Raw genomic sequence first — 61,601 nt, forward strand, 5'->3', positions numbered from 1 at the left:
TCATCACTTGAATTAAGATTAGAATTTTTTTTTTAATTAAAGCCGCTATAAAATCAGATTTTAACAGCTCTTTTTTTCTTTGAGATTTAATATAAATTTACAATCATGACAAGATATATTTTAATAGCTGTGACTCTGTTTAGAAAATCAAATCTTTGCATAGCTATGACAGGAAAAACTCACATCTAACAATGCGTTATCGAATCTAAATGGTTATCGAATAAGCTTGTCCTATTCTTTCCTAAACTCCTGAAACATTAGAGCACTGTGTAATTTGGGAAAGAAATGAATCAATCAAATCTGATGAATGAAATGAAATTTCCCAACTTTAACTGTAATAAATTTGGAATGCTTTGGAGCACAGACTTAAGTTTAGCCGATATTTAGAAACTTACACTTGGTTTATTGCGGATGTGAAAAAAAAAAAATTAGCAAAAAAAATAAATAAAAAACAATTACGAAACATTTCCACTGGAAATTGACTTCTCATTTATTTCCAATGCTGAACTTTTTAACCTTTTTAAAATAATGTCCATGATTTCTTTCTTTCTATTGTGTGTGTGTGTGTTTGTGTGTGTGTATGTGTGTTCACATGGCATGTGCAAAAACCTTTACCAAGTACCATTCTGATGAACTAAAGAATTCTAAAATAATTTAATTAATTTAAAAAATGAACCTAATTTCAGGGAATCTTCTTACCCCACTGTAAGACTTTTTTTCTTGTCTATTTATTTTCTAGAAAATAAGAATTCATATCTCAAGTCGTTCAGCTCTTTAAGTTAATGTATCTTGATTTAAGAATGTTTAGTTATTTTTACTGGTAAACAAGACAAGATACCAAGTAATAAAATGCAGATAAGACATTTGTAAACAAAATTGGATAAGAAAACACATTTAATAAATGAACTACACTGAGACCATTTGACAGTGACGTACCATACCATTTTTATTTCAAATACAAGAGTCTTCAGTATTCAGTGTACATCATGTAGTATGCATATGTTCTAGCATGTGATGACCAGAATATTATTTATGAAATATGACTGGAATATAAAACTCTGAGAGCCAAATGTCTTTGCTTTCTGAACTGCATACTGCAGATCCTCTCATGCAAATTGAAATATATTTACATAACCACTAGTTAAATCAATTCTTTAGGTGAATTTCACTTGCAAACAAATACCACCTTTATTCTCATGGTCCCCTATGGTATGAAAATAAGAGCCATATTTAACTGCGTTTACATAATTCATCTCAGCAACGTCCTTTCATCATGACACTTGTTTCATTGTAGTTTAATCCCCAGTTTAACATTATATTTACACCGCATCAGGTCTTTTTTATGACAATATCTGCAAGCAAGAGCATGATTAAATGAGTGACACTTCATTTGAGGTGCTTGTACAAATGTAATTTTTCTGCAACAAAATTAAATGATTCAGCAGAGCAGGGCCCATCATCTCAGATGAAGCGTGGGAGGTATTTAACTAATACACAACACATTAATTCCACCCTTCACTTCAGATGTGCACTGTAAAAACAATTTGTCCGCACAGCAAAATCATGAACAGACAAATCATTTGCGTGAGTTGAATACTTAGATTCTTGCAGTAGCAACGTAAAGAAAAGGTGATTCCTGTCTGTTAAATTTCCTCTCAATTTTTACTTCTTGTTGCAGCAAAAGGAATATTAAGTGACTTTAATATTTTGAACTGTATATTTGGCAGCTCTTTGCGTACTGTGGATGGGATATCCAATAATGTTTAGAATAATCAAATGTTTAGAATTTTTTTTTTCACCAAGGCTGCATTTATTTGATCTAAAATAGTAATATTATACAATATGATTACAATTTAAAATAAATGAATATATTTTACAGATTTAATTTATCTCTTTGATTTGAAGCTGAATTTTCAGCATCATTACTCTAGTCTTCAGTTTCAAATATATCTTTCAGAAATCGTTCTAAAATGGTCAATTGTGCTTAAATGTGCTATTTGTGCTATTTATAATGTTATCCAAATATAATAAAAATAATTAAAAAAACTGTAAATATATATATATTTTTCTGCAAAATCAAAATATTTGAACAGCATTCAAATAAATGCTGTTCTTTTTTAATTGATCAATGAATCCTGAGTTTCCACAGTACCAGTTTCCACAAATCAAGCAATAAAAATTCTTCAACACTGATAATAAGAAGAACCATTATTAATAATTGGGCAATGATGACAATGGACCACTATAATGATTTTTTAAGGTTCATGCGACACTGAAGACTGGAGTAATGATGCTAAAAATTCTGCTTTATCATCATAGGAATAAATTACATTTTACAATATATTCAAATAGAACCAAGTTCTTTTAAATTGTAATATATATATATATATATATATATATATATATATATATATATATATATATATATATATATATATATATATATATATATATATATATATATATATATATTTAATAAATGCAGCCTTCTTGAGCAAAATGGTCTTATAAATTGAGACTTTTCAGTTATCTAACCACTTGTGATCATTTAGGATGTAAATAGCCAACATGTCCTCTGTCAAGACATCATTGTGTCCTTAAAGTTCCATTTAAGTGCACAGTGAGAGTCACGTAGCACCTGCTAAACCACTACTTGCTTTGCATTAAAAACATTTGCACGCAGCAGAAATCAGCGCGATGCACGACTTCATTACTGCTAATACCACTAAGAAACTAAACAGCAAGCCCTGCAGATTAAGAGGAAGATGTTGGTATGACTGCAGCTGTGTCACTCATGTGTCTCTATAATGACACTCGTAATTAAAAGCGCATTAGTGTCCTCTCTTAAGGATGCAAGCCAGTGACAACGACAGCTTGGCAATCCATTATTCACACACCATTGCACCCGTAACTCCAGCCTCACCGTCAGAGGAGAAACCGACAGGGAGCACAGCAGACAGAGATCTCACCCCTGCAGAGGAAGAGGAGAGAAACAATTGCTTCTGTCCCATGCTATTATGAAATACAGAATAAGACTGATTGGATGCCAGTCATTCTGATTAATCTTTTATTATAGGCTTACATATTAGTACAGCATTTCAGGGACAGTGCCTTGATTTTATTAAATTTATTTTTTTCTTCTTTTCATCTTAGTCATTCTTCCCTAAATGGGCAGACTCTATTTTGTCTAAGTAATTTAAAGTGACTTGCCGTTAGGCTGAATCATTTTATTAATTTATTATTTATGAATGAAGACAAAAATTAGACAAAAATCAATTCTATTAGGAAGTATATTCTACTTTCTCATATTTTCACATCCTTGAAATTAACGGAACTGAATTTAATTATTATTATCTATCTGTCTGTCCGTCCGTTTGTCTGTCTGTGTCTCTTCTCTCGCTCTACTTTTTCAATATATTATGTTTTTATTCAAATACAGTGGTGTAATTTTAATTGTCTTGCAGGATTTGAACAGTCTTTGTAACCAGCGTATACCAACATTGACAAATCAGTCTTTCAAGATGATTTTATGAAAGTATTTATTTTATTTATTTTTTTCAAGAAAGGGAGCCACATACATACAGGATACAGATAAAAATACAAATATCAACATATCTTTTATCTCTGGTCCAGGATTTCATAAGTCTGTACATGTGAGCATGGCAAGTGTTGTCTTTTTTTTTTTTTGGCTGATATTTGTATGAAATGCACACTGCAAGACACAGCCAGGTGTGGACTGTGATCACAGAGAATGATGAACATACAAAAGCAGAGTGTGTCACAGTGTGCTTGATGTATCATCATAAGGGAATCTTAATGAAGAAATGTTTCAGGTTCAGTCAAAGTAAAGCTATATAGACAACATCTGAAAACAGTTTCCGCTTCAATCCTTCAGGATGAAAACACAAGCACTAGGTGCAGTTTGATTTGTCTTTAAACAAGGATAAATGTTTTAAAAGTGACCAAGACTTGAACATAATTTGTGTTTACGTGAAACAGCGTGATGAAATCACTTACTGACCTTTCCGATACAACGTTAAATCCATTATTAAACTCCTCAAAGCCTTTAAAGTGACTTCTATTGTAAGTGCAATATTGTAATTTGTGTTAACCAGGGTCATTACCAATGCTCTTTATACATTAATTATGAATTTACCAGCGGGCAAGCTTATTGTAAGTCTTTTATCCAGTAACTCTTTTATCCAAAGTGACTTAGAAATGAAGAACCTCAAAAGCAGTTTGTCATAAACCAGTGTTTGTTTGTTTTTTCCTTGGAACATTACAAATATTTTTTGATATTTATTTTGCCACAGGTGAATTAGAAATGAAGTGCCAGAAGACCTGGAATTTAATGCACACATCAAATGGACCACTTTTATTGTATTCTTCGAAGCAGCATGAGCCAATTTGATATCCTGAGGTTTTTGATCTGATTAAATCATCCAGTGTATGTGTCTCCATATGATTGAGATCATGTCACAGAGGTTGTCAATAGAGCTTAACTAGTCTTAAACCTTGGAAACATTAATTGAACTCTCTCTAATATCTCTCTTCAGGTATTGTGATCCCATGAGTGTTGCATGCATGATGTGGATGATGAGCGCAAATGCAGGTGTGAGTTTTTTCCTTGCACTCATGCTTGATGTGTCATGTACTACAGTTTAAGGAGGAGCAGTTTATCCTTCATACAAACATTGACAAGCACAGATTGAGATTCAGTCAGCATAGTTAACCTCTAACAACCGCGTCTGTCTCCTGAATAAATGCACACATAGATCAACACTGACACGGTACTGATTTACTTGTCATTGAGCTCCAAAATCTGTCGCTTCTAAGAAATGCTTCTATTTTGCTTTTTTTAAAAAAAAAATGAATTTGGTTAATGTTTTTCTTTGCATATTGTATTACTAGCATGACAAATTTAGTGGAAAGTTTAATTAAAAAGCTGACCTGGAATATTAATAGCATAAATTTAAGGTCAGTATCATTTACTTGTATTAATGACCTGGAAATAAGACTTTATGACACTATTGACGAGCACATTTTGTTTCCTCTTGCTTACAAGAAATTAGAACTGGGCATGCTGAAAAAACAATTTTCTCTAGATTTTAAAGGAAAAGTCAAAAGTCGAGACCCTCACACCCTCCAAGATCTAGATAAGCTTGTTTCTTCATCATAACATCTCTTCATCACTTGCTTACCAATAGATTCTCTGCAGTGAATGGGTGCCATCAGAATGAAAGTGCAAGCAACTGATAAAAGCATCAATATAATTCCCAAGCAGCCGAGTCAGAGGTATAAGTGGATTTTGATTATAAACACAATGCTTTTTGCTTCACAATTAATTGATAATACCTTGTGAAGCAAAAAGCAGCGTGTTTATAATCAAAATCCATTTATTTAGAATCGTTTTGGAGTCTTTTTCGCTAGTAAATGGAGTTTGATATGTGCATATTTCTCTCTTCATATTTAGCAATTTTAAGTAAAAAAAAGAAAGAAAAATCACCTTGATGTATTTCTTACAAATGCACATTTTTACTTCACAAGAAATCATATGATAGACTGGAATCATGTGGATTACTTTTTATAAGCTGTTTAGACACTCATTCTGATGGCACCCATTAACTGTAGAGAATCCATGCTAAATTTACCCACATCTGTCCTGAAAAAAAAAAATAATAATAAAAATAATTCGTATTAGAGTGCTTAAGGGTGAATCATTTTCTCTTCTTTTATGATTTGCTTTTCATTACCATGGCTTCAATTGTTTTTAAATGTGAGCCAGTGATGGAAAAATCTAAGGAAAACATGGAAAAAAAAAAATTCTGTTCAAGGTTTAATTAAATTCAGAACATCAGCAAATGGAGTGTTCTGGTTCTGTTGGTTTTCTAGCTTTATAGAGATGAAGACAGAATGTATCTTCACAGCATTTTAATGTTTTTAATAAGAACATAAAGAACAACTATGCTTTAAATCCTATTTTTACACAAAAGACATGTCCTCAAATTTAGAACAATTCAGGAGAGAGCAAAACTGGGCAATTTGTCCTTGACCCTTTTCACACATGAGCTCAAAATGCAAATCAATCTTTACACCTTCACCGTCTTCCTGCTTCAGTTCAGTCATAATGGTACAGAGCCTTGAACATCTTCAGCTAATAGAGGCCTCTTAGAGAAGCAAATTGCATCATTTGCGTTTTCCCCATCAGCCTAGTCCTGCTTTAGAAACCCAAGGTTGTTGTGCACGCTGAAAAGTGGATGGCTAACAAAAATATGCATGCAAACCGAGCATATAAACATGTGAAAGCCCCCAGAGAACTATGGGAAAAATCGTTTTAATTTGACCAGTCATTTCTTGGGAGGTATGAAGACCCTTCATCATGCTTTAAACCGAGAGACATGATTAAGCAACCGAAATGCAGAAATGGCCTTTTTAGTTTTTTTTTATTATAACTGACTAAAGAATTTAAAAAAAAAAAAAAAAAACATTAAATCAGGGGAGAGCTGTTCTTCTAATCTGAAATCTGTGAATTATTTGGCTTGTTCTTCAAGAGGATGTGAAATGTTACTAAGCAAACTGCACAGAAACCCCCACAGTCAGACCGTCCCTGCAGTGACATTGATAGATTGTGTGTTCTTGGCAGACACGGCCCTCCCTAAGAAGATCTGATAACATGAGACTTTAAGGGTGGCCATTTCTCACTAAAGGACACATGATGGCACACAATTCAGTGGCTTGTTTTACATCTTTTCTCAGTGGAGTTTGCATAGGCAAACCTAACTCTCACTATTGCTCAGAATTAAGAGCGGTTTTTGTGTGTGACTCATCCATTTGTTACTCATCCTCAGCGTTTGTTCTTTGGGCATGAGATACCACAAATCACGCAGCTTGTTGAGGAGAGATGTGCTATTCATTTTCTAAGTGATTTGACTTATGATTTCTGCCTGGCAGGTGATCATACAGGCCAAACATTCCCTCAGATATTAGAGAAAGGACCTAAGCCTTTAATCTAGAGATTAAAATACCATAGTGTGGGCCTTTATTAATTGGGATTAATAACTCAGAACACTATAGCATTGTACAGAAACCATTTAGTACACCTTAGCAACACGCTGGCGCTTTTAACAGTGATGTTAATGTAGAACCATTTGGGTTCTCCAAAGAACCTTTCAGGTAACAGTTCTTAAATGAGCCATTTTTTCCCTTAGTGGCACCATATTAATAATCTGAATAACCTTATTTCACTATAAAGGTGCATTTTATGCAGTAGAAATTTTCCAAGGAAGTTTAAGGTTCTTCATTGATGCGTCAATACCAATAAAGAACCATTATTTTTAAGAGTGAGTCACCTCCATCTCAACTTCAGCTCTCTTTAGCTAATAACTTTGACTAATAGCAATAACTATTTGTTCTGCTTTGGCAGGTCTAGTTCTCATTCAGTTTGTTACTGACTGAAAACACAGCTGCATATATGTTAACCAATTATGATGGATGTAATTATAATGATTATACAACAATCAAGAGGGGCTTTTGGATGCTTTTGGACAGATGGCAGTGGGTGTGCATATTCTTTCCCGTGAATTTCTGTCCGTTTGCATTCATTCACTGATGTACTTGATGCATTTATTTACATGATGAATGTATTATGGTCGTCCAAGTGTGAAGATCTGACAAAGGTTTTAAGTCTCAAAAGAAACCCAGATTTTGCCTCAGAAATTAAGTGGTGACTTCACATGATACCCAAATTATTTACAGTACAAAAAGAAATGTCCCTAAATTCAAAGATTAAAATGTAATAATACTATTTTCAAGAAATGCAAAGGCTCAACAATATGCTAAATTATTAACGTGACAAAAGCTAGCTAATTTGGTTTCTAAAGCATGATGCCCTAAACAGACAAAAATTGACCTTATAAAACACATTGTGGTCTACCCAAACCTCGTGAACCCATATTTAATGTAGTGTGGGTCATATTTTCCTCACATTTAGTAGTTTGCTCATGGTTTTTGAAGATTATGTCATGCAGCCTCTACATTTTTGGCTTCTCATTCTGTCTAGTGGATACATTTGTGCCAAAATACTGTAGAGTTGGATTGCACACATCTTTGACGCCAACAATTAAAGCATTTATTTTGCAGTGTCAACTATGAATGATTATATGGTTAGCTGCATTTTATTATGTCTCTACGACCCTGATCAGAACAGACCTGCAACCCATAGTTGAGAACCACTGTTTTATGCCATGTCAAATTTGCAGCACAAAATAAAAATGGTGGAGAGAGAAAACGTCCAGTGTGATGATCAGATGTCAAGTGACAAAGGCATTCGGCAAGTCGATCTATCTTTGAGTCATCACATTCGGATGATATGTTGCTCATAAAAAAAGTAATCAGATAACTTTTCTGTCTGAACAAAGAGAAAGGACTGCTAAAAATCCAGGGAAAGTGGAAATTCCAACTTTAAACGGAGAACAAAAAAGCTAATTCACGACACACATATACGATACCCACAATTCAACTCTCCCGTGGTGTGTCCAAGTTCACCCAGGGTTGAAATCAAAACACAGTGGGAACTCGTGGTAAGGTTACAGTCCTCGCAAACCGGCTTTTCTTCATGATGTTTTCACAGCAGTCAAAAATATCTTCTGTTGTTATGTAGTCCTCAGAAACATTCTCGTGGGTTGTGCTCAACTGAGCAATTACTGTCCACTGATCACGAGAGACGTTTCAGATGGTTCGGCATGAATAGTTTGACACATCACTACACAACACAAAGGGATGAACAGGACAGTGGGCGTTGATTCCTTGGAGAGAGCAGGTAGTAGCTATCATACAGCAACAATGGCAGCGTTGAGAAACATTTTGCTGGTTCATTACGGATGAATTTGCCTTGCGTGCTCGCAAGCCCCATTGTGGGAGACGTTTATTATTGGTTGAAGTAAAAACCAAACCGGTTCGACTCGAGGACGGGGGTGGGGGTGGGGGTGGGGAGGGGGTGTCAAATTGATGCTGTATCCGCTTGCTCAACATTTAAAAGAGTCCAAAACGAGGGGTTGAGGATGTGTGCTGCCCATTCAGCCTAATTCTTTCTCCTTTTGTGTTGGAAAATTCAGGAAAGGCTTTATCTGAGCCGTTGCAAATCAAAATGGGCAGTGGTGCATTTTCTCGTGGGCCCCTCAGTGAATTGTGGATATGTCTCCCATCCAGGCCCCTGGCAGTGGTCTGGGATACGTGTATGCATTCTGTGAAAACAAGCAAGAATGCATTAGATTTACATGACAAATATAGCATTGTATCGGGCACTTTTCCAGCACAATTGGAATGCACTAAGCATGTTGTTTACACCCGGACTCAATGCATCCAAACAAATTAGCTTTCAAATGTGTTTAATTTGATAGCGTTCCCAAGATGATGTTTCTTGTGCAAATAATGCTCTGCTTTTAATCAAGCTAAACTGTCTTTGACTCTGGATGAAGAATCAATGAACTGTCACAACTATATATTTGGTATCTTTCTTCCTGCAGCCTGAAACATTTTTCAAAAGCATGTCATTTTCCAATTAACTTCTACACGGCGCATTCTCGAGATGAGCGGTTCACTTAATGCACATAAACATGTTTTGCACTCACTCATCTTCATGTACAGAGTACATGTACAGTGTTGTGAACAGCTCCAATGTTGAAAACCGATTAAATTAAAAAGATGCCTTATGGAAAAGAAGCTGTGCATACATCGCAGTATTGCATTAATCTCTGTGTCTTTTCAGAAACACAAGTTTGTTCTCTGCTTAAACATGTCCGTTCATCCAGCCAACAATATTTTTTGTGTACTTATGTGCCAAACAGAGGAGTTTACATGCTGTTTTTATTTTGTAGCTTTAGTTGAATATATGATCTTCATTCTCTGTGAAGACACAAAAACAGTAGGGGTCTGATCTCTCAATTGCAGGGCTCCACAGAGAGTTGTAATTATTGAGCTTATGAATAAATCATATATCATGTCTCGCAAAGTGGACAGAGTAGGATTCAGTTTGTCAAAGCTGAACATAAAGAGGAAGGCGTACTTGTAGGGCAAGTATAGCTAGGGCATGACTTTTAAATTACCTATTTAGTTAATATTATAACACTAGAAATGGCTGTGGGCAGGAAACATACATGCATAATGAGCAGAATATATTGATGTGATCAAGGAAATTAGAAAAGGCAATATCCATTCACACTAAGTGCAAATAACTGACCTTGAGTTATTGAAAAAGCTGTTTTCCCGCACCTACTGCTTAGTCGATGTATGCTAAGTACAATAGCTTTCCACTTCAATTTCCACTGTGTGAGTGGCATGTCTGTTTGCACTTTGTCTGAAAAGGATGCTCTGTGTTGCTATTTACATTAGATGCAAACTGTATATACTGGTTTAATATTCTGTTACACTTTGTGTAAATAGCCATTGGTGTTAAACACGCAGCAAGTCAAGTAAATTGGTGCTTATCAGCCCAGATTAAAGTGGCGACTGGAAATTATAGTATATATAATGGTGTAATAAAATTACTGGAATCAAAATCCTCATTTTTTACAGCCTATCTCTCTATTGAGTTGATGTCGAATGAACATCCAGTTTGTATTACAGTCTGTTGACTGATTGAATGATACTAAAAAAAGATCAAAAGAGTCATTATTTTTTGTTCGTTGCAAATCAAATTTTTTTTTTAAATCAAAATAAAGATGTATTTGTAAAATTGTTCTGTGCCCAGTCTGTCATTCTCATCACATTCTATTCACGCTGTAAGGTTTTAGTGCAAAAAAAAAAAAAAAATTAAATACTGTGTGGGTGTATTAAACTTACAGCAAGAGAAAGTTTAGTACCAAATCTTTCCAGTTTTAATTTAAATGAACATGAACAGTATGCACTGTTTACTAATGAAACCTTTAAAAGATTCACTTAAGGTCATGTTGACATTATGCAAACACTGCATGCATACGTAAGAGAACATACAGTTCTTTAGTCTGTCTATCTATCTATCTATCTATCTATCTATCTATCTATCTATCTATCTATCTATCTATCTATCTATCTATCTATCTATCTATCTATCTATCTATCTATCTGTCTGTCTGTCTGTCTGTCTGTCTGTCTGTCTGTCTGTCTGTCTGTCTAAGGTTCTATTGTTCTAGCTATCTGTACCATTCTAGCTAGCTATCATTCTTCCTCTTGCTGTAGCTAAGTCATTGTTCTAGCTATCTAGCAATTCTTCTAGCTCTCGTTTTAGTTATTGTTCTAGCTCTAGCTATTTTTCTATTGTGCTATCTGTCTACTGATCTAAAGTTCTAGTTTATCATTCTTGCTCTTGTTCTAGTTAGCTTTTGTTCTAGCTAGCTGTCATTCATTCTAGCTCGCATCTAGATATCGTTTTACTGTCTACTGATCTATTGCTCTAGCTATCTGCCCATCATTCTAGCAAGCTGTCATTCTAGCTCTCATTCTAGTTAGCTATTGTTCTAGCTATCACTCTAGCTATTGTTTTAGCTAGCTACTTATCTAGCTAGCTGTTTCGAGCTGCCATTCTAGCTATCTACTGATCTATAGTAGGACAAGATCAAGAATGATAGTTAGCTAGAACTATAGATCAGTCGATAGTTAGCTAGAACGACAGCTAGAACTATATCTAGCTAGATACATTTCTAGCTTAAAAAATAGCTAGAAGGACAGCTATTTAGAATGATAGCTAGAACAACAGCTAACTAGGATGAGAGCTAGAATTCTAGTAAGCTATTGATATAGGTAGCTGTCGTTCTAGCTCTCATCAGTTAGTTGTTGTTCTAGTTATCATTCTAGATAGCTGTCATTCTAGCTATTGTTTTAGCTAGTTATTTATCTAGCTAGATATAGTTCTAGCTGTCATTCTAGCTTACTAGCGACTGATCTATATTTATAGCTAACTATAATTCTTGCTCTTGTACTAGTTAGCTATCACTCTAGCTCTTGAAGTTGGCCATCGTTCTAGGTAGCTTTTTATAATCATTCTAGCTATCTGTCATTCTATTTATTTAGCTATTTTTAAACTACCATACTAGTTAGCTAGTTCTAGCTATTGTTCTAGCTAGCTGTAGTTTACGTTATAAAACACTTTTATAAAGATGGGATGTACTGAGGATGATAATGGGAAAGTAAACTTTATGAGCCAGATTCAAACTCTAATTGCCCTTAGAAGCACCACTGCAGCACGTCAGTGTGTTTATTGATAAACCTTGACTCCAGCTATGTTTTCTTTTGATCCTGAGTTTTGAGATTTCCTGATTGTTATAAATCACTCAGACCTCAGATAACCACTAACCTGAGAACTCTTTTCACCACAGTGGGAGATGCTTCTCTAATGGCTTTTTAATTTGCACCTCATCAGTCCTGCAATAGAGTTTTCCAGATGGAGAATGGATAGCGCTCACCTTATCATTGATTAGTCTTTCTCAGAGACTCTAAATGAGCCTGTCCATCAGAGGTGCTCATTTCTGTACAAAATAACACTTACCATAATGCCATCATTATAAATCTGCCTCTGTACCACCTAACTACCCTTTCAGCACACGTCTGCACTCAAGTGTGTTAAATTGTGTGTGTGTGTGTGTTTGTATGCAAACTTGGCCTTGATTTATCAAGCCTGAATTGCTGTGGATTGTGAATAAAGGACAGTAGCTCTGAGAGATGCAAGCCAAACGCTATGACATATAAACAGGCAAGCATATAAATCTTGATGGCCACTCCACCTCTCCGCCTGTACAATAGAATCATGAGTCATGCAGTGATGCAAATTAACTGATGGGCCACATAAATTGTTATGATGACAAATAAAAAACGTCAACATCAACACTTTGCCAGGTTGGAACACATTTCATATAATGTGGCAGACGGCTGGAGTGAATCTAACAGTAGTGAGACATAAAAATGAAAGGTTATTACTTTCACAGCTCAGAAGTCTTATGGAATATTTTGTTATGTATTAGTCTTTTGATATGTCAATATGCCTCAGATGTTTCTGATAAAACACCCTCAGGAAAAATACAGATTCTCATAAGCTGAAATACAGTAACAGCATTAAATGTGCATAGCAGCTAGGATCATTTGCTTTTGTGAGAAATATTTGAATTTATACTGAGATCTCTGACTAAATTTTTCTAGGCAAGACTGAGCATAGTTTAAGACATTCCCCTCTAGAGGAGAGAGGTTTTGTATTCTGTGTTGTTATTTGTGTCCAATAGAGTTGTGATTTCGGCCACAGTGTTTTAGGGAACCACTTTAAACTTACATTAGGTTTCTAACTTAATCACAGAGGGAAGAAAATCAAGTAAAATCTAGTAAAATGTGTTTTTGTTGTGTATTTTATGGTTCCTACGATATACGAGAATCTGGAGATCAAACTCGATGAGGAAAAACCACCAAATCTCATTCAGAGGCCAAACTGAGCAACAATATGCAATTTGGTGCAGTTACTGATATTTATATGATTGATTTAACAGTGTAGCAGACGACTTGTATTAAAAATGCATATGAATATTCGTTGTCACTCTATATCTCGATTTTTTTTTTTCTCTAAAAGTAATGTATGGACGATCAAGTAAACCTATGACTTACAACTAAAATGACATTTACTTTCTAAGAAAATAAGAATCATCAATCAGATGACAGAAGGCGTTAGAAATTCGCATATTTGCATGTCTCATATGATACAGTATATGGGCTTAATGAGGTTAAAGGAACATCTCACCCAAAAATTTTAATTTATTGTTTGCACATGCAATTTTAAAAATGCACCAATGTTAAAAATCCAAATCCAAAACACATTTTTGAAGAATCTTCACGCAGTTCATAGCTACACAATGATAGTTCATAATGCTCAAATTGGGCTCAAAAATAGGTAAATATAACTCTTTCATGGTAATGCTCTTCATTTACATTCATGCACTATATTCCAAATCTTATGAAGTCAAATGAGCTTGTGCAAAGAAAGCACTTTTTTTTTTTTTTTTTACTGTCCTTTGGGAAAGGATGTCAAAGGAATTCCAATAACAGAATGTGGCAAGAAAAAAATGCATGTGCAATCAGACCTCATTTGTACCTAGTTTATTTTTGCATTAGTCCAGTTTGAATCGGATCCCAGAGGTGATTGCGCATATGTGCACACACATTTACATGCCCACCCACAGCATTCACTCGTACTCCCATCAGGTAACATTGAAATGAGTAAAGCTGCAGAGTGAAGCGAGCATGTAGGTCATGCAACAATTTCCTTTTTGACGGCTGTGAAGGCAGTATGCAGATGCACACCCAGAGGGCTCGTAGGAGTTTGGATCTGTATAATTGTCTCTATTACTAGCAGGAGAGTGACTTTTATATGTCAAATGTTGGTGATTGCAGAAAAAAAAAATTGACAAGCATCTGCAGGTAGGGATGGCGATATCTTCAGGCTACTGTGACATTCTCAGAGGGGAAATTTCAAGAAAAAGTTTAACTGCGCTTTTAAGTGCCCCATTGTACATTATGAAAGAGGACAAAAGTGAAACAGCTTGTTAGCTGTGAATAACTGAAATCAAGTTAAATAAGTTCCACAATTGCAGGCGTGCTGATAACTGAGGGAGAATTTTGACCTTTTTAAGATGTATATTCAAAGCTCTCTGCAGGAAAGACTCCTCTTTTACTTGCTGATTAGACTCTGATTCTGTTTCTTCAATGCTGGTTGGATTTGAAAAGCTGGCTATGTGTGGAAGGGAATACTAGCATGCTGCATACTGCGCAGTATTCCGTGCATATTGCCTACTAATAGTGAGTAAGAGTGTAATATAGTATGTGACGTAGCAAGAATTCATGCACTAGTTAATTGTAAGATTTTGGCCTAGTCGGCCACTTTTAAAGGTATAGTTAGACCAACCAACAACAACAACAACAACAACAACAACTGACCTCCATGTTAGGAAAGTAAATGGCTACCAGCAACTGTTTGATTCCAAAACGTTTTTTGAAATATCTTCTTTTTTATTCAACAAGCAAAAGTTGATATAAATTAAAATCTAACTTTCATTTTGTTAGACACACTCAGTTTTAAAGGTAAATTAACTACTGACATAGTTGCAACAAACATAAATGCAACAAACTATCCCTGCAGCATTTAGACAGACATTTCCAACGGATTCAAACAGGGCAAAAGACATCACCACGGCGATTGGTAGGCTACATTTACGTTATAGCTGCGGATATGAGACCTTACTATTTACCATTGATTCTATCATCACCATTATAGCTTACAGGGAATCCAAAGTGCACCCAAACACCAGACCTGTTGGTTATTGGAGGATCTTCTATTTCTGGTCTGTTAAACGCATTAGCCATTTTGCAACTAGCCTTCAGCGTGTATTACTGAGTGAGCGAGCGCCTTACTCTGTAGTGGAAAACGTAGGTTTTAAGAACATGCTTAATGTTATTGAGCCCCGTTACAATATTCCTTCACGAGCCCATTTCAGACAGACCATAATTCCTGCTTTGTTCCAAAAAACATAAGCCCTATAGAGGACCAATTGAGTAAAAATACACTCAATATAAAGAGTTATAGAGTTACATATAAAAAGTTACATCTTTGTATTTGTTCATAACTACTACAATAATATAACATTTTCATTTTTTTTTTATAAGGAGCTGTTTTTGTTTTATACAGTATGCTGCTAAGAAAACACCATAGAAGATGGGTAAAGAAAAGCTCCATCATTGTCCAATGTAAAAAAAAATAAAAACATACTTTGTTAGTTTTAATAAATAAAACATTTATTAAAAATCAAGGAAATTTATCTGCCAACTTTTTCTTTTTGCTGTATCTAAAACGTACCGTACCGAACCGAACCGAACCGAACCATGACACCAGTGTATTGTATCGAACCGAACCGTGAATTTTGTGAACCGTTACACCCCTAATATATATATATATATATATATATATATAGATACACACACACACACACACACACACACACACACACACACACACACACACACACACACGTGTGTGGGTGTGTTTTTGTGACATATCAAGACATAACTTTGTCAAATGACATGGGTATGACACAGGTATTACAAGGACAGGGTGAGGGTTTCCTGTGAGGGTTACTCAACAAGCTGATACACAAGAAAAAATAAGAAGGTTAATCATAATTCATAAATAAAGAAAAATTAAGGAAGTTAATCCTTAAGTTTGATGGAAGCACAGACTAAATTAAAGTCGATGCCTCAAGTTTTTTAAAGTCTTCTCAACATCTGATGTTTTACAGTAACAGTATTCAACATGGTGTGCTCTTGTATACTGCACTTTTTGGTAGGTTTTGTTGTAGGCCAGTTGGGTGAAGTGGTTTAGCTCTAGAGGAGTAATTCAGCTCAAATTTGGTCATAAAATTCTATTTCGTCTGTGGAACACAAAAGCACTTTTTGTCCTAGCTTGGCTTTTTCATGCAATTAAAGTTAATGTGGCTAATTTAGACTCAAAAATTACAGTAAAAGCACCATGGAAGCCCCAGAAAGCTGTTATATGACTTTAGATGACTTGAAATGCAGTGCATTGCCAGTTTTAATGGTGGCTTTATGCTGTTTTTTAGCCTTTTTTTCTGATCAGCTTATTTCCCCATTCTCTTTTCTTGACCAATTTTTTATAGGGCATATCAGACATTCAGAATCAAGTTTTCCATTTGTGCTTAATAGAAGAAAGAAAACTAAAGGAGAAGAACTGCAAATAAGAGAATTACCTTTCTTTTTAATTAGCCACTGGGTCGAAGGATCAGGCAAAATTCCTTCTTTCTTAGATGAAGTCTCATCGTAGTGTGATATAAATAGCATTAACATCCTGCCGCACAGTTTGTTTTTAATCTGCAACTTTAATCCAAGATGGATTCTGCTCTATGCTTCTCTGCTCACTTTAATTTCCTCTCTCACTCCTTAAAGAGTGTTGAGAGAGAGAGAGAGAGAGAGGAAAGACTGCAAGGGCAGTTATGAAGCGATTGTGCCAATGGATTTCTCTAATAAAGCAGGACTTCTTCTGACCCCCTGAGCTCAACCGTCCCTTCAGCTCTACACCTCTGCTGTCACACTGTGTGTGTGTGTGTGTGTGTGTGCATATGCCACAGCTCGAGAAGGCAGCCACTTTCAGCAGATAGGGCACTAAGTGTCTGCCTTTAACTGATGGAGGAAAAACTTAAAGAAAGAAAAAACTGAAATAGTTGCAGTAGGACAGGAGAAGTGAGGGATACAGTGTGTAAATAACTTAAACACTGCTGTTTGGTTGAACATCAGGTGCACCCCTAAAAAAAAAAAACACCACCACTGGCCTAATCTTGGGTTAGTTTTGAATAGTAATTGGGCTAGTTTTGTTTCACATACCTGGAAACCCTGGCATCAAGCTTTGATGCAAAAGTAAAAAAAAAGACGGGTCCCATGCTAAACGTGTCGTATATTTTAAGTGTTTTGGGTGTAGGTCTATATGATTGAGTTTGGTGAAAAACAAACTTTTTCAAACTTTGCTGTATTATTTAACTGTACTGCTATTTTTGACATGAAATAAAGTCTCATACTGTGTTTCAAATTCTGACCATTTTATTGCAATATCCAAACAATAACGTTTTGGTTCTGTTTAATGTGGAGTGACCGATTACAGTGCCTCAGTTAAAGATAATTTAATTTGTGTTTAATTTATGTTATCTTCAGTATTTAATTTATGTTTGAATAAATCCGTCAGGTTTTTATGACAGCCAGAAAATCCTAACCTTGGCTGTTGGTCTCTGTGCAAGACTCTATTAGCACTGCAGTTCACTCCAACTCGCAGAAGAAAAACACAAGTTGTGAGAAATCAATATTAATCTCTCAACTATTGCTATAAATTGTAGCTATATAACTACATGAGAATCAGATAGCACTACGTTATTATAATATTGATGGTTAAATTTAAATGGTGTATGCAAACACATTTTAATTACACTCAATGGATATTTCATAATAATAAAGTCATAATGCTGACTTCATAATTAGGTCTGTATTAACTTTATTAAAGCGAAGGAGGTGATCAGTTAACGTGCTTTGCGCTGCCAGTACTAGTCACTCTACATTAAACAGCATCTAAAGGGTAATTATTATTTGAATATTGTGATAAAATGGACAGAATTTGAAATCTGACACTTTGTTTCATATAAAAAACAAACAAACAACGCAGAGCTTATTGTGATGGGAGGCACGCTATTAAAAAAATTTGACCAACACCAGGGTGAGTAAACGATGACTTGATCTTAATTTTTGAGTGTACTATCCATTTAAGTGATTTTGTTTTTCAAGGCTACACACTTTTTCATTTTCTTTTATGTTTAGATGATGTACTGGAAAACAAGACAAGTCTTTTTTTCTTTTGTTCAGTTACTCTGAAAGAAAAAGATTCAATAAACATGTATTGATAAAGTTTTACAGATGAGTTACATCACACATTTGAACAATGCTCTGAGTTTTATTTGAGACAAGTTGTTGGCAAGTGAACTAGATATCCTCAAAGCAGAACTGCTCTTTTTCTGGGTTATGTCTGTGAAATAATCACTACTGACTACATTTAGACAGACACAAATTCTAATTGAAAAGTCTGCACACAGTTCACTGTGTTTTATTTATAAGCAGTCACAGACTGCTACTGCTGTGCAATTACAGTCTTTAAATGATTGGGCCATCATCGTGGTGTGAACTATTTCAGATAAAACACCCCAATCAGCACGTATAAACACAATCAACTTTTGATTTTGTGGTTTGTAGTTTTGACCTGAGCAGTTCTAAACTTGATTTGGCAATGAAATATACTGAATCATTTTTTGGATTCACATTAGATTTTATAATATTAAGGAAGTCAGTGCAGTCAGGTTGGATTTCATGTTGACTTTAACATTGCTTTAGATTCAAGTAAATACAAGAATTGTGTGCCTTATGCAAAGAGTGTAAGACTCGAGGGGGAAGGATGGAAGCACAGCTTAGAATTATCTTTTGTAATGTTTTATTCGTCTCACACATGATACGCAATATCTGAGGTGAAATGAATGGTTTCTTCAGGATATGATAACGTTAAGACACTTCATATTTCTTAAAATGCTGCACATTTTATATGACATTTATGAGTCACCAAACACAACTGCAGATGTTACAGTAATTCAATAACAATAATAATAATTATTATTTATTTACATTGATCTATCTGATTTGATTATTCACAACTCATAACATATCCCTCTTCACCTTGCAGTGGAATCCATTTTGCATGTAATGCACATATACATAATATTAGCATCTTGACTCTGATCCGTTAGTCTGCAGGCTCCTGACACAAAACACGCATTGCTTTCTCCCTCAGAAAATGCCGCAGCCTCTAAAAAATGTGCCAACTGGCGTCTATTAATACACCTTGCCTTTGTGTCTCATCCATTTTAGCCTGTTGTTTTAAAATTACTAATAAATGTGACGCCTGTGTAAACGGCGTCCTTGGCTTACTTCTGGGAAGAGCCGTGTGCAGTTTAATTTGGAGTGCAAATTTAAAGTAATTATCATTAGGCCTATTTTGTTGCAGGAAGCGATGGAGTTATCACGTAATTGATACTGTTGTTGTCTAAATGATCAGCCTGAGCCAGTCACACTATCAAAACAGACCTGCTCACACAGATTCCTTTTGATTAATATTTGCCAGTATTTTTAAAGAGAGAGAGACAAGGAGAGATTACTTTTTTTTCTAAATTATTAAATGACTTTATTAAATTTTATTTGTGGGTTGTAATGTATTTATACACATTATTGCTTATTAATGCTGAAAAAAAAAATATATAGTAGACATAGTAATATATAAATCATTTATAATTTTCTGCATGCAAAAATAATAACTTTGTGATATTTACTCAAACTGAAAAACTGTGATTTGTTCTAGAAAAGTTATGTTGCGACAATCTACTGCATACACTGTAAATACCTTGCTTGAAATCGGACCTGCGGTTTTCTATGAAGAAATGTGCATTCAGTCTAAAAATATGAACTCAAAATGCAATTCTAAGTACATTTTACTTCATGGTTCTGGAGGCAAAGTATCCTTATCCGTTGTAGAAGCAAACAAGCACTGAGTATCCACTTTGGAACCTTCAGCAGGGATGAAAAAAAATTAGCAATTTCATGCTGAGATTAGAAATGTGAAGCCGAGGTGGAAGTGCCACTGATAGGCTAGAAAAACAATCTCACTTATTAGGGTCACCAGAAGATTGGAGAAGTTAGTCACAGTACTGAAGTACAGGTTAAAGCAGAGCATGACATTTCGTGTTTAGGCCTTTCAAATTCAAGATGCATGCTCCACCAGGTTGTCCTAATGAATCAAAACACAAAACGACAACAGCTGGTTTTGAATTGGGAACCGTCAACTGTCCAGGAGATTGACTGAATAATTAGCACAAGAACAGCATGCAAAAATGATGTTTATGCAAATGCTAAATGTATTCTGCTTATGGTGTTACAAATCAGTTTCATAACAACTACATTACTGATCCTAAAATACTCAAGTCTCCCTTAACAAAACAGACATGTTTTAGACAAATTTATTATTATTATTTATTTATTTTTTGTATTTGTGGAAGGAGAGATTAGTCATGTCATTTATTGGTCCCTGAGGAATAATATAAATTCTAAATGGCTTCAGCAGGATGTATATGATCATATGCCACACTGTATACTTTTATAATTTGGAAGCTTTGAGTGGTGGGAAGATGATTGACATCTTTATGAAACTATCAGGCACTGTAAAATGTGACATTCTCTGAATGTCACACATCAGCACTTGGAGACAAGCCAGTGGTGTCGCTTTCATCATTATGGTGACACGAGTCAAGGCAGTGGCTCTCAGCTGGTTTCACTGCTTTGGACATCAAGAATTGGATAGCAGCAGGATGATTCACTGTTTTGGTTGGTGTAAATGTCTTTTGAAATGCAATGGTTTTATGCTTTCAGCAGACATTACCTTGTGTAGTTTCGTGTATGTGTGTGTTCATGCATATTCCCGTATTGGCCCTGGTGTAATTTGATTATATTGTAATATACAGATGAAATTGTTCCAAATTACCATAGTACCAAATTACCCACCCCCACCCCCTCCTCCTTTTAATAAGCCTGTTTATTGCTCTTTACTAACTATGCATGATTACGTGGTTAGTTTGCATATTATTATGGCTGTAAATCAATTTTTATGCCTGCTAATTAATTAAATTAAATTACGCCAATTCATGAAATTAAACAGAATTGATTGCAAATATCTGTTGAGAAGATATTTATGTAAAATTAACATTTCAAAGCATATGATAGACAAAAATGGCTTTAGAATTGTTAAATACGTTTAGGCTGATATTCAGTTATATGGAAATAAACTAACTTTACAATGGAGTCTTCACAGCTATTTATGTAGGATCCATTCATTTGCATTGACATATTTTGCTTATTTATTTATTGGTCTTCATACACATTTGGCTGGTGCATTGTATTTGTTTTTAAGTGTTTTCAAGCAGACTCAAAAAAACATGAATGGATACTTCAGGCTTGAATGGTTAGAAAATACCTTATTACAGAGTTAACAAATATTAGAGGGCACGATAAATTGCATCACATTTTTAAAATAATCACACTAAATGAACATTAAATTAAACTGATAAGCCTAATTTGTATTTTCACACTGCTTTCTGTCACCCTTTCAATATGGTCCATCAGTTGAGGCCTGATGCAATGCATGCAGAAAAGTATTTCACCCTGAAAAATACAGTGAAGATTTGATAGATGCTTGCGACGTCACATCTCATCCAGTGTGACCTACTATTGCTGTGCTTTTCTCTTGGGGTGGGACAGAAAGTCAAATAGGGTACAATTAAGGCGTGTATCTTGCCCATCAGAAATGTCATGCATTATTTGGTTAGGTTTGTAAAAGCTTTTATGAGGGTACTTTTAATTATTTTGCATCACCCAAAATAATAAGAGAGACCAGAGTCGATCTGACACAAACATGAGAAAGAAAGATAAACAATAAGATACAAAAATGAGTATCCCACTCATTAAATGTCAAAACTGAATATGTGATGACCCATTATAACACAGAGCTCCAAAGATGTGACCAAATGAACAATGTAGCAGCCCCAAGCAGGAGTTAAAAGACTAGGCAATAATTGAAGGTGATGGAAAAGATGAATATGTACTGTACATTGATTTCCAACAGCTGGTACTGGTAAAGGGCATGTAGTCATGCAGCATAATGCGTCTAGAAAAAAAAAACGCTTTGTAAAATAAAGCTCCATAATTTAAGTCCATAATTACTGAATGCTGTTTCAGTTCCTTCTAAACACAAGGCTTATAATAATGACTCATAATAATGTCATTGTGAGTGTTGTTTCATGTCAAGAAGGCTTCGTTTCTGTGAGGCAACTACAGATGACACTACTCTGCTAGGACTGTTAGCTATGAATTAGGTTTAATCGAGGGAGACCGTCAAAAGAAAATTATAGAGCTGGTTGAAAAGCACTTACAGGTGGTAAAATCAAATAAAATACTACGATGGGTCAAAGAATGAACTTGTTTACAACTTTTACACATTACTTATCAATGTTAACTTATCAATGTAGCAGAATTTAAACCTGTGTCCTGTTGAACACTTCCCTGTGTGCCACGTTTCTGTCAACTCAAAGGAATAGTTCACTTAAAACCATGCAGCAACAAAATAGATTATTGTTATTTACTTCTTTAGAGGCTCAGGTGATGTCTAGTAGTATGACTTTTGCATTTGAAGGAGGAGGTCATGTGATTTTATTTATTTTATTCACATGATTGTCCATGATTGATTGGCCTCTTGCAGGTTAGGAGACTTTCTCATGAGGAGATAGACAGGTAGATGGTGGGTAGGAAAAGTATACCGCAGGGAGCCGCTCCATCACCTGAGTCACATTTAATTTTCAGTGAGCAGCCTCAGTCCTTTAAAGTGCCTACTTCTTTTATACTTTTTATAATAGTGACCAACTTCCTGTGCAGTGTTGATCATAAGGGCTGTGGACTGTTCAATATCTTAGGGTCCAAAACCCCCCTCTCTATTCGAGCACTGCCCAAAGTGTAAAATTTTTTCATTATTTACTCTTCCTAAACTTTTATACTGTTGTTTGCTTTGTAGAACATGAAAGGAGAATTTTAAGTTTTTATTTTTCCCATTAACCATTCATTCATTCATTCAAACCATAAAGGTTCATATGACAAGTTTCATGAGGGGAAGGGGATGTCCTTTTTACAGCATGATTAACGTGGTCACTAAACTATTGCTGTATGAAAAAGTCTTTAGAGAACTACGGGAAACAATTAACAGCATGTTTGGAATTACTTGGTGAGTGACTAATGAGAGAATATTTTAATTTAAGTGAACCATTCCTCTACTCATGCAATTAAATGTGAGTATTTGAAAGATGTGTTTCAAAGTTGCAACAGGAAGAAGGAGAGAAGGTTTACGGGCAGTCATGCTCATAAAAACTTTACCTCTGACTCCCTGGTGCAGAGAATGCGTTTTTTTAGCGGTAGGTCATACCTCGCACTCTCTGGAGCCCGAGATGGTGCAGGTGCACGCCCCGTTGACCAAAGAATCCATGGTCTCTGCATTGGCATGGTTGTAGCTTAGGTAATACTCTTGAAGTTGAGAGTTGATGTTGTGCTCAGGCTCTTGGGTCTTTTTCCTGCGCTTGCGTCGAATGGAGTGCTGCTGGAGTTGCCTCATGCTGTTAGGGTATCGTCGCCACGACACATAAATCACTAATAGGATTAAAGACACCGAGAGAAATAGGGCAACACTGCCAGCGATGATCTTGTGGAAGGTCATATGCTCAAACTCAGGTTCGGGGGTGAAGGGTAGGCTGCTAGGTGTTACCAAAAGGGGTGGTAGAAATTCGTTGTTGGACTGAATAGGGAACAAAACCTTTGGGGTGACTCTTTGTACGTGGGTAACTTGAGAAACCTGTCTAGTTGTGGTGCGTGGGGTTGTAGTGGTGGTTGTGGGTGGTTTTGTTACATAAAGAGTTGTTGTAGTTGTAGTCAAAAGAAGTGTTAATTCCGTGGTCGGTTCCACAGTGAATATCTCCTCACACACAGAGTTGTTCCTCACTGCGTCCATGACTCTTTCTCCCTGAAGGGATTTTGGAGTGCTGCAAATAATACTGGCATCTCGAGTCCCCCTGAAGTTTCTCAGCCAAGACACCAGAGGGCAGATACTAGAGCTACAGTCCCATATGTTTCCTGCCAGGTTGATAGTGCTAATGGAGATCCACGATGAAACAACCTCCTGGGACACGTTGCTTATCTTGTTAGACTCCAGATTGAGTGTATGCAAGTTGGGCAGACACCTAAAAATAGCCGGATCCAAAACTTGAATTTCGTTGCCTGATAGATCCAATTTCTGTAAAGTGTGCCAAGTCCAAGGCGAACCTTGGACAACTGACCGTATGCGATTCCATTGCAGATAAAGAGACTGCAGATTCAAGAGGCGTGGAAATAGGAAAAAGTTAATCCTGGAAAATTGATTGTGTTCAAGATGAAGTTCTGTCAGCCTGAGCAGTCCCAGAAATGTCGTACGAGTTATAGTCCGTAGGCGATTGTAACCCAAATCTAGAAACTCCAGGCTTCGACATTCCATAAAAGTACGAACAGGGATGCTTTTAATGTTGTTTGATCGAAGGTGAAGATTCTGAAGCTTGCGTAGTCCATGAAAATGCCCTGGCATCAAGTCCTGCAGCTGGTTGTAGGACAGGTCAAGGTTGCGCAGGTTTGGGACAGTCTCAAAGGTGCCGTTATGCAACTGCGCGATCTTGTTAGAGCTTAGGATTAGTTCCTTTAGCCTGCGAAGCCCCTGGAAAGCCAGTCTATCCACTACACTGATGGAATTGTGGTCCAGGTAGAGCCAGACCAGCTGGTTGAGGTGAGCAAACTGGTAAGGTAGCAACAACAAGAGGCTGTTGTACCGCAGGGATAGACCCTGGCACCCTAGAGAGATGTTCTCTGGGACGTCTTGAAAGGCTCCAGACTCGCAGTAAACAATCTTGCCTTCGCACCGGCAATTCACAGGGCACATCCGCTCCCCCTTGCTGAGCAGCAGGAGAACAGAAGCATGGAGAAGAAAACATGACAGGCGCCCTTCCCAGAGTAAGGGCCCTGCAGAGAGACACAGACAGACAACATTTGAGGTCAGTTTTAGTATTCACCCTAGTGAGCACAGGTTTGCAAGTGACAGTGGGTGCACTCATCAGTTATGCACAGCCTCATCTTTATCATCAAGGAAAACGATTCATGACTGTGATGGATGGGGAACATCCTGTAGAGTGTGCAGAGTGTTTGCAAGCTATTAAAACATAATGCATGAAATCAAAAAAAAAAAAAAAAAAAATGCACTGGGGACCCTCTAATTGAATATGAAAATTCAAGCGGAATTATCCATCATTTAGTGCTACACCTTTTAATGCACACCTGTTTTAGCCAAAATGGAAGCAAGTGGGAAGCGAAGAGGGTGTTTTTAAATGAATGGAAATCAATGAGATCCACTTATCAGAGCGGAGCTAATCAGCATACATCTAACATATGCATGGAACAGTTAGTCGTTTCTCGTACACCCCCTCAAAAGATTTAACTAATGTTGCAGATTAAAAATAGCATTCACAATCTACAGTACATAGCTCAAAGCAGCTGAATTCTGAATGCATCTTAGACTTCAAGCCAAATTAAGTATGAGAGAAAGGCAACATAAGGGTCATCCGTCTCAAAGTTTGCTTGTATCATTAGCAAGTAACACATGACAAATACGTTTCCCACTGTTCTGCTGCTTTGCGTTGATGCTTTAACAAGAAGAGATGTACAACAGCAATGGGGCATACCAAACGGTTTACACAGTCATCAATTTTATATAATAGTGTCCTATTGGGGCAGTAAATGTTTCATCCTGTGGCTAAAGGGCAGTCACCCATCTCCTGCTGACTAGTTATTGGAACAGAGAGACGGCATTGAGACCAAGTCGCTTCCCTTAGAAGCAGAGATCATTAGCGGTATGGTCTTAATGGATAAAGATCCATAACCATGTAGTAATTCTTCCAACATGAGACTTTGCAACCAAGCAAGCTGGCTGTATTCCCTACAGCCTTTTATATAGAAAGAAGACAACATTTTATAAGTAATTATAGGACTCATTAATACTGCACATTTTTTTAATTGGGGACAAAAAATCCGATGAGAGCAATGCTCCCACTGAGATATTGTATGGGTTTTCCTCAAGGATATTTCATGAGCAGTGGGCTACTCGATGGATTTGGTACATTTTCTACTGCTTGTTATTAAACTGGTACAACAGGAAAAAACATCATCCAAGAGAAGGCTGCAAGTGAACCTTAGCAATCAATCTCCACGTCTGGCGATTAAAGAAATCAATGAGCAAATTAAACCTTTGAGAGTCATTAGAGGCCAAAGATTTGCAGAGCTTATTCATGTAATGTTTTCCTCTCACTTAACTGTTTAACATCAAGAGCAGATAAGGTTGTTTTTAAAAAGCATAGCTGCCCAATGTGTTTGTAATGGAGGGGTTTTTTTTGTGTGAAGATTTGTTTTGCTTTTCTGACTATCCACATGCTACAGTATGTTTTCTTTAAATTAGGTTACTTCAACTAAACATTAAATCAAAATCTATCTGTTGAAATTAAGACAATCCTGGTCTTAATTTGTGTTTGTAATGTTTCATCAAAATGTAATATGTTTTGCCTCAGGTTTATACACTGCTGTTCAAAAGTCTGGGATCATTAAGATTGTAAATGTTTTTTTTTCAAAGCTGAATTTTCATCAGCCATCAGTATCACAAATTAGAATGAGTAGAAATCATTCTAATATGCTGATTTATTATCAATGTTGGAAACATTTTTGAAACCTGTGATACTATTTTCAGGATTCTTGATGAATAAAAATTTAAAAAGAACAACATTTATTAAAAATAATATATATATATATATATATTTTAATAGAATCTAGAGTATCTACCTACCAACCTGAAATGTACCACATTATAGAAGTAAATCAAGTTGCAAACATTGCTTCACCTTTTGCTGCTCCATGTCTTTTACCTCAGTGTCTCACTATAAACGCCATATTCGTGATCTGATGGATGCACAAGATGACATGAATAATTTACTGAAGAACTGTGAACTTTTCACCTGTGTCACCACCACATTTTAACAGACATTTTTTTGAGGAGCCCAAAGAAAACTAATTGACATTTGAGACACTCGTGTCCATGTTTCTGTGGTTCAGAAGGCCATTAACAGGCGCTTCGACATCAGGACGAGGAGAGAGGCTGAGAGAACGAGGGCTGCCATCTCCTTGGCAAAAAGACAAGTTGATATTTCAAATGAATGCAGCAGTGTTCCATTACCCTGACATGGAGCGTAATACCCGGGCCGGACTCAGCAGGAGATGATTAAGAAACAAGATAAATGCAATGAGGGATTGAGAAATAATGTAACAGGGTAACAAACCAAATAAAGCAAAATGTGGCAGACAGGCCACATTTATCCAGTTCTTCAGGTACACAAGAGTATGTAGATCTTTGTTGCTAGCAGTAGAGCCTGTCTTTTTATCCAAATAACAACTAACCAACACAGCTAGAAATGCACCAGATGGAGAAAGGTCATTATCTTAATTTGGGAGCTTTTCTTAGTTAATATTGATAAATGCAATCAATTTGAAAATGACTAATTAAATGGGATATCATGCAATTAATTCACATCGATTGACAGACCTAGTTTAAACTTTGGAGGATGTTGCTTGATGTCGTGCTTTGTGGTAGATTGACTTTCACTCGAGCATCAATTCCCTGTCCACAGAATGAGTTCCCAACGCTTTCCAATGGTGTCTATTAAAGTTTCCTTTTTTCAGGCTGACTGTCCACAGGGACTTCCCTTCCCAATGGACTCTCCTCGTGAGGAGTTAGCTGTGCTTTTGTAATGCCTTTTTCTCTGTGTCCTCAGAGTTTAATGTTTAAGGGCATAGCTAATCCTAATTTGAGTCTATTGTGTGTCATTCGATCATAAGGAAAATGGATCTGATTGAAATACAAGCCTTGTCAAGAGCCATAGGGGAGAGCAAGCTAAACCTTGCCTGAGGAAAAGGTGAAAACATTGTGGTTCTGAGAATTTCATTTTTTTTTTTTGTCAGTGATGAAGCTCAAATTAACAAGCATTCAACCCCATCTGTTCTCTGTGCAATTAATATAGCTCAACTGTTGCAGTCAATGCCAAGGTCATGGGTTCATATCCCAGAAAGCCTACATGCTTATGGAAAATATATCTTGATTGCACTGTGAATTGCTCTTTTTCAGAAACCCGTTTTGTTTTTGTAGTGCGATTCACTTAGCAAAACTGCATATCCAATGAAAAAGAGCAAAAAGAGAGAGACTTGATTTTATAATTTTAGGGTTTAAAGTGGGCATTTCATAGTAAAATAGAGTCATAATGTGAGTCTACAGTGGGTTTGAAGGACTACTCCCTTCCTGAAACACTCACTTTTGAGGAGGCTTTGAGGACTGGGACGTGGAGGTGTGAAGGTCAAGTTCACTCCAGAGCATCTCTACTTATCCCAGTTGAAAAAATGTTCAAATCCTTGCTGTCATTGTGTATTTTATAATTACATAGGCTGCATTACCTACACTCTTGGCCTGAAAAGGGGCAAAAGCTGTCACTGGGGAGGTACCTTTTCAAAAGGCACTAATATATATCTTCAAAGTACATATTATGCACCCTTTAGCTACCCCAGTGACAGTTTTTGTACCTTTTTGTCAGGAACTTAAATAAAAATTTGACTAATGGTTAGCATTAAAGTCTAAGTTGCATTATACAAAAGTAAAGTTGTTCCAGAGGCAGAATGAGATCTTACGTTTTAATGAAAAATTATGATTGCTATGTATGTATTAATTTCTTCTTAATTAATTTTGTTTTAGATTATGCATTTAGAAGCATTCATGGATGAATCTGTAGTAGTATCAGTACTACTACTACTACTAATAATAAAAATAGAAACATATTACGTAAAACATGTTGACTTTAAAGTGTTTACCAGGTGATTAAACTGTATTGTGGCTACTTCTGCAGTCTGGGCATCGTAACCAGTCATGGCTAACTCTATTAAAGCTACTTTGATGTGCATGACTGGAATATCAAAATATTCTTAATGCAGTTGGATTTGTGCCGTATGGAAAAAGCCCTTCTTTTCCCTGGAGTCCTTAAGATAATGCATTTTGATAATGATAATAATAATAAATTTGATTAATCTTGATAGAGCATACAGTTATCAGCTGGTGTTTTCTCATACTATGGCATGCTCACTAAGTGTTCTCTCACATTAACATATCTGTGGTTTGAAAATGAATTATTCATGTCAACATACTTCATTTAACACTGTTCAGCTCTGGGACTCAAAATTGAGTATTTGTTAAAGATTTTATCACAGGATGATCTGCAGCTCTGCACATTATGCCACGTATGGGGATTCTCTGGTTTTCAAGTGCAGTTTCTGTAGGAGGACCTCACATGCTCCTTTTATAGGTGTTTGGAGTTCTTCCAACATTTGGCTCAACATAATAGCAGGTTTAGCTCAAACTGATCAAACCTTTGCTATACAATTTGGTTTTAAGCATATTTTTTTTTTTATAATTGACCATATATCTGAATTATGATTAAAGATACCACAAAAACCTCAAAACCAATACTTGGAATTTATGAGACTAATATAAAATGTGTGTGTTAGAAGCTAGAATGTGACATCAATGTTTCTGGGGAACATGCAGAACTTTGGTTCTACTGTGCAGTAGTTAGTGATCTATGTGACTGCAGGACAAACGTCTATTTGTACATAACTCAGAAACAGCACAAAGAGTCAGCAGTGTCAACAGATGGATGCTCTCAAATACACAGCCTTAATTGATTATAACATTGCCACTGATTCAAATGATGATTGTGGATTTCATTGGGAAACACAATTAAATGTAACCTTATGAAACCTAGTATGCAAAGACATAAAAGACAAGGTTCCACTGAACTGCCAGCAAGAGACCAATTAAAGCCTTTCCCATATAATTCAGACTTATCATAAAGCGCTTCCGAGTGTTTAATAGGGCTGTTGAAAAGAAATACTTTTGGGAAGTTGATGTCTTGAGGTATGCCATGCAAATATCTAAAGTAAGATTGTGGTAATTATTTTTCTTATTATTATGCATGCAGATGTGAGACTATTAATAGCCTATTTATCAGTATTTTTGCTAACAATACATAAGGGAATAATAGCATTTTTGTATGTAATTAGATATATTTAAATGTGAGATAAATGCACATAATTAACCGGTAAAGGCAAAAGGGTGACGTTTTCCTATAATGGTGATAAAATAAATGCACCAAGCCTTATAGATCTAGAAGAAAACGCACTTCTGCTGCACGCGTTACTGTGGGCAACAGAGCATTATTTTTTCACTAAGGAAAAAAAAAAATTTGTCCGTTTTCTGTCCATAATAATTAGAAAACTACAAACAAAAGAAAAATAGATGGTTTTGTTAATATATTTGTTGCATCTTATGTTGATATCTTTAATAAACTCGCTTTGTACAAAAAGGCTCATATTTAAAAGTCCAGAAGCATTAACGCTTTTCCATTTCAGCTCCGTGTTTCACTATAAATCACGATGCGTTTGAGTAAATGCTTGTGTCTAGTGATGAATGATGAGGAAGGTGGAAAAGAACATGACTGAAATCAGGAATGGTGAAATTGATTGCCCATTGAAATGCATGCAAAACAAACGCACACGCATAAATCCTTAATGAACAAACGCGTCAAAACGACACACATATCGCATTTACAATAGATAATTCAAATTGAATGAACCAACACAAATGTTTCTTTGCTTCGTTTTCTTACCCATGACACTGGTTCTGCTCCAGCTGAGTGTTTAGACGGTGATGGAAATCTCTCTGCGCTTTTTGGTGATGCTGAACTTCAGTGCAACTGAATAAAAGCGTCAGTTTATTGAGCGCAGATGCGCGAGAGTCAAACTGACAAGCATAACTACAAAAAACCGAGTTGATGTGTCAGATTACCAATTCCCACGGATATTAAATTGCGAGATGACGCGAACGTGATGAGTAAAGCGACAAAACAAAACGAAGAGAAGTTTATCAGGCGATAAAAGGCATCATGATCCATACTGTAGCTGAGAAAGGACTCTGGATGCTGGAATCTTCGGGAGCGCGCAGCTTCAGCTTCAGCCCCGGTGAGTCTGAGGGACGTGTTGCATCCGCTGGTTACAATGTTGCGCTGCGAGCGATTCAGGAGCGTCGCGGATGGACGGCAGCTATCACACGTCACGCGTCTGGGGGTGGCTGTGGTTTAGTGCTTTAATGATTGAAGATCTGCGCTGGGAGCTGATAGGCTGCAGGTCTCAACTCAACTCAAACAAGTGTTGATTCATCAAATATCTCTGTTGTTTATCTCTAGATGATTTTAGAGTAACTAAATTTTTTTTAAAAAAGTTTTCACATTTTCCTTTTATATTGGGTGGGATATCAATCATGCATTTTATTTTGTATCGCAATAGGCCTACTGTTGTCAACATAGTGGCTAATTTGAATTCACAACTTTGGTGTAAGTGGATGTTGCCATTTTGTTCATGTCTTCTAACAAGAAAAACTGGCAATTTATTATTAAATATTCTAGCTTTTCACCGATTTCCCCCTTTCTTTACCACACTCTCCTAAGATTATTTCTTAATCTTTTGTGCTTTTTTTTTTTAAATCACTTCATAGCAGATACGTACAGTATACAGTTGAGTCAATAACAACTTAAATCTGTTTATGAGTTTACATATCCCTTGCAGAATCGTTAAAGTAATACTTCACCCAAAAAATGAAAATTTGCTGAAATACCCCCAGGCCAGCTTAAATGTAGATGAGTTTGTTTCTTCATCAGAATAGGTTTGGAGACACTTAGCATTCCAACACTTGCTCACCAGAAGATCCTCTGCAGTGAATGGGTGCCATCAGAAAGAGAGTCCAAACAGCTGATAAAAACATCACAAAAATACACAAGTAATCCACACCACTCCAGCCCATCAATTAATGTCTTGTGGAGTGAAAAGCTGTGTTTTATTACTATATCTCAAGTGAATATATTCTAAATACACTACAAAAAAAAAAAAAAAAAAAAAAATTTTTTTATATATATATATATATATATATATATATATATATATATATATATATATATATATATATATATATATATATATATTCACGCCTCCTCGCATACAGGCTTTCTGGACAAAAAGTGACTTAGAAAATTAAAATCAATACCTTGTTTCTGTGAATGAGTGAACAGGATAATTTTCACATCATTTTGAAGCAAAAACTCTAGGCTTCTCAAAAGTCTTGTGGACAAATGTTCTGTGTTTTATGGCCTTATTCAAGCGATTTAACAAGGACAAGAACAAGGTCTTAGATTTACTGTGTCCCTCCTGACTACTTGTTTCAACTGGAAAGAGATCATTATTAGAAAGAAAATTGTGTTTGTTAAACCATTTCATGGGGTAGTTAAAAGCCTGATCCCTCAATCGCTGAGTCAGGCAGTCATAACTCAAGGTTTAAATATCAAAGTTTCGTCTGTAAAGGCAGCAGAAGGCCAATATTAGTTTTTATATAAGAGATGATATTGGCAGAATGAGATCTAGGCTCGTGAGCTATTTGCTTCAGATCTTTATGATATTTTACTGAAGACTTGCAATAGTTGCATGCACCACTTTATAATAGTTTCATGGTGTATTTGTCATTTTTAAAGCTTGACAGAGTTCATCCGCTCACTTTTTTTTTGTGTATGGAAAAGAGTCATCTGCTTTTGTATTCCACCAGACCAAAAAAGAAAGTTTGGGTTTGGAACGAGGAGGTGTAAATGATGACAGATCTTACCTTCAACTAAATCAGTCTGTGCAGAATAAACACCCATTTCTCACTGATTCCATGGAGGGCACTATAAATATCAGAAAGTTTTATACGACAGTATGATTTTAAAGTTTGCCCTGCAGAAGTTTAGGAAGGAAACCATCATTCATCGCCGCTAAAGTGAAATCGCTTTGTAACGATTTGATGTGCCTTGAGGACTGTTTTGACTATTTAATGCTTCATGGAAATCACCCTCTGAATAAATGAAAGTTGTTGGCAGACAGTAGACGATGCTCTCGTGATCTTTAATTGATGTCAGATGTAATTATGTTGTATTTCTCTTATCATCAGCCAAAGTCAGGAGTTGCTGTTGAATCAGCAGTTAATCACAGATTAGCAGCACCATCATTTTGGACCGGAATCAGCTCTGATACAGAGCTATATGTGCTTAAAGTGACATTTAAAGGTCATATTAACATGACTCTTGGGATTACGGTGATCAGCGATGTCTTTGTCCCGGCTCAACATGGGTGTTGTATATTTAATCCAGAACTCTCATTCTCAACCCCTCGTGTTTCTTCATTAAACATTGAGTTACCTCTGAGCAGTCTCTGAGATAATGATGGACGTGTATGAGTAAATGTCGGTTGTATAACCTGTGAATTTATAGTATAATTTCCTCAGCTGTTAGATTTGAAGGGGATTTATCATGAGAGGAGTTCTTTAAAGTTCTATCGATCTATCCATCCATCCATCAATCGAGAGGGAAAGAGAGTGAGAGAGAGTGATTTTAATTATGGTTGTGAACAGGATGCATAAAGTGCCTAGTGCTTCTAGATATTTCTTTCTTCTACGTGTGTTGTGAAATTAAGTTAACTAATTTATCCTTGGTGGTTATAAGTTAAGTTTGTTTTATATAACTGAAAACAATGTTGCTGATATTTACATTTATCAGACACTTTTATCCAAAGCAACATACAGTGCATTCAGGCTATAATTTGTTTTTAATCAGTATGTGTGTTCCCTGGGATTTGTGATGGATCATCAGTTAAGCTTCACAGACCACATTGCTACAACTACCCGGTCCTGCAGGTTTGCCTTATACAACATTAGGAAGATTAGACCCTTCCTGTCAGAGCAAGCAACCCAACTTCTTGTCCAAGCTCTTGTTCTCTCCAGACTGGACTATTGTAATGCTCTCCTGGCGGGCCTTCCTGCATGTACTGTCAAGCCTCTGCAATTGATCCAGAATGCAGCAGCGAGGGTTGTCTTCAATGAGCCAAAAAAAGCTCACGTTACTCCTCTCCTCATCAGGTTACACTGGCTACCAGTAGCTGCTCGCATCAAATTCAAGGTACTGATGCTAGCCTACAAGACGACCACTGGCACGGCACAAACCTACCTAAACTCATTGGTTAAATCTTATGTGCCCTCCAGAAGTTTGCGCTCTGCAAGTGATCGACGCCTTGTGGTACCATCCCAAAGAAGTTCAAAATCACTCTCAAGGACCTTTTCCTGGACTGTCCCCAGCTGGTGGAATGACCTCCCAATCTCAATTCGTACAGCTGAGTCTTTACTCATTTTCAAGAAATAGCTAAAGACTCATCTTTTTGGCCTGCACTTAACCAACTAACACTAGCACTTTTCTTTTTCTTGTCTTTTAATTAAAAAAAAAAAAAACCTACCTATGCGTTCTATACTAGACTAACTGAGACTTGTCATGGCACTTGTATACTGTTGTTGTTCTCTTGTTGATCTGACTGCTTCTATTGTTCTCATTTGTAAGTCGCTTTGGATAAAAGCGTCTGCTAAATGATTAAATGTGAACCCACAACCTTTTTCACTGCTAACACAATGTTCTACCACTGAGCCACAGGAACACTAACACATCTCTTTCCTGGTTTTAAACATTTTGTGTGTTATTGAAAGTAATGTAAATTATAAACATTGCCTAAATTGTTTGCAAGATTATTGATATGTGGACACTAGGGTGTTGTATGTATGTATGTGCTTGTTTGTTTATTTATTTATTGTGTTGCAATGTGGTTGCTTACTTGACAGTATCTCTATTATATTCTAAGTATGACTCAGGCACCTTAATGTAATTGCCTTTTTTTTTTTTACCCATTTCCTTCCAGTTCTTTAGAAAAGTAATAGCAAACCTCTCCGCATGATTTGAGGAATCATTTACTGTATATCCTGTGCAGGGCAAGTAACTTGATTAGGTTCATACTTTTGCTGAGGGATTTGTTGAAATTAAAATGTCTTTGAATGTAAAGTAGATCATATTTTTAAAGGCTTCAACTAGTCTATATATATTTGTGCTGTCAAATGATTAATTGTATCCAAAATACAAGTTTTTGTGTATAAAAGTATGTCAAAATAACACATTTTTCTTTTATGCCAAAAATCATTAGGATATTAAGTAAAAAGCATGTTCCATGAAGATATTTTGTACATTTCTTACCATAAATATATGAAAAACTGATTTTTTGATTAGTAATATGCATTGCTAAGAATTTGTTTGGATAACTTCAAAGGCAAATTTTTTGCACCCTCAGATGCCAGATTTTCAAATAGTTGTATCTCGGCCAAATAGTGTCCGATCTTAATAAACCATGCATCAATGGAAAGATTATTTATTCAGTGAAAAACTGACACTTAAGTTTTGTGGTCCAGGGTCTCACACACACACACACACACACACACACACACACACACACACACACACTATATATATATATATATATATATATATATATATATATATATATATATATATATATATGTATGTGTGTGTGTGCATATATAAACCTAATAATATATATACCTTACATTAAAGGCACTTTATCACAGAATTAACAGTACACAATGGCTTGCTACTGAATCCCCAAAGAGTCCAATTTTTAAATGCCAAGGTGTGTGAAAACTACATCTCATATCAACAGCTCATATACACAGCTGTCTGTGTGCAGCTCCATGAACTCCCAAAGGATTCTTTGGGAGGGGAAATTGAAAGATTTCTAGCACAATAGTAAATAGCATCAATATTTGGAATGTTGCTTAAAGGTTATAAAGTCAAAAGTGTCTACAAAAAGTGTTTTATTACTGTTGAGTCACTGAAAATGTGCCACTGCGTTAAAAAGGGTTTTAAGAATTTATCTGGTGGTTTATCATGAAGCATGGCATTTCGATGCAGTTATTTTGATATCAATTTCTTCTCAGTGAAGTTTTGTAAAGAGTCCAGATGTGTGAAAAGTGAAACTCCAGCACCGATTTAACTGCTAAGCTACTTTTCATATAATATATATGTATATATATATATATATATATATATATATATATATATATATATATATATATATATATATACATACAGTAATACATGTATAATATCTTTGTGACTGCTGTTTTTGTGTCCAAAGAGAAGGCAGAAAAGAGATCCACCTATAACATGTTAAGCTGATATTGTAATCTGAAAGAGTGCACTCAGACTATAAGACATTACTTTTATCCTGGTGCTTCTGATCACATTAGCACTGGAAAATTCAAGACCGAATCTCAAACTACTTGCCCTGGCTTATGCAAGACTGTCTGCTTTGGCTTCTGGTTAATAACTTAAACGAGCTGTGTGCCAATTAACCACTAATAAATCTGTTCACTTTCCTGATTTCTTCAGGTTTTATGGTTAAACCTTTTTTTTTTCTTGATAATGACAGACACTGAGAATTGATTCTAAAAGCATTTAGTTCTTATTACCTGTGGTGACACACTCCGTATGGACTTTATTCATGCAGCTTCGGTATTTACTGGAGTGTTAACACATCCAACTGTTTCCCCCCGTTCAATAAACCACTTAAACATTGTTCAGCTTGTCTCTATAGAGTGAACATGAATTAATAATCTGTAGTACCTTAAAAAACACCATGATTCAGGAATAAGGTATCCTTGGAGAAAGGCATGGCATTTATACATACTTTATTCTGCTTTATCAAGCGTCTTCGCGTCATACTCTAAGGTTTTGTGTGTGTCTTGTGTTCATGTGTGTATATGGCAGGGGTGTATATATGTATTAACCTTTTACCATCAAAAACATTATTGTAAACTCCACCTTGGCTTCACAAGATTACTGACCCTGACAGAATGCACAGAAATTATGATGTTATGCAACCATAATGAAACCACAAACCGTTAAGTAGGAGAGGTTAGAACTGTCTGTCTGAGAAAAGTGATGTAGTCATTTCACTTGGCAAGTAATGGTAATCTTTGGATTGACTTACAGTCTTTAGTGTAACGTATAGATCATGTGATTTTCAGAACACTGTTTCATCAGAAGAACAGACGTTAAGTTGTTAAACTACAGTACAGTCCATTGAACACACTGTACTTCTATCCATCACAGCCTCATTTTCAATCCTGTCAAAAGTTGAATTGGGTGCTGCCCTGATAAAAGTCTTCCTATCAGTGATTTCTATCCCTATATTTTATCTTTAGGTGGTTGGTTAAAGTTAACATAAATGACAGATGCTAACTTAGTCACTACTGTACAGGAGCTCATCATGGTTTAGAGCAGGGGTATACTATTATTGCCTGAGGTCCAGTAATGAACCCTCCTCACCAGCCGAGGTCTGGACAATATAGGCATACCTAAAACCATTAGATGACCGTTTTTGAAAGTTCAAGGTATCTGCAGGATATTTAAGCTCATATATATGACTTTTCAAGACCTCTTTTAGACCTGCACATATACAATTCAAATCAATGTAAAAAAAAAGTCTAACTTAGAGTTCAGATACAAGTTTTCACAAAAACAAAATTTTATAAAATGATTAACTTCAGATTCCAGCCTATAAACATGGAGGCCAAATTTTTAATTATTAAATTAATAAAAAAGATTCTTATAAATCATTTATTTCAGTTTATTAGTTGAAGAACATAAATAGATGTTACTGTCTTAATTGTTAAAAATGTTATAATGCATTGTCTTCTGGTTGATCCCGTAGTTCACATTTACATCTCTACATTTTTTGCTGGATACAAACTTCGGTTAATTTTCACATTGGTCTGAACAAAAACAGCAGATGGGCTATTAAATATGCAAATTCTTCCTCTGCCAGCAAAAGGCGCTTTTGGGATGGCAGAAATATAGCGGTTTCCCTGGTAACGTTAGTACACAAAGCAGCGGAGAAGCTGACTTTGAAACGTGCAGCACTCATATTTAATGAAATCATATTAATAGTCAAATTAAGCCACCGTATTGCAATTTGGTCTTACTGTCCCCAAATGTATGACCTCCTGAAATCACAATTAAGACTTTCTTGTACCATTTAAGACTTTTTATGTCCTTCATACAACTAAATGTATAACATTTTCACGACCTGTCAACTTTCCTAATTTTTAAGAATGTCATGCTTTTCACTCATCTGTCTGCGCTCTCTGCTCTCTTCACTGCACACATGCCTTTTATTTAATAGAACATTTGAGTAAAAACATTACATTATATTGAATAAATTAGCAGACATGTTCAGAAAAAGGACCTTGAGAACTTGCACAAACTGCTAATGTGTGATAATTATGAAAGCAATACACATTATTGTATTTTTCTTGTATTTTTGCTTTCCCTTCTTGACAATGCGGCAGTGAAAAGACCTATTTGCAATATATATATATATATATATAATTTTTTTTTTTTTCATTTAATGTCATTTTAATTTTTTCATCAACTTAATGTTAATGCATTAGTACCTGAATAGAGTCTAGATTAACAAATGCTGTAAAAATATTGTTCATTGTTATTTATGATACCTAATGCAGGGTAAGATCACCCAAAAGTGAAAATTTTGTTCTTATTACTCTCATGTTGCTCTAAAACTATGAGTTTCTGTGGTTCTGTGGAACACAAAAGGAGACATTTTGAAAGACAGTGTGGACCAAACAGCATTTAAATTTAATTGTATGGACAAAAACACTTTTTTTCTTGGAGGAAAAAAAAGGAAATTGTCTGGCAAAAAAAAAGCAAAACATAAAAAGACAACAACAACAACAACAACAAACAGACAGGAGATTAACATTGGTGGAGTTGAATTTCAAAACGATTTCAAAACAATCAAAACAAGACACCTCCTGATGTTCATTCGTGTTTATTTCATGCTTTAACTAGTTTGAAAAGATGATCGGTTTACATGCCACTTGAACTGAGGTGCTACAGTGATCTGTCACGATACATTAAAGAGCCAATAAATGGTAGTTATTGTTTGAATTTCTTACAAAAAAAAAAAAACTAAATACAAAATTTGAAAGCCAAGTCTAATAGTACTTTCATACTAAAAGTAACCTGCTCTGTCTTGTCTGACGGTTGAGCACCATTGAGCACCATTGCTTGTCTTACATAGCAACAGTAACCGAGGGGACGAGTCTTTGTGAATGGTCAATTGTTCAAAGACATTTCTAAGCTGGCCTTTATGAACATACTTAAACCACTGGATGAACATGCTCAAGAAGCTGTGTAGCGCTAAAGCACATTTAGAAAGTCTCTTCCAGTATAGACTGCATGTGTATTTTATTTCACCCACTGTGAGTGCTTAAACTTCCGTGATTTGCCATAAAATGACCCACTGAGAACTTGCTTCATTCAAGATGGTGGAAAGCAATGCAGAAATGGAGAATGATATCATTGCAATGCTCCAAAACACCCCTCTTGGACTTTATTAATTCTGATGGAGGGATTAGTTTTCACTGCATCCAGTTAATCAGAGCGAGCGCTCTCTGTCAGGTCTCATCTGAAAGTAATTAAGAAATGGTTCAGAAGGCAGGAGAGCTGCCGAGCCGCCGAGCCACCGGGCCGCCACTGCAGGAGAAGAGGGAAGAAGAGGGCCACGAGTCTGGAACGAGCGTGAGATATGAAAGCTTTTAGTTCCTGGCAGGCATGAGGCGAGAGAGAGAATAGAACCTCAGGAATGAGTCTTTTGGATCGATGGAGGACCTCATGTGGCACTTGTTAGTGTTTAGCAAGTTTTTCTCCCCGTGGTTTGCTCTGAAAGGACAAAAATGAGAGACACCCTGTTCCGAATTTGCTACTGTGCTTGTTTGTAGTTCTCATCATGAAACCCTTAAAACATTTATCTAATCGATAGTCTCTTGCGTTGCAGTGAATGTGGAATACTGGTCAGAAAATGACAATATGCAATTTTTCAGCCAGACAGCCCTCTGACTGCGTAATGGGCCGATCTATTCTGAAATGGCAGAAAGTCATGGTAAACCTATGAACTCTAATCAACCTCTATTGAAGTCAAGTTGTTTTAGGTTATTTGGAATTACAGTATGTTTCATATGGTGTGATAAATGTGTTTTACTTTTTCTGCGGTTGATTTATTCAGTTCATGTGCAACTGGAAACTTTTATGCCAATATTCGTGATGCTTTCTTCCAATTATGACTGCATGGCCATGTTATAAACGGCACTGATGTGGAATAAATTCATGTAAATGTATATAAATAACAAGTGCATTTCAATTCAATTGAATAAACTCTGAAATGCCGAACTATGGAAATGAGAGGAAGTCTTCATATGTCTCACTTCAGACAGCACTCTGGGCTCAGTCCCAAAGGAAAGACATATTGCTTAGTTTATTGTGACACCTTAAGCATATTGTGCTGTCACAGAAAATAAATAATTTGTTCCACCATCCTCTCGAAAAAGAAAAAAATCCGCTAAAAGTGGAAGACGTACAAACCATTCACCCAAAAAGAATTTTTTTTATTGCTAAGAGGTTGCTCTTGCTTAGCTCAGGAGATGTAATTGAATTTTCGGATTCTGTAAAATGACTATACTAAGTCCTTAAGAAAAATAAAAGTATACAGAGTATGGTGCTGTAAAATGAATGTGGATATCATAGCTCATTTTATACATCATTTGGCCTTGGAATAGTTGAGATCTCTGATTGTTGATTGCAGGCTTTGGTATACTGGCAAATTTGAGCATAGTTGTACAGTTTGTTTGCTTTTTACAGAAAAAAAGGAAAAAGCTAAAGTAAAACTTCTTAATTAATAAACTGTTACCTTATTACATACAGTGAAAATAGTTCAACAATGTACATCATATGCTGCATTGCATGTAATTGTATTGTTATATACTGTAAAATACAATAAAATTATTTTACTTTTAAACAGTCGTTTGATGACATCACTGTTTAGAAGAAACAGCTGAGAAATAAAAAAGGTTGGTAACACTTTAGATTATCAGTTCTCACTATTAACTAGTTGCTTATTGGCATGTCTGTTATTACCATATTGGCTGTTTATTAGTCCTTATAATAAATAGTCTTCATCCCTAAAGCCCGTTCACACCAAGCACGATAACTATAAAGATAACGATAAAGATATAGTTCTAAAAATCGTTCTCAATATTAAAGAATAGCAGAGTCCACACTACAACTATAACGATAAAGGCATAGAGAAACGGTATCGTTGGAAACAAACATTGACATCCAATCAGAATCCACCCTGCTATAACGAGCTCCGATTTAAAGCGGCAGACGCACGTGCGCTCAGAATAAACAGACGATATCGTTCGCTGGTGTGGACGCTAATATCGTTATATTTATAGTTATCTTTATAGTTATCGTTCTTTGTGTGAACGGGGCTTAATTCTACCCAACACCTAAACTTAACAACTTGCTAACTATTAATAAGCAGCAAATTGGGAGTTTATTGAGGCAAAAGTTGTAGTTAATGGTTTGTCAATAGCTACAAGTGGACCCTAAAATAAAGTGTGACCAAAAGGTTTTTGTTGTGATTTGATTTAAATAATAAATGAAGGTTTGAGTTGTGTAGAATAGGTTGCTTGGTTGTATCATTATAGCATTATAACATTACTATTTCTCATTTAGGCTGACCAGTCCACATTTAGAGTTAAACCCATCATAAAACAAAGTTTGTCTTGAGGCATTCAACGTTTTTGCACAAGTGTAATGTTTTGTAACTCATCAAAAAAAAATAAAAAAGAGAAAAAGACATCAAACAAGTTTCTTGCATGTGGAGGAGAGTGTCATCTGAGTTCATCAGCTCTGTGACACTGTTCTTCCAGTCTCAGGTTTTCCTCTATTCTCAAATGCAAGTCTGTCAGTCCCACATCAACCTTGACATGCACCTTATTCAAAGTCTTTCTTTCACCATCTCATACCTCGACCATCCGTACTGACTCTCCACCTCTCCTCATATAGCTCTCTTGACTCCTCTCTATAGCTGATATAACTTTAATATTACGCTGAGACATGTTCCAGTTTAACGAAGTGTTTTTATGACTTAAATGACCAGTCTCCTGTGGTCTCAGATAGTTTTGATGTGCGAAAAGTTATGTTAGTTCAAGTACTGGTGCTTTAAGGTTGGTATGTTGCCTAAAGTGGATTCAGGACATTGCTGTGCGGTTGCTAGGGTTTTCTAGTTGGTTGCTAGGTCATATATTGCCCACCCTCAAGTGTGTATTATATTCTAGTCTCTAGATATGACTTGTGTTCCTCCTTTAAATGCATTTTCAGCTGTTTTATTATCCATCAGGTGAAGGTGCATATCTGATTGCTAAGAAAAGTAATAACATGCATCTCTATAAAGCTGCATGAGAGAGAATTTTTTTCTGTAGCACAAATGATGTGAGATGAGTTATGAGCTAGAGTTTTCATACTGAAGGTTAGTGGTTTAGAACAAACTCTTATTCTAAGCCAATATATCAATTACATTGTTTGTCCTTTTTATTAATGTATTGGCAAGAAAAAGAGAAACAGGATATAATATGAGCCAGAACACATGCTAAAACCTAGTAAACCACTTAAATACAACAGCATAACCTTGGTTCATTTGGAAAATGAGAACAAACGTTCAATGCACTGTGGTTTCCAGTTGAAATGAACACCAATTGCAATAAAACATAATCAACATCCATTTTCACTTAGGCTTTAATAAATACTTATTTCACAGACTTTGCAAAATACTATGTTATATGACCTTATGACACTATACTGGCATCTATAGTTTCATGAAGAATCTTCCACATTCATGGAGCCTTACAATTGAATCTTTACAACGGAGAAACATTCTTTAGCTCATTAAAATTTTCTTCACACTAAGAAAAAATGGTTCTTTTAAGAACTTTTCACTGAAAGGCCCTTTGGGGAACCAAAAAAAAAAAAACCTGTATGGCTTTTCTGACATGGTAAAATTGCTCTGTTTCCCCACCTGGTAAAATGGTACATTTGTACATCTTGTGATCCACAGTGCTCGAGGATAAGACCTATGAAAGACAAGTCTTGATAAAAACAAATAAACAAACAAACAAACAAACAAACAAACAAACAAAAAAAAATACACTTGTAGAAAAAAGAGCTAAAGAGGCATAGCTGCTTCAGAAAATGTATTATTATATCAGGATTGATTTTTATTTTAATACTATTGGTTATATTATGACAGGCTTTAGTGTAGGTGGTACGTTATTTTTCAACTACTATAGAGCATTATCTGTCATCTTTATTTTGGAATAATGGTACAAAAGCTGTCACGAAGGCACTATTCGTTCTAAGGGTACTTATATACAACATTTTGGGTAGTAATATTTACCTTTAAAGTACTAATATTCACCTTATAGGGGTAAATAAGGTACCGTTTAAAAGAATATTGACCCAGTGACAGCATTTGTACCTTTTTGCTGAACTACAAATCTGGCAGTAAACCTGTAACTTCATTGAGATAGAATGTTTTTATACATTGTGTGGGTCTATACTTTGTTGAGGTTGGAAATGGTGTTTGATCAGAAGGATGCAGTATTTGGTAACATTTCTGTGAACGTATTTGTCAATATGCTTAAAATGAACCACAGGTTCATTATTGCATTCACAGCAATTCTAGCGTTTCTAAAACATGCCCTTGTTTTGTGGTCCCACTTGTCGCTATAAGGATGAGATGAACCTTTTGAAAACCTCACATAGATATTGTGAAATAAGTGGGTGACAGCCTCACTTGATCAATGATGTGTCCTTTATGAGAGTTGAGATGAAAGGTACAATAATACTCTGGTGTGTTTGCTGGTTTGTGTGGCTCGAACCAATGAATACATTCTGTTATAGCGTGCAGCTCTTGCTATTGTGTTCATAATTTGAAATATGACCAAAAAACAATAGCTCATCTCATCAACGGCACACCAAGTGCAACTGGAATGTTTTTTTTCTGATTTCTGAACTGAACTGGAATGACTGTTTGACAGTGACTTTCAAATCCTCTTCATCTGTTTGCCATCTTTTATTTAGTTTAATAAATTGAAGCGGAGCTTTTCTTATATTGAAGAAGTGATGGGTAAGGACACGTCTATGCTGGCAGCTAATGCTAACGGTCAATAAAATGTGAAAGCCTGCTCTCTGAAAACATGCATGTTTAATGGTGATGTGTGTTAGATTTTCAATGTTAAAACACTTTCTCCATTTATTGTTTAAGAGTGTAAACACTCTGGCTCCCACAGCCACATCTAGAGACCAGACTATTCTGGATTCTTGAAATGCATTTCACCTAACAACCACCAAGAACACCCTAGCAACCGCATAGCAACACATTTGCATCTTTGTTGTCAGTTTTACATGGGCAAACACCACACAAGTCTCTTCAGGGTGCCAGTGGCGCAGAAATTGCACTCTTCACCTTCAGTTCATCACACTGATGGATTGAATCCAGTGCAATTCTCTTTTTTCCCTTTTTTGATGTTACCATCGGGAGCAACGTGTCAAACTTCTTTAGAAAGTGCATGTGTAGATTTCAAGGCTTTTCACAGTTATGTTGTATTTGTGGCTCCTCTTCGGCTTACTGCCGCCCACTCGCCCACATATGAGACATTCGCTCTCTCCCGCTCGCTCAAAATCTCCACTGAAAGCAAACAACGGCTCAAGAAGTTCAGAAATTGGAGGTATGGGAATTGAACTCAAACCTGTAATGCCTTTGTGGACTTTCTTTTCCAGGTTAGATGTCCGTCTAGCGGTTTCATCTTGACTCTGTCATTTGACCTTTAAGAGAAGGTTACCGCATGGTGCTCTATGTCTGAAGTGAAACTGAAAGTAATACCACATAATTATTTACTGCGGTCTTTCAGACACGTGTTATGTCTCTCTCATGGCTATACGAACAGCTTTTTTTTCATGGAGCTATACATAAGATGACAGCGCACTGGACCATGGCATTATCCCACAGATTGTAATGTGATTTACACTGTCAAAACTGTTGTGTATCAGTGGAAATCTACAGTGTTAATGTCAGCCTTGGTGAAGCAATAACTCACAGAAGGCCATGTGTTACACTGATTTTCAGACTGTGGCTAAGAAGTCACTAATGAATAGCCTATAGTGCTATTGCTTAAAAAAATAAAAAAAAAACCTTGGCAACCGCATTACTTAAAAATAATTAGAAGTATTCAACTATGAATATAAATGTTAATTAAACCTTTTAGAAAGTGTGTGTGTGTGTGTGCGTGCATATACATACACATATCTATTATATTTAGCATAATGTATTTATTTATCAAATAATAAATAATTATTTTATTAATGCATTATTAATGACAATTAGGAGTATTTACATATGATGCATGTGAATGTTATTCAAACATTTCAGAAAAACGTGTGTGTATATACACATTTGCATGTACATATACCAACATCTATTATATTTGTAATATTGCATATTTAATGTAGACAAAACAATAATGTTGTTTTGTTATATAAAGATATATATATTAGTACATTTTTAGATTGAACCACCATGTACTTCCTCTGCATCCGGATGACTTAGTTTGCTTTATGAACATAAATTCAAGGAAGTAGTGTGTAGCAAACTAGAACCGTCCCAAAGCAGCTAACTACACCTCTGAAAGGTCAGGTAATGAATTAATGATAAAGCAGAGCTGAGTGAACGGAACTGGTTGTACGGTCACACTGCACAAGCACTACTAAAATTATGCTATAAAGCAGAATAGTTTGAGAGTTTGGCCATTTGCGCACAGTTATTGAGCTTTGAATTTTCCTCGTAAATCCACAGGCGGAGGGAGGCCAGTGTTTTAATTTTGAGTCTCAGTAGGAGCTGTGCCCTGTGGCATCGCTTAAGCCTTCTATGGGTGGCTCAATGTGCCAGAAATTCCCAATCATGCCAGAGTCAAGGAGATTAATGAGGTGGCATTATCTTTTAGAGAAGTCAGGTCATGCATGTGTACTCGCTTTCTTTGCATGTGAAATGAAATACAGCTTGACAACAATCAGCACTGAAATATGCTCAAATGTCACTTAATTATAGCTGAGTTGGTTGTGTATTCTTGTATTGAATAATGTATCATGGTTGGCACTTGATTTTCCATGTATTAGGATTTTTTCTTGGTGTCACACAATACGTTAAATGCATGCATGCATCTCAACACAATTATAGAGATATTGCGCCTGATTTAGATTTGAGTCTTTAAAGATTTGAATCTTAACATCTTTACTATCACTTTTGATCAATTGAATTAATCCTTTCTGGAAGGAAACTATTCATTTGTTTGTAATTACAAACTAAAAAAAAAATCCCCACTGACCCCAAACTTTTGAACAATAGTGTAATTCCAAAACCATAAGGGTGGAAATAGCAACTGGATGCAATCCAGAGTACATTAGAGTCCTAATTGGATCACGATATGCCCAAAAAAAGACACAGACGGGACAAAAAGCCAAAAGCTCTTTTTACAGCTTAATGCTTTTAATGAATGCTCTTTATGGACCGGGGGTGGAAGGTTTTATATTCATAAAACCAAAAACCTTTATCTAAAAAAATGAGAAAAAAATGTTTTCCACATGATATGACCCCATTAACAGTTTCCAGTAAATGTTGACAGTAAAACGCACCATCTTTGCATATGCAGTTCTTGTGTGAGAATCTGGGCCGTATCGGAGCCCTTCTGCATGCTGATGTAATGAATAGATGCGTTTGTTAACCAATCTGAACAAGCTCAGTGTTTCTCCTCGTACCCAGAGTCTCTCACAGGCGGTGTATTTTCACATTCAGTGCATGGCTGTAAAACCCATTATAGAAGCTACTGAATGCTTTACTTTCTGATCAGAGAAACCTTTTAAAGTTTAAATGAAGCGAAGTAAACAGATATGCTGTTGATGGTTACATTTTATTTTCTCAATTGTGCAAGATCTGTGAAGTTACACTGATGTAATGCGTAAAGTTGTTAAAATTTTAAAATGTTAAAAAGTAATCCAGATAATCTAAGAGTGTTGTCTGCCAGTACAGAATGCAGCACCATGATGCAATGCTGTTGTGAGTGTGTTTGCTTTTAGCATGTTACTGTGGGGTTGCTACAGTAGTGTGTTGCTAAGTGGTTGCTAACTAGACTAGATCTCTGATGTTCTGGTCTCCAAAAAAATAAATAAAATCTAGAAAATAATTGCATACAGTAGATTTACAAACTTGTCTGACCTGGATCACTGTGCCTAGCAACAGTCTAAAATCCTTGCTTCTAATTCTAAATGCTGCATAGCAACTTTCCTAAATCCATAATTCTAAAAACCTTAGAAACCACATAGCAATGCCCTGGCAAACACCCACAATACCCTAAAACTGCGTAGCATAATTCTAAAACACTTAATGTAAAAATAAAAAAAACATGATTGAAACACCCTGGAAACCATCCACAACATTCTAACAACTGCATAGCAACATTATAAAATCCTTAATTGTAAAAACTTATTTACCCCCATAACAACGCCCTAGCAACCTCCCACAACTCCCTTAAAACATTCTAAAGAACCTCAACGCCCGACAATCACCAACAACACCCTAGCAACAGCAACATTCTAAAACCCGTAATTCTAAAAATATATGCATTGCAACCACATAGCAACACCTTGTCAACCACTCACAACACCCCCAAACTGCATAGCAGCATTCTAAATTCTAAAACCCCATCCACCCCTATAGCGTCACCCACAACACCCTAAAGAATGCATTCTAAAAATCTTAGTAAACAAACTGCAACATCTTGGCAACTGCATAAGAACATTCTAAAACCCTTAATTGTAAACACTGCATAGCAACCACTTTGCAACATCCAGATAATTTAACGGTGTGAGGGATGTTTGCCTTTGATTAGGCATTAGCATAGGGTTTCTAAGCTGTTCTGGGTGGTTACTAGGTAGTTATTTACTAGACTGGGTCTCTAATATTCTGGTCTGTTGATATGGCCTTCAGGCAAAAAAAATTTAGTCCAATCACTAGCATCTCCAAATTTTTTTTTGTTCTGTTTTGACCTTGAATCTAGCACAATGTCTTGCTGTACTAACTCAAAGACAATTTCACACATTACTGGATTTACTCTAGCAGCAGATGGGGGGAACAACAATTTGGAAAATTCCTTCATATTAATGCAGTACACTGGGACATATATTTATAGACTGCTCAGTAAACATTTCTTAGAATAAGTACTCTTTTTAAAAAGTGTTGTGCTTAATATTAAAGGGACTCCACTTTGTCCATGGTGAAAGCTGATCCGGTGGTCCGCAGTGCAGGTATCGTCCTCTTTTATTTATTTATTTATTTATTTTTTTGAGGGGGGGAATGTCCAATTGCTGTCAGCCTATAGGACAGCCTATGAATTCTGTTTTATCCTTTTTACTACAACTTGATTACATGTCTAGTCCATGCTTATGTTTTCTTGATGATGTTTCTAACTCTTGTATAAGCTCAGCTCCCCCTTTCCTGTTTTATCAGTTTGAACCGATGTTGCTTGAATAAAAAAAATAAAAAAAATGCTTAATGCTTCCTTGCTGAATAAAATACATTTTTATACACACATTGGTAATACAGGGACTCTGCATAGGCCTTATGTTTTTTTACACTTTACAAACTGTATTTGCTATTGCCCTACACGAAAAACCTACACCTTGCAGAAAACTATGTGCATTTTTAGATTAAAAAAAATAAATAAAAAACATTAAGTATGTTTTATGGGAACATAGGAAGTGTCCTCATAAATCACCTTCACATTGTAATACCTCTGTCATACCCATGTCATTATACAAATGTGTGTCTCCGTAAACCACCCAAACCAGTACACACACACAGACACTCACACGCATCCTGATTTTGTGGAGTAAGATGTGTTCCTAGGTCAACACATTTTGTTGACCCTTGAACAACATTTTCATCCAAAAATGTGTTCTTGACCATATCCCTACACCTACAGTAAACCTAACCTCAATAACCATGAGAAATCCCTAAAAGACACTTATGTACAAGCAGCAAACTTTGTAATCCTAAACTTCACACAAACTATAAACTGGTGGTTCAGATCTGACTGGTTAATCAAATAATTTTGTTCTAGGGTCAACAAAAATGTTGATCCAGGAACTTGTCACACTTGCTAAAATCAGGTTACACACGCACATGCACACAAATCATCTTACTGACCTCAAACCTTTGAACAATGTCTTAATGAGTAAAAGAAGGTTATGTTCAAGCAGATGATTTTACAGAATGCAGATATTTAATGCAATGCTAAATACAGTATTTCTGACTATTTTTAGTTGTAGAAGGTGTTCGAGTTGGAGTTAACAGCCATTACTCAAACCAGATTTGTACATTTTCTGCAGAATATGTGAGTGGTGCTTACCTGGGCAAAACTCAGCGGCGCTCATGTGTGCTGTGGGTGGCTGCTGCGGCAGTGCTACATACCTGATCTGAGAGCTTTTTAGTGTGTTGCTATGCGGTTGCTAGGGTGGTCTGGAGGTTGCTTATTAGCCCAAGCCAAAAGAGCCCATACTCAAGTCTATGTGATATTCTGCTCTCCATGTACAGCTCAGGTCCCTCCTTCAATGTGAGTCTGTGGGGTTTTAATACTGCATGTCTGTTCTTGATTTCTCATCCAAACACTTATTTAATTTCCAAGAAAAGCCTCGTTCCCTTGTGTTGTAGCTGTAGATCATATTCTAGATGAATTTCACTGAAGGATGATGCCATCCAACACACTGGGGTGTTTAATGAGAAATTATGAATTGATATAGAGTGATTCACTGATTAGCTGATCTTAAATCCTTTAGAAGAAGATGAATCAGAGGATGAAAATAGCATTGGTCATGTGATCAAAAATATTAGCAGCTCTTTTTTGTAATCTTTAAACACAGGCTACATACAGTATGGCCTTCATTTCATATACTTTTAATTGATAAAATATCTGAAAAAAGCCTGTAGATCTTTTTTTGTGTTATTTATTAATTTTATTTTTACTCTGATCCCTCACCTTACACCACATTTGCATAGAAACAAAAAAGCCCTGATAACTGCATATCAGCATTTTAAAATGCTTTAAAATCCATACCAATACCTTGGCAACCGCCCACAACACCCTAGAAACTGCATAGCAGCATTCAAAAATCCTTAATTGTAAAATCCTTAGCAAACAGAGTAACACCCTGGCAACAGCCCACAACACCTTAAAAACTGCATAGTCAGATTCTAATATTCTTAATTCTAAAAACACAATAACCGCCTACAACACCCTAAAACTGCATAACAACATTCTAAAAACCTTCATTATAGAAACTGCATAGCAACACCTTGGCAACCATCCACAACGCCCTAGCAACTGTTCACAATAAAACTGAAATGGCATAGTGACATTAAAAAAAAAATGTAATTCTCAAAAAAAAAAAAACCAATAGCAACACCCTAAAACTGCATATCAACATTTTAAAATCCTTATAGTTCTACAAACCTTGGCAACACCCTGGCAACAGTCCACAACACCGTTAAACTGCATAACAACATTCTAAAATTCTTCATTCTAAAAATTGAATAGCAATCCTGGCAACCACTCACAATGACCTAAAAATGGCATAGCAACGTTCTAAAGTCCTTAGTTTGAAAAACCTTAGCAAACACATAGCAACACCCTGGTAACCAATGACAATATCATAACTACACAGCGACATTTGCAATCACATAACAACAGCCCACAACAGCCTAACAAAGTGAATTGGAGAAATTTGTGTACTAAAAGTCTAGCATAGTCTTTATAATTCATAAAGTGAGTAAATGCCAGTCTGGTCAATCTTTAATTAATATTAGACATATCTGACCAGTGCTTGACTATATTTAGGCATTGTTTTATAAACTGTACATTGAAAAGCCCTCTTTTGTGATTTAGAGCTCATACATTCGCCTCTTGGCACCTCATTTTTCATGTCACTGAGGTCATCATTGTGGCTTGAATAATATTCCGATTATGGAGCTTGAGCTTGACCATGAGCTTTCCCCTCCGGCTGAAGTCCTGCTCAGCAGCCTGCTTTTGATAAGTCAGTTCTATGAAGTTTCCTTCCTCTAGGTAAAGCTCGGGTACAAAGTCTGTGAACAGGATGGATGTTTTGAAATCCTTAAAATAATATGAATCAGGAAAATAATTTGGTTTGGGACAATTATTCCATAAAGATGGCTGTGCAAATTTCCTTCGAGTTTCTGTTTGTTTGACTCTGTAGACAATTATGTAGCAGAAACAGAACTGTCAGTCATAATTTCTCTTCTGGGTGGAATTTAGACTTTTAAATCATATGTTTGTAAATAATGCAGCAGAATGATTCGTTGTGATAGATTGTGCTCTTGGAATGCAATTGCCAAACGTGATGTATAACCCCATTACAAGACTCAGCCTGCATCAAACATCTTTACAGACACAAGCATGGAATATTCCAATAGGAAGGTTTCACTTGTTGAGTGTGTTTGTTAGATTTGAATAGCATGAATAATTTATTTCAATGTCATAGTGGAAATGAAATATGTGAAGCTCGGATCTCTGTCCAAAAAGGGAGCCCGGACCGTTTGAATGCTTTTATCTAGATGCACATTTGATAAATGCACATTTAATGTTATTCAAGCTAGATACATATTTCAGTACTTTGATATTGAAAAGATACAACTCACTATGGGATGTATTAGGAGTACACTAATTATGAAGAGCATATATGGTCTCATTTAAAATGCAGCAGTCTCCTCTTTGATTTCAGGATCTGACATCTATGTATTTTGTCTGTTGCATGCTGTCAATGGCCATGGCAAATTTCAGCTCAAGTCAGAAAATTCCACCCACAGGAATTATGTCAGTAATCCATGTGCAAAGCATAGAAAAATAGACTCACCTTAAATGGACTATTCAGGCAGTAATTAAATATTAAATATTGTCATGGGGTACACAGACCAGAGAGATGGAAAGTAAAGTTCATGCAGGCTTTATTGAACACAACAGCATTGATAAGGCGATGGGTGATCAGATGAGTACTGCAGATGCAGCAGGAGGAAGATCAGACAGGTGAGAATCCTCACACACACACACACGCACGCACGCACACACACACACACACACACACACACGCACGCACGCACGCACACACACACACACAGACACACACACACACACACACACACACCCACACACACACACACACACACACACACACACACACACACACACAGGCCTTGATGAAGAGGTAATCACTTTCCTTTCTTTTCCTGTAGGAAGAACACTCAGCACTAGGAGATGGAGACACAGAGCTGGTGACAAGGAACTTAAACACTGGAGATAGGAGACCTGGGAGTGTAGACGAAAAACAGGTAAGTAGACTTCAGGTAAATTACAATCCAAGGAGAATAACTGGTAGGTCTTAGACGAGACTAGATAATCTGTGTGTGGTAAGTCCTTTTAACCTGTGCAGGTGGAATGAGAGACAGCTGGTGATTGTGATTGGATGATTGGTGACAATGAGCAGAAGGAGGGATGATGGGAAATGTAGTTTAGATTAGGTGACAGACTTGGTGACTCTGACAGTACTTCCCCCTCCTGAAAGGCAGAACCTTGAGCCAAAAGGAATCCAACCGGAGAGGGAGGGTGGGCATCCTGGAGCTGTGGCAGTCGACAAACAGGTGAAAAGGGTGGTGTGTGCACATAAGGACACTTCCAGGGGCGGCGCCGGCAACTCCGGGGGCCAGGGAGTAGCCGGCCATTCTGGGATCCAAGGCGGCGCCGGCTGTTCAGGAGTCCATGGTGGATCAGGAGACTCTGGAAGTCAAGGCGGATCATGAGAATCAGGAGACCATGGCAGATCAGGAGACTCGGGTTGCCATGGCGAAGTATGTGCCCCATCACCCAAAAAAATCTAGGAATCTTGGGGTGGTTCAGGAGGAGCGGGCACTCTGGAGATGCGTGGCTGGCTAACATTGGGTGATCAGGAGACGAAGGAGGGCTGGACGGGGCCAGCGGAGCCGAAGGAGGGCTGGACGGGACCAGCGGAGGCGAATGAGACTCAGAAGATAAAGAAGGCTCAGGGAAATGCCCTAGAGTGGATTCTGGGGTGAGGATGGGTGTCAAGAACTCTAGGGGTAGCTTCATGTCCATTATCGCCAAGAGACATGCTGGAGTTGACTCTGGAGCAAGCTCTGGGACTGGAGCTGACACTACGCTTAACTGGGGATCTGGAGCACTTCCTGGGCTTAACCGGGGATCAGGTGCAGCAGCCATGATGGGATGGAACTCTGGCATGGAGGTACTGACTGGATGAGATTTTGGATAAGGGAACCTGAGACGGGGTAATTTCTTCATGGCCCTACTGAGAGAAATAACCACAGAATCTGCCACTTTCGTCCCCAAGTCGGTGCTGTTAGAAACCATCTCCCGGGCTAGAGGGAAAACTAGTGGCCCTGGTCTGACAATTTCACACACTGGAGAGAACTTTAGGTCTGGAGTTGGCTTGACAGAATAAACCGTGGGTACCGGGCGGGCTGTACTGTGTTGGGAGAGAAACAAATAAGTTATGCTGGCATTGAATTGAATTGTATTGTCATTGACCTCGCCAATAGTGAAAGAGGAACCATCTAGCAATAGCACATGATCAATATATTATGCCAGGGTACATTTACAGGCCTTGATGAAGAGGAAATCACTTTCCTTTATTTTCCTGTAGGAAGAATGCTCTGCACTTGGAGATGGAGACACAGAGCTGGAGACTGGAGACAAGGAACTGGACGCTGGAGATAGGAGACTTGGGAGTGTAGACGAACAACTGGTACAGTAAGTAGACTTCAGGTAAGTAACAATACAAGGAGAATATCTGATAAGTCTTAGACAAGACTAGACAATCTTTGTGTGTGTGGTAAGTCCTTTTAACCTGTGCAGGTGGAATGAGAGACAACTGGTGATTGTGACTGGATGATTGGTCACAATGAGCAGGTGATCAGCAGGAGGGATAATGGGAAATGTACTGTAGTTCAGATTAGGTGACAGAACTTGACTGTGACAAATATATTACATTTCAATCTTTCTACTTAATTTTTAAAAATTTATTTCAGTGTTACTTGTTATGTCTTTGTAATTATCTGTGAAACTTAGCAATTTACTTGTGAAAAATGGTTTAAATTAAATCGAAGTAAAATTACTTTAAAAGTTATTTATTATTCATTTATTAAGTCATTTATTATTATTATTTGTAGTGTATAAAATGCAAAAGCACTAATCTGTGGTAATACTGTACATGCTGCACATGTGTGGTACATTTACATTTTAAAAAAATATTACCAGTGTTTCTTCAACATTGCATACAGGCTACAATATATATATATATATTTTAGTTTCTCTATATGATGTACCCTGCTCTAAATGTATACTGTCCCCATGAGAAGGTCTTTCCAAGCATGCTGAAATTGCATGAGCTATAAAGACCAGAGAGGATCCTTGAGTTGCTTTACAATGCTTCATGGCACATTTGCAGAGCACAGAGTGCAAATATAAAAATAAATAATTTACTGATTAAAAAAAGGTTGTGACTCATTCAGAATCCATCAAATCTGGAGTTTAATGTCCTGTAAATGTTAGTTATAGTACCATAATACAGCCCCTCATAACTGCAGACTTAAAACAGCAACTGATCTTAGCAAACAATTCATAATTCATTTCATAATTCTCACTTACATTATTACCAGCTTTTATATTTACATAATTTGTTCTTTAAAAGAGAGAAGTGCTTTAGATCAAGAATGAGGTACATACTGCTCCAACACTAGTTAAGGGATAGTTCATTCATTCAAAAAAAAAGTAGTAGTATATTTGACAAGCCAAAAACTCTTCTTGCTGTCAGTTTAGCTGCTTTCAGCATCTCTTCTCAACACCTAAAATAACTTTAGCCAAGACACTTTCACCACAGTCCAAGAGTCATGATATAAACACAAAAATCAACTGACTTTTCAGGACAAACAACTTCACAAAACATTACTGTATTGATAATCCTTACACAGTACTAAACAAAATTATGCATTTTTCTTTTTAGTTTATTATCGTTTTGCATATTCTGCAAGGGGTGTGTAAATTTATGAGCAGAAATTTTAACCACCCAAAACAGCAACTGCAAAGCGACACATTAAAAACACTCAGAACTCCCTGGTATTATTTTTGCATGGTTAAGCAGCACTCACATTTATTTATTTATTGTTTTTATTATAAAATTCAAAATCTGGTTCTCCTTCAATCATGTTCATATTTAGGACAATATATATTAGACACCTGGTCCCATTTTGGAGGACATATACATAATCTCTGCAATCTAAGAAAAGTCTGTATAAATATGGCCCAATGTACTGTTAATATGAAAGTATTTTCTGTGTTTGAAATTCTACATTGAAACGGTGTTTAATCCATATTTTGAATCACTCATTGCATTGTGTTTGCATTAGGGTTGAAGGAAATGTCTGTAAAAGTAACCATTTAAATGTTTTAATTTATGCATAACCATAAGATATACAAAATCATGCAACCAACCAATACATTCAAAAGGTTGTGTTTCAGGGCTGAAAGAAGTGTCTGTTAATTCAAAGGAAAATGTACTGGTAATTTTCGGTTTTCCTATGAATTGTTTTTTTTTTTTTTTTTTTTTTTTTTTTTTTTTTTTTTTTTTTTTTTACAGTGTGGCAAATTTTACAAGCCAAAAACTCTTGCTGTCAATGTCTAAACATAACTTCAGCCTAGACAGTTATACACACATCACTACAATCCAAGAGCCACGATGTAAACACGCTAGACAACGGACTGCACTGTACCATGCTGTTATTTATATAAGGAGTGGGGGTTCCATCATTTCATTCAAGTCTTGTAAATTGAGTGTAACATCAGCCATCTCTTGAGTCATCAGTTTAGAGTCGGTGAGATAATTGCACCGTGTGTGTGTGTGTGAGAGAGAAAACCCTTTCTGCTAATTCTAATTTAAGATCCCGAAAAAGTGACAGGCTTGTTGTTCATTATTCCACACTCCTGCCTGGCTGTGTTCACTGAGGCACATGGGGCAGAAGCAGTGCCAATCGAGACAGCTCAGCTCAGCACGAAACAGCGGACGGCACCAGGCTGGCGTGTCGAGGCAGAGTGACTCATGTTTCTCGTGCGCCGCTTTCCGCGTGCCTGTTACCTGTGGCTCACATCCGCAAGACTGATGGCTTTTCTGACCCGTTGAGTGGCAATTCTCATCAGCGACTCCATGTTCTACAAGGCTGTCCGTAAGGGCCGAGAGATAATAGGGTATGAAGGTCAATTCGGGTGGCCGTAAACATTCACTGCCCAATCACGTTTGCCTGTGCGCTTGTAATGACGCCCATATTTCACCGGTGTCAGATGGTGGCATTTATCGGGGCAATGATTGCAATCCTTCACCTTCTTTCCTTCTGCATTCAATGACTTAGGCAATAGACAGTGAGAAATAAATATACAGCACTGCATGAGACCACAATCAATGCTCCAATTCGATACTGTCCATGCTGTTCACTTTTAAACCATCATGAGAGGGAAATTGATGTTGACGGCGGTGATTTCTCTACTCGGTTGTATTAGAGAAGTGGGAAAAAAACTCTGCGTCTTACAAACTAAGATTAAGGTGTCACGAAAAAAGGTTGAAAAAAATTACTGTTATATAAATTCATGACGGGTTACACCTTGGTTTTCAGTTGCTATTGAAATTGACAGACAACATAGAAGACATTTTTGGTCATTGGCTATCTGCAGGATATATACTGAATATGCAAGCAAATCAGTACTGTTTGAAATACTGCCCATATAATATTCTTCCTTACATTCACTGTGCCTTTCCTGCCTATATGTATTAAATTTCCATATATGAATTGCATTGTCATATGAAGTAAAACACACACACACACATATATTACACCTATTAGAAATTGGATATAGTATATATGGTTGCTACAAATAATACCATATACAAATAATCATATACTGTATCTATTATTGACATATAAACTATAAGTTATAAACTTACAGGTACAGCTCTTTAGACAATATGTATGTGAAAATTATTTAAGGCTTTATAGATAACATATGATATGACACCTGATGTAAAGATGTCATAAATTTCCACATGGGTGTCATTGTAGAGTAAAATGACGTTTGAATAGTCTGCAGTCAGTAGAGTAATATCTGAAGTACTTCAGTTTAATAAACAACCTTCTTTTTTAACTTAATTCTCAATGTCAAGAAACTCAAACCTCAAAGCTTATTGCTTTACCTCATCGTTATCTTAACCTGTTTGTATCTTCATTTGTAGCCCATTAATAGACTAAGTAAGTAATAGTTGCTGCAAAGACAACTCCACCTCCTTATTTGCTCTACCGAGACCTGAGAAAGTGAAGTGTTTGTCAAGACTAATCACATCTCGGCACACGGCAGTCTTTGAAGGTCTGTTATCCAGGGAGGTTTTGGAGAACAGCTGAGAGCACAGCTGTGTTGTTCACTGACTTCAGGTCTGTTGACCTACTATCTGAAGAAGCTGGCAGCTGACTCTGGCTGTCCTCTGATGGAGAGCTTGAGAGAGGTTGGTCTGGCGAGCTTATCGCTGTGGAGAGCTGCTGCAGGTGTGGGGCTTTCAGGATTGCAAAATCCCTACTAAAATGAATGGCATATCTCAGATGGTCTGGTTAGCACAGTTTTTTATTTACCAATACCACGCCAAATTTGACCCATTATGTAAAAGAATCAAATGGAAAAATGAAAAGAACTACTCCTACAGATTTGTAAATATACTGGAAAGATGTGAATGGCTTTCTGCTGTGTGAAAAGATGCAAACAGTGTTTGCCAAGACGGAGAGTTGCAGGAGTGATTCCTAAATACCAGAAACGAGTTGGGATTTTTACACTTCTAATTCCATTGTCCCAAAGTTAGTGTTTTTTTTTTTTAATTTTTTTTATAAGGGTTTTTGGTTAAATAACTGAAATAAGGTCTGTGGTTGACACAGACTCAGGATATTTTCATGTTTTAGTCTAGTTCTCTTAGGATATTTTATTACAGATTATTTATAATAGATGTTTTAGTTAAATCAACTTTTTTTTCAATGTTTTTAAATTGCTGTTTTATAGTATTTCTGCTTGTTAATTGTCATGTACATAAATAGTCAAGGCATTGACACCAACCACCTAAATGAGAATACAGGGGTTGTCAGGGACATTAAACATTGAACAGGTAAACTGATCTACTCACCAGTCCCCTAAAAGCATTGTTGTGTTTATGCTCACGGTTATGCAAACTATAATTCAAACTTTCCAACTTGTAGATTTTAAAGATTAAAAGAGTTTTTGTTTAGAGATGGTAACATTAAAGTCATGAGACCAAGGTCTGATTTGTTTTTGTATTTAGACTTCAAAAGTCATACATTTTTTTTTTTGTTTTTTTTTATAATTTTTGGAGATTATCTTGTTGAACAAAATATGTCATAAACTTTAGTTGACCAAATAGATTATTTAATGCAATACAACAACAAATCCTATATTGGTTTTCAATGAATCTGAAGATTAGAAAATGGAAATCTGATCACTTAGAAAAGTAACGGCACTCCTCTCCTCAGCAAGCCGTACAGTCTGATGTATCATTCATCTGCATTGCACAAACGGTGTGCACCAAAGTGTGATTCTTAATGGTTAGGATGAGCAGTAGCAAATGAAGGTTGCTTTAGCAAGCGTCAAATAAGTGCATAATAAACGTCAACATTTTAGATGCTAAAGGCATTGAAATCATCTTTGCTTTGATGCATGACAGATCAGCATCTCAGGTTGGAAAAAACAGAACATATTTCACAATTCAACTGTCAAGAGGAAAATTAAATGAGTTTGCTTGCTGTCAGAGTTTCCAACGAGGTTTAGCCTGGTTTTATTTGATTACATTCCAAGAGTTTCTTTTCCAGTTTGAGTCTCTGAACTGCTCCGGTTTGACTAGGATAATGTTTAAGAATGGTTGTCAGTACAGACAGTACTGAATAAATCATCATGACACAAACACAACTTTGTTTAATAAGGTAGGATGGATCCATATGTTATCATAGAGACCCCATATGCTGCAGTACCTTTATGCAGTGCAAGGCACAATCCCAGAATGTGAACCTCTGAACCTTATCTGAATTGACATTTCTGTGTTTTTATATGAGGGAGGAAAAGAAAGTCCATATTTTTGGCTGTGTACATGATCATGTATATTGTAAATTGAATGAAGTGGTGAGCACTGCACTCTGGCTTGGTAAAATAAAATAAAAAAACAGATCTCAATTATTCAAACCTTTTTGAAAATTCCAGACTTCTGAAACAAAGAGCACTGTAATTTTTGAAGATTTTGGACTTGGTCTGTTTCCCACTCACCTGCTGATCACCCTATAATTTATATTTTCTAGATCATATACTCCACAGATTTGGAGTTAAACTTTCCTGCTGGAACAGTTTTGGTTGAGCTATGTGATCTTCACAGATGGTAAGGGTCTAGTTTTGTGGTGAAATGGTTCGGAAGCATATTTTGATGACATTCCTTTATCTAATTATGAGAAGTTTTAGAGAACCTAACTATTTTCACAGTTTGTGGCAGATGGTAGGTTGTGAATCCTTCACGTAGGTGTATGAGTTAAATATGAAAACAGACTGGATCTCACAAAGGGACCAATCTCAGGATGTGAAATTGAGTTAAGTGAGAATATCTTTGTGAGCTTTGAGCACATATCTTTATAATTAAGTTTTTATGCTTTCTTAGGGTTAGGCATTGACATAAAATATTGACTTTGAAAATTACTCAGTTGATATGAAAATCGACTTATTACATGCTTTTGATCTTATGCATGATTCATCTGCCTTTTTAGGATTTAAAAAAGTCCAGATAATAAAAGACCAATAAAATGCATTTTCTTATTGCCAACCATAACCACTAATTAACCATGTTAACCACTTATAACTAGTTATAAATAGCTGCCATCTGTGTCAAGTTCAATCACAAAAAAAACATTCCCATTGTCAAAACCCACCAACATATTTGTTTAGGGCTGTTTTTGCTTGCAAACAGGGTTTGATCTGTGGATATTTATCTCCAGATTCAGACAAGAATTATTTTTTTTCAAAGGAGAAAGCAATATTACATTAAAATTATCTTAATGATGGATTAGTTTCTTAAAAACCATGTAGCTTTTTACTTCAAGACATTAACTGGCAGACTGGACTGGTGTGGATTATTGTGATGTTTTTATCAGCTGTTTGGACTCTCATTCTGACAGCACCCATTCACTCTAGAAGATCCATTGGTGTGCAAGTGAATTAATGCTAAATGTCTCCAAATCTCTTCAGATTTTTCATTTTAGGGTGAATTATTCCTTTGAGTATAGCCTTTTCCGCTAAGGTACAGCATTGTGATGTAGTTTGGTTTATACACAAAAAGGTCCCACGTTTACTAAAAAAAAAACAAAAAAAACACTATAGTTCAGTGCTGTTTGTGTGTGTGTGCTTACTATCAATTTCTGAGTGACGATTATGGTTCATTTTCCCAAATGAAGCTTGTCCATGTTTAGAAATTGCACTTGTCATTCAAAGACCTTCCCCTTGATCCATGAAAGAGTGTGTTTTTCTGATCGCTGCACCTGTTATTCAATCAGATTTCCTATTCAGACTATCCGTCTTCTGTGGAACTCACGTTGCCTTGAAAGCTTGCTTATCTAAATGCTAATTGTCAGACCTCTTTTATTTCTGACAGATACTAATGCTAATTGCTAATTGGCAATCACTCTAATGTGACTCACCTTTGCAAATGCGTTTGCAATTATGATTAAGTTACCTCACGGTTAAAGGCGCACTCAGTAGCTTTTTGATAATTAAAAAAGTTTTGCACATAACAAAATGAACACTTTTTTTTGTTAAATATACACATATTAAATGAAGACGTAATTAGTCTTATCAAAGCTGTTTTATGGAGCTTAAATGACCATATGTCTTGCAATCTGACCGAGTTATCCTACAACAACTTTGTCGTGTCCACCGCCAAAGATAGTCGCGGTAGGACGGCATAAATCGGTAGAAATGTGTAACATAGAACATTTCCTAAAAATGCATTCAGATACGTTTGTACATGTCTATACTTCTATGGGGTTTCATGTATAATTGTTTCTTTGACTTTTAGCTACGTGTAGTTCAATATTTACCCGTGTTGTGAATTGGTTGTGAGAGGACGTCACTATTTGAC

At 36.3% G+C, this 61,601-nt stretch overlaps 1 protein-coding gene across 2 annotated transcripts; it reads right to left on the minus strand.

The window, feature by feature from the left end:
- Positions 1-8,339: 8,339 nt before the first annotated feature.
- Positions 8,340-31,391, minus strand: LOC132098084 (leucine-rich repeat transmembrane neuronal protein 4-like). 2 transcript variants are annotated; one of them, XM_059504208.1, is made up of 3 exons: positions 31,017-31,391; positions 23,621-25,233; positions 8,340-9,242 (listed from the first exon to the last, which is right to left on the minus strand). In XM_059504208.1, the coding sequence occupies exons 1-3, from the start codon at positions 31,018-31,020 to the stop codon at positions 9,177-9,179; spliced, it is 1,683 nt and encodes a 560-aa protein (XP_059360191.1). In that variant the 5' UTR covers positions 31,021-31,391; the 3' UTR covers positions 8,340-9,176. The 2 variants fall into 2 exon arrangements, with proteins under 2 accessions (XP_059360191.1, XP_059360190.1); XM_059504207.1 differs by having other exon boundaries at positions 23,572-25,233.
- Between the last annotated feature and the right edge of the window lie 30,210 nt (positions 31,392-61,601).

The sequence above is a fragment of the Carassius carassius genome, chromosome 21 (assembly GCF_963082965.1).
Source record: "Carassius carassius chromosome 21, fCarCar2.1, whole genome shotgun sequence".
Classification (NCBI taxonomy): Eukaryota; Metazoa; Chordata; class Actinopteri; order Cypriniformes; family Cyprinidae; genus Carassius; species Carassius carassius.

Coding starts and splice junctions, on each gene's coding strand:
- LOC132098084 (XM_059504208.1), bottom strand. Junction 9,243..23,620: donor CGGGCTCCAGAGAGTGCGAG/GTATGACCTACC, acceptor TTGTTTTCACAG/AATGCATACACGTATCCCAG.